This window comes from Vitis vinifera, chromosome 11, assembly GCF_030704535.1.
Source record: "Vitis vinifera cultivar Pinot Noir 40024 chromosome 11, ASM3070453v1".
NCBI lineage: Eukaryota > Viridiplantae > Streptophyta > Magnoliopsida > Vitales > Vitaceae > Vitis > Vitis vinifera.
Window position 1 is genome coordinate 7290516 of NC_081815.1, and position 63688 is coordinate 7354203.

The window sequence follows — 63688 nt, forward strand, 5'->3', positions numbered from 1 at the left end:
CATTTCTAATAAGTAAACCTAAGCCAAATAATAATAAAATGAGAAATAAAATAGATTGCCCATTTCCACAAGTTCCAAACAGACCCTTAAATTCACATAAGCATGATAAACCAAGTTGTATTACTTGCATTAATTTAGATGAATCAGCATGCAACATACCTATTTTTGGATTAAAAAAAAAAAAAATACCCCAAGTGCCTAGGGCAAAATGCATCATCTCTTGGGACAATCTTTATTAAAGGGAATCACATGAATCTCATTTTTCTATATGATTTAAAAAATGGGTTAGGTCCACCCAATGTGGACTGAATCCTTTCTATAATTTTCTCATACAATGATGAATGAAATGATAGTTAAAAAATGGGTTAGTTTGTATAGTAGAGTACACCTCACTTTAGGGTATGATTACACACCAGGGGACTTGTATTTTAATGTGATATCATCCTCTTTGATTTGCATTCCAAGATATCTACATTCAAGACATTCTTTAGTCTCAGGCTCAGTCCACTTCAGTCTTGGTTCTTTTAATAAAGTTTTTTGTATGATATTATAATGAATTCAATAGCAAATGTCCCCATAAAAGCATTTCAGACAAAGTCTGCGGGAATTGTTTGTTGACTCTTTCACAAATGCTTTAAAATAAATGTTGCTGAAATAGTTAGGTTTAGTCCTACATTTATTCCCCTTAGAAAAGGAATATCACTTAATAAAAACTCCACCAATGATAATATATAATTTTTTCAATTTAATTGTAATTTTATAAAAATTAAGGATTTTTTATATTTTTATAGTTGCGAAAGTAATTTGAAGTACATGACAAATGAATTTTTTTTATTTTTTTTTAAGTTTCAAAATCAATCTTTTAAGAAATGAATCTAATGGAATATTATAATACGAAGTACAATGTTGTAATTTTATAAGATTTGAATGGATTATAAAGAAATTTAGATATTTGAAAAAATCTTTGTGTCCGAGTTGATATGAATAAGATTTAAATGGATTGAAAATAGATTTAGGTGATGTAGATAATTGCGATAGACCTTATAGGAGAGCAGTATTCTTCGTTTTGAACTTAAATAAGTTAATGGATTTAAAATGTATCTACAAGATTAAAGTAGGTTTATACTTATATAGTGTCATAAACTTTTTTCTTATTCGATTTAGGATATCACAAATACTCTCATATAAACACAATGTTCTTATTGTATTTGATGGAATTGCGAGATCAAACAATAAATACTTTTAACGAGACCAAATAAACTCTTATTGTATTTGATATGATTGCGAAATCAAACAGATAAATATTTTCAATGAGGTCAAATAAACTCTCACATTGAAGTTGAGAATCGACTCTAATAGACTTTGATATCATTTGTAATAACTTGTACCCAATTTATGTAGATATTATTTGTTTTGAGTCAAAATAGACACTTATGGATTAAAAACACATTTACAGAATTAAAAGAAGGTAATACTTATATAGTATTAAAAAGTTTTTATCCATATATTTCTTTTTATAATATTTTATTTATATTAAACATAAAAAAAAAATAACATGTTATTTTTTCAATTTAACAAAAAATTTATAATAAATTATAAAAACAAATAATCTAAAAAGATTCAAAATAAATTACTTTAAAAAAAAATAAACACCTAAATTAGAAATAAGATTCATTCTTATAAAAAAGAAAATCATTATTAATTTTTTTAAATATATTTTAAACACAAGCTTGACGTCATAAAAATTAAAGCTGATTTTTTGGTGCGCAAACTACAATTTTTTGTTTTTAAGATTAAAGTAGGAGAAATAAAAAATAAAAATAAAAAGAAGGAAAAAAAAATGGAGAATGAATGAATAAAATAAAGCGGGGTCAAAAGCAAAGGGGACAGTTGTTAAAAACGTAAAGGCCAAAGAGGAAAGGCAGGAGACGCAACCGTCATCTTTAGTAGGTTATTAAAAAAAAGAAAAAGAAAATAGAGAAATAGGGTGAAAGAAGAAAGGCAAAAAAATGAGGAATATGTGAGTGGGAGTGTCTGACTGCTGACTCCACTGCAACTACCCTGTTTAGATCCCAGCACCAGCAGCCTTTGACCGAATCTCAGCCCTCCATCTCAACCTCCCCCCAATATCCTAAATTCACCAATCTCCCTTATCCGCCCCTTTTACTTACCCACATTATTTGTCTTCCAATTATTTAATAATTCTAGGACCACTGATTTTGACAAACCCCATCTTGTTTTGCTTCAAGGGGACACCCCTATTAATATAATGGCCCCCACTCATCCTCCTTCTTTTTCCCATTTTTGCCCTCTCTTCTTAAAATCCTAACTACCTTCTTTGTTTTTCCCTCCAAATTAAAATTATTGGTGGATGTTTTACATGACTTTACTCATCATTTTTTTATTCATTTCATTTTCAATCCAGTCTACAACATTTATCGTTATTGGACTGAAAGGGTAAAACAGACATTTCATGTAATATAAAAAGGAAAAAAAAATTAAAAATTTATATATATATATAAAAAAAAAATTTAGAGGAAAGGGTGGGGGGCATGGTGACTTTTGTTTGTCTCCAGCAGTTCCAGCTCACCCGCTTAGATCGGATCCAATTTCTGCCACAAGCCCCCTTTTCCACTTTAATTTCCTCTGCCGCCACTTGTATTCTTGGATTGCCTCTGCCACAGCATACCTCCAACCTTTTTTTTTAATTTTTTTTTCAATTAAAAAAAAAAGAAATAAATAAAATAAAATAAAATCTTCTCGTTTTCCCGGTATTATAATTTTCTCTGAGAAAACGCAGGAAAATATCATTGATGGCCTGAACCCTCATTGATTGTGTGGCGTTTGCGTAGAGTGTTGAACTGGGTTTGCTTTAATGGGCAATGTAACGTCGAATGTTGCTGCGAAATTCGCGTTTTTTCCACCAGACCCACCAACGTACGATGTGATCAGAGAGGAAGACGGGAGGCTGGTGTTCTCCGGGCTCACCGCAGACAAGAACGTGGATGTTCATTTGCTTGATACCAAGGGTGGAAGCAAGATTGTAGCCACCTTCTGGAGACACCCTTTTGCCAGATTCACGATTTTGTACTCCCATGGCAACGCTGCTGACCTGGGTCAGATGCAGGAGCTATTCATTGAGCTCAGAGCTCACCTCCGTGTCAACATCATGAGGTACTTTTTCTCCTTCAATGTATTTCTGGTTCCTTTGTTTTGATGCTGTTTGTTTTTTTTCATCCTCTGTGGTCCTCAGGGAGTTTGTGATTCTGATTTCTCATTGCTTACTAGGGTGTTTGAGATGGTTTTTTTTTTTTTTATGTTTTTGGGATTGGTTGAATTCCTATTTTTTTATTTTCGTTGGTGTGTTTCTGAATTTTATGTTGTGTTATGGGGTCCTGATTATGTTTTTCCTAAGCTTTGCTTTGGTTTTTTGGCCTGTTGTTGGAATAATTTAAATACTTTTTCTTTTTTCAAACTATTTGCTTGGTTTGTATTTTTCTTTTTCTGAATTTTTCGACAACCTTATAGATTTCATTTACGTCCGTTATGGATTATCTTCTATTTGGATTCTTTTGTTGGGATATATATTCTGTTTTTGTTGTTCTATTTCTTACATTTATGGAAACAATTTTACTTATATAAGTTCTATTGATGGAAAGGCCAATCTTTTGAAGCCAGTTATGTTAAGTTCTTGTTTACTCATCATTGATTTAATAATAGTTTGATGATTGTCTCATCTTTGTTTTGCTTGGCATGAAACTTGGGGGAAAAAAATATAGAGGAAGCGAAGAAAAATCAAAAACTATTTTTGTAAGTCTCTTTAAACTCATTTCACTTATATTAACTAATTTTAAAATATATAAATTTTTGAGGAATTTTAAATATATTAAGATTTTTTTATTTTTTATTTTTTGTATTTTTCATGGGAAAACCAAACATGAGAAAATACTTTCCGGGAACCAAAAATAGCCAAAGAGAGAAATAAATAAATAAACAATAAGGCCTTTATGACTTCATGTTAATTTTGGCAATTTTGGGTCTGATGGGTTTTATTTAAATCAACTGATAGATTTTTGGATAGATGCATTTAAACAACCTGCTTGATTTTTTATTTTTTTTTAATGTTGTCTCTTGATGTTTTAGCGGATGAATATCATGAGACCACACTTCTTTTTTTTACCAGATGGTCAATACCTATTTGGAATTTGTATTCATTTCATTTTCTTTTTCAATCACTGACAATGTTTTTGAGCTGGGTTAATTCTGTTTTCATGGTTTAAGGACCATTCTTTTTTATTCACTGAAGTTGTTTTGCTGTACTGCAGCTATGATTATTCTGGATATGGGGCTTCCACTGGTAAGGTAAAAATCTATGAAACTAATTTGCATTTGAAGTTCTGATAAATAAAAAGTTTGCATTTGAAGTTGTTTTGTTGCTTGGAAAATCTAGTTGGAATTTATCTTTAAACGATTAAAGAAATTAAAAAAAGAAGAAGAAAGACATGGACGATAGAAAATGGTCATAGTGTTGATATTTTATACTGTCCTTTTTCTACTTATGTTTCTCGTAGATTGATGTGGTTATGCAATAATTTTGATAGCCATCTGAGTTCAACACATACTATGACATAGAAGCTGTATACAATTGTTTGAAGAGAGAATATGGACTTAAGCAAGAGGATGTGATTTTGTATGGCCAATCTGTTGGAAGTGGACCGACATTACACTTGGCTTCTCGGTCACCAAAGTTGAGAGGTGTTGTTCTTCATAGTGCCATCCTTTCAGGCATACGAGTCTTGTATCCTGTAAAGATGACATTTTGGTTTGATATTTTCAAAGTAAGTTCAACTTGGCTTGGGTCTCTTCTTTTATTACATCCTTTAGTTTCTTGGTTTTTTGTATTGAGGATTTCCTGTGTGATATTTTCAGAATATAGACAAAATACGGCAAGTCAACTGCCCTGTTCTAGTAATACATGTGAGTTCCCCTTTTTTTGCAGCTGAATTTCTTTTTACATCTATAGTTTTATATATATATGTACATTTTATCTGTGGGGCTTACTGCCAATTGATAGATTGAGATATCTACCTGTCATTGTTGGAATGGTTAGTTATATCACTTCTTTAAGTCCTCCTGTAGTCCTGTTCATAGCCTTGAAGTCATCATTAGTTCTGTTCTTTCTTCAAATGCCAAATGGGTAGTCTCAAATCCTTGAGATGTGAACCATGATTTATCGTGTTTATCTGTTTGTTTTTACGTGTTCTACATAATCTATATTACACCCCCAAGTCCTTTGATCTCAATATTAGAGCCAAAATCCTTTAGTCTTATAGTTAGAGATCCATTTTTAGTTTGGTTCAATTTCAAAATGCTTTTTCTGAACTAGATTGTTCTCTTCTTCTTCTTCTTCTTCTTTTTTTTTCCCTTTTTTTGAAAATTTGAAAATGCATAATTTCATAGTTTTCTTATTTTCTCCACATGGGATATCCGTGTGTATTTCTGTTAATGAACATATATTGTAACAATATCAAATCTTCAAACAGAAAAACACATTTTCCCAATTCTTTTCCAATGTTCCCTTGACTGCATCATATTGTATGGTGACTGAATTTCTTATGCTCATTACATGTTGGTTTCACCTGTAGCACATTTCTTTTAGAATTTTGAGTTTCTTTCAAAATTTTCATTTTCTTTCCCTTTTCTGAGATATTTTATATTCCTCAATATTGTTTTAGGACTGTACTGTGCTCATGCATACTGTGAGTTACATGCATAAAGCTTAGAATTCGTTCTGACCCTTTTGTTTATGAGAAACCTATTTGTTTGCAACATGGACTTCCTTGGTTAAAAACTTATATATTGTAGAATCCTGCTTCCATGAACCGGTTATGCTATTGTTTTTCAGCACATGAGTGTTTCCCTAGGAAACAGATACAAGGTACTGTTAGACAACCTTGTATGTTCAGATGTGTAGACAGGGTTCTGTTTTCTTGTTTTCTGTACATGGAGCATATGGAAACTACGGAGGACTCAGAGAGAGTTATCTTTAACAGTCAAATACTAACCTTAAACCACAATGGGAACATTTTCAAGTGTCAAACCTAGCATCTGAACTGATCAACACTTATCATATTGATTTAGTTACTGCAATCTACCAATTGATCGGTGTGAGCAATTTCTGTTCCCATTTCCCTAAAACCATCAGCTGCTTAAGTTCCTAGAGAACTTGAAAATTAATCTCATAGGTTTATTCATTATTTGATTTTCCATGAGTAGTCAGAATTTTCATACAATTAAATTGAGTGGCTCTTGAAGCCGGCTTTCTTTTATCTTTTATCTTTTTTGTTTTGATTTTATTCCTGTATCTATCTTTCAATTCAATGATATAGATATTTGTAATCAATGACGGTGTCTGCAGGTGAAAAAGAACATGCATATGCTACCTTTTAGCGTCACTTCACTTGTAAAAGAGTGGAAGTATTGAATCATTCATATTAGTATTAAACCTTTAACCAAATTTCACTATGGCTGTGCCTAATTACTGTCAATGCTGGGCTCTATTCCTTCTCCATTTGCCTACAGTATCTTCTGGTTTAACTTCTCTCTAGTATCCTCCTGTCCATTATATTCACTAAGTTTACATATCCATGAGAGCATCAAACAGATGTTTGGGCCTGACCGTTCTTGAATCTTATTCAGTGATCAAATCATAAAAATTATCATGGTTGAGTGAATTTTTTACCTATCCAAGTTGCATGCTCAACCTTTTAATGCTGACCCTGTTTGATGATTCACCCACTCAACCACCAGGCTACTAAGTGATAGGTCTCAACCTTTTAAAGAATTTTTCTGACAGCTCCGATGTACATTTGAATCTGCTAGCCAATTGAATCCAATAATATTTTTGTATTTCACTGTAAGTTTTTATGATCCACCTTGTCATTCTGATTGATTTGATGATAAAAAGGGTCACCCTTCTAAAGTTTAGCTCAGACTGGCTAAATCTTGGATTCGCCAAGACACCTGCATCCTGGATTTCTGCGTGAAGAATATTGTCATGATTTCATTGCTTGTTTTTCATATCAATTGGCTAATTTAGACGTACTTTCTGCAATCATTCTTTTCTGTCATTTTCCTGATGATTTAGGATTCTCTAGAGCCTAATTTGAACTCTGATCACCATAGTTTGAACCAAACCCAGCCTCATCTGAGGCCCAAGTTGAGGTAATGAAACAATTTAATCTAGTAACTGGGCTTACTAATTGTTGGAGTACATGATATATATTGTGAGCCTCAATCCTACAAGCTTAAACCTTTTAGAAAAATTAGTTGTTTAATATGGTTTTAGAGCCTTGTTTCACTAGAGACCATGTGCTCAGCGCTCACTGCAAAATATTTATTTTCCTACTTCATCAAGCCCACAGGTAAGCACAAAAAACATGGTATCAGAGCCTCATTTGATAGAAGGTCATGTATTCGGCCCTCAAAAGAGGCTGACTATGGGTGTTTGCGTACGAGCTTGTGTCTATCTCCACATGCGGGTATGGACACTAAGTGAGGGAGGGTGTAAAGAATATGATATACATTGTTGGCCCAAATTCTACAAACTTCAGCTTTTAGGAAAATTGGTTGTTCTACACTAGTAATACTACATGACTCTATCTTAATAAATATTAATTATAATGTTAATTATTTGGCGGCCTAGTCACTAGCTCAACCACAGTTTCATAGTGATTACCTATGAAGACCTTGGATCTGCTTGATTTTCTTACATGTTGACTGTCTGGGGGAATTTGAAAAAAAATTTGCCTGTGAATATGATGAACTGATACATTAACACGCCCATTGAGACCTATTAAGCAAGTCTATTAAGGAGATTAAAACCAAAAAGAAAAGTTTGGAGCTGATGTATAGATTTCTACTTGTAGAAGGAACTGGAAAAATCCTAAATAATTCATGATCCCTTTAATTATAAAAGATATTCCTTGATCTTATAAGGAAGTCATTAAAATTGAAGTGTTGCCTCATGGATGGAAGCTTCTAACAGAGACCAATACTAATTACGTGATTTTTCACTCGGTAACTCATTTGTTGTAATCGGTGTTTAGAAGGATTAAATGAAGTAAATTGGACTCCAGAAAATTCAAACTCTAGGTTAGTGGCCAGTGGCTCTAGTGAAAAATAAGTGATTGGTTATTGTGACATACATGCACGTGTTGCTAGGAAATGTTGTAACTGCATTAGCATCTGTTTATTGAATCAAAACCAATTATGAAAACATGGTTTTGAGTCAGCTAGATCACCATTCGCAAAAATTAATTGAAGTTTGGGTAGTGACCTTCTTATACATGCCTCTTCTTACAGAAACATTGGATCTTTCCTTTTTAAGTCACTGTGGACCTCAAAAAACTGATCACTGATCCCACCAAGAATCTTGGTCTCTGCTGAGTTGGATCCTAACTTCTGCTGGCGACTCTTAGTTGCCATTTGCATAGGCACTAGAATATTAGTAACTTGGGCTTTATCTTATCTGTATTTCTCTCTGGTTGGTTGCCAGGTAGTTGGCCATTACTTTGATTCCAGTGCACATGTTTTTGGGTTTCTTCTGTTTACTAGTCTGTAGTTGGTACTCCAGAAAATGCTTGCAGAAATTCCCAAGTTCTTGTGTTTCTGTGGTCATTAATATAAAAGTGAAGCATGACACAGAATGAATTGGTGTGCATATACAGCTTATGTCCTGGAAAACATGTCTCAGTATGAAAATAAAATTCATATCCCTTCAATATGATCATATAAAAGAACTAGTTTTTGTTCAAAGAATCAATTTCCTTGTGCTCCAAAGACAAGAATTGCAATAGGGTTCTAATTTATTTCTTAGAATGCTTTTTTTGTATCAACACTTATCAATGCCTGCAATGTGAATGAATGATGTTTAATTTTTTGGGCCACGCCCCTTTTGATTCTTGTTTGATTTATCCACTCTAGCTGTTGTTGATAATGAATCATTTGCAGGGAACAAATGATGACATTGTTGATTGGTCCCATGGGAAGCGCTTGTGGGAACTTGCCAAGGAAAAATATGACCCATTGTGGGTCAAGGGTGGGGGCCATTGCAACCTTGAAACTTATCCCGAGTACATTAAACACTTGCGCAAGTTCATAAATGCAATGGAGAAACACACTGTCACAAAACCTCCCAAAAGTCTTCCTCATGCTCCAAGTATAACAGAAGGCAAACACAACAAGTGCTTGAGATTTGGAAAAAGATAACTAATTCTTTGTCATCATTTGAAAGGTAGTGAATGGAAACAGCTAGTTTCTTTGCAAGGCACATCTCTGGGGAAAGTAATGCTTGCTTGCTCAGTACCCTGTGTTTGGTAGTGAAAGCTTATTTGGGCTCATATGTTTCTGAAGATTGTGAACTGATAGGAATCACATATAGTCTGTTTGATCCGGATCCTGTTCAAGTAACCATTTTTGAGGTAGGGGACTCCAGTAGTTATCTTTACCATTCATATGGCACAGTGTTCATTTATCAGAAAAATCCTTGACCATATATGCCTCTTGATCTGGATCTGGATTTCATGTATAATTAACAAAGTTTTATGTAAAGACATCCTTTGAGGGGAAAAAAAAACACATATATCGGTTTACTTTGTTCATTTGTTCTTGTCTTAATCAATTGTTTTTCTTCGGTTTGCTTCTCCATGTGATGTTTTGGTGCAGTAACTGTAATGATTCTCCTTCATGCTTGTCTGGGTTTTGCAGTATGTTTCACTTTTCTCATTGTATATATATGATGGAGGAATAAATTGGACATTTATTACAGTGTGGCCTTACATATTTTCTGATGCTGCTAAACATCTTCATGTGAGTGATATATAGAAGAAGCCCAACACTCAAGAAGGTACTGAATTTCATGCCAAAATGTTTCTACTTTGTCTTCGTTTCAGCTCAACAAGGACTGAAGATCCAACAGGAGGCTGACAACCAAAATCTTTTGCTGTCCTTCTGGTTGAATAGCTCAGTGAGTATGTAGAAACTTCAAACATAATATGATGAGTCTTCAAAATGTTTTGTGGGATTCTGAGCAAGAACTAAGCCTAGGCTGAAGGATATAACCTCAACCTATGCTGTCCAAAAATTTAGATCTTTCCACCTTGGTTCCCTTTCAGAATTCAGAGTAGGTCTTTTAGTTTCGTCTTTTAAAGCTCCTTGGATCACACACTATAAGCCCTGTTTCATGCTGATACATAGGTATGGTTTGGGCAAGTAGATAGGTCCAGTGAGTTCAGGTTAGGCGGGGTTCGGGCTGTCAATAGCCCGGCTAGGAATTTAACGCTTAGCGCCCAATAATTTAATTATTATAATTAGATTTGTTAATAAACAAAGATGAAGGTCATGTTTAAAGTGATTTGTTAGAAATGCTTTTACGAAAAATCATAAAGTTCGTTTGATAATGTTTTTTAAAAAACATTTGTAACATAAAAAGCGCTTTTAGAGAAAAATAAGGTATTTGAAAAAAAATTAGGAAATATTTTAAAAAAATTAAAAAATTGCACGTTCAAAAACCACTTGTAGTGCTTTTTGGAAAAATAATTGATGGGTGAATCTCCTTCAAACACTTAAAATATTTCAAGTGGAAATATATAAGTATTCTTAAAGTTTAATTGATAATATTTTAAAAAACCATTTGGCATAAAAAGTGTTTTTGGAAAAAGTAAAGTGTTTGGTAAAATTTGAAAAACATTTTTAAAAAGTTGAAAAATCACTTGTAGTAATTCCTAGACAAGTATTTTACAAGTATTTTTATCAAAAACAATTATAAAGAAAGACCCTTAAAGTGCATTTAGTAGTGATTATATGAAATATTTCTATTATATCTAATACTTGAAATTTTTTATTTTTCAAGTATTAAAAATATTAAAAATATTTTTTCAAATCACTATCAAACGCATTCTTAATTAAAAATGTTTCAAATAGAAACACTTTTAAACACATTTTTAGAGTTTGTTTGATAATATTTTTATGAAGTGCTTTTAAGATTTCTAATATTTGAAAATTTTTATTATTCAAGTTAAAAATATTAGAAATATTTTATAAAATCATCCCCAAATATATTCTTAATGTTTAGAAATAAACTAAACTAGTGCTCACTAGTGTTTGGAAAAAAAAAATTTTGACTTTTTGAAGAATGACTTGTCAAAGTAATTGTACAAGAATCACTTTAAATAATTCTCTAAATTTCAAAAAAAAAAAAAAATTATCAAAAATTTAATTTCTCCGACCAAGTGTTTCTAACTTCTGTCAAAACCACTGTTTAGCCTAGCTGTTAGGTTTGTCCCTAACACGCCTTCACCTCAGTGACCTCACCCAACTTCAAGAATACGAAAGTAGCACTAAAGCCCCCAATGCAGCCATATGGCTGGGCCTGGGCTCTGTGGCTCAAACAATTATAAGGCCTGGAGCATAGACTTTGCAGCGAAGAACACAAAGGCCTAATAGACGCCCCTACTAAAAGTCTAAAACCAAGCAACTTGGATAGCCTTCACCTGTACAGAAAGCTGGTCTTAAAGTCAACAAAACCATGGTGGGCATAAATGTATCACTCCTTTCCTAAAAGAATGGGGGTGTAGGCAAAAAAAAAAAAGAAAAAAAAACACAAGTGAGACAGCCCTACGGCCAACAAATTTCAGCAATATATATTCTGTTGTTGGGTACATTTGCTGTGGCATTTTGACCCAGAAGCCACCCTGTTTGGGGCCAGTGTTCAGAATGTGGACTTGTTCATATTATATATATATATATATCATATAAAACACTCTACAAGTACAGAAAAACTCAGCTGGCAATGTTTCTGCATTCTTCAAGTACTTCATTGCCTCAATAATAAATACTGGGAACTGGGTCTTTGCAAAACAACATAGGACCACCAGCATTATTCAAAAGAAACAGACATCAAGTGCCATTTCTATAAGCTTAAGAAATATATGAATGACAAAGTCATTTAAATCATTGTTCCTTGACAACCAACCTGCCAATATTCAATTCTCTATAGACTTTGTGAGATGAATCTGTCTTCTGAATGATTCACTTTGGCCTCCCCCTTATTGAATTTGTTTGTGGGGCCAAGTTGGACAATTTGAAGCCTAGGGAAACCCTAGGAATGATGTAAACTATCAAAAATTTCATAATCATATTATGAGGTTTAGTAGGGAAAGAAAAATGTGTGTGAACTGGTGAATGTATACATGTCAAAATCAAGGCATTGGAAGCCACCAAATGACAGGGAAATTCCAAGTTCAAGACAAGTTGACAAGATTAGGTAGACTTCTTCACTTAATACATAATAGTGTCATTCTATTTTGACACTACTTTTCCCTCTCCCTCTCAAGTATTACCTTCTCTCTCTATCACCTAAGAAAGTACATAAATTATTTCTCCTTTTGGACAAAGCTTTAGGTCATTGATGAATGCTCCTTGTATCATTCCCAAGTAAAATCATTTGAAAGAAGGATTTTGCATGAAGTTGTCTAATATTACCAAGAAAAACTTTATTTGACTATCATAACCCTAAAATCTTATTTACGAAGGCTCTGATAAAAATCCCAAGTCTACTTATATACTTAGAAATTAAAAATGATAACGAAACTCAATTATATTATACCAAAAAAAGGGAATCTAAATCTTGATGAGAGTTAATTAGTTAAGAGAAGTCTCTGGCTTTCATAGATCTCATAACTTTATAATACATCTATACCGAGATTTCATGGTTTTAGTACTTTTTGTGATGATGATAATAATAATTTTTATTTCTAATAAATATTACCAACCTCAAACATTAGAGTTTAAGGCATGTAGAAAATAAACTAATGAAGACAGTGACAAAAGTCATATGTATTCATATGAAGCAAATGTCCCTACGCTTATGGCCCAATAGATCCCTTGATTTGTATGCAAATCTAAAACCATTTTTAATATCATTGGGCAGTCAAACAATGGCGCCAAAGGTGATGAGAATATCCAAGGACTCCTGTCTGCAAGTACCAGCTGCATACATTTAACAAAGATATTAAAACAAAGCAATGCATAGGACCAATTATTAAGGGCTTGAGAATTTTTTTGGATTCCCTTTAACTAAAAACATAACACAAGAACCTATTGATCGTACAATGGCATCCACATCAACCACCACGCACATCTCATTTGTACAAACTTTTCTTCAATAAAGAGTGGGGTTTAATTTTTCTTTTTAGAGAGTAATGATGGGTGTTTGATTAAAATATGATTAACATGTACATCCACTCAAAAAAACTTTGATTAAAGTGTTCATTAGCAAGGTTGGGTGGGGTTGAAAGTTAAGTATAATCCCTTACGATATGCAACTTCACAACCCAATGAAGGCGCCCTTAACCTTAAATCCCCAAACCACATGGCTATAGTCTCCCCACTATAAATGTAAGTGTGCCCCACTAAAAAGATCAAGATCAGTAATGACCTAATAGGCATTCTAGTGTGAGATGATTTGTTGGCTTTATGTTACTTAGGCATTACCTAATCTTTTCCTCCACCAATCTCCAAAAAGCCAAGCTTCCACCCATTATTTTTTTTTCTTTCGGTTATCTTGATTTTTCTTACACTCCAAAAACAAAAAGATTATAATAGTCTGATCTTGTTATACTTATGTCTGTACCTAATTTCCTTATCTTTCTTATACTTATGTCTGTACCTAATTTCCTTATCTTTCTTCAATAATTTTAATTTAGTGATATACACTCGGTGTGATACCAAATCAATGCCCTAAAATTTTCCATTTGTTATTTGGTAACCCTTATTAGAAAGTCAATTTAAAGTCTCTCTATACTCCAATATTATGGTGCCTCCAATGTGCAAGGCTACCAATTGGAGTCTAAACCATTATGTGGGTTGATTGGAATCCTTTTGAGAGGGGTGGGTACCCACAGGCTCCTTGGGCCAAAGAAAAAACAAATATAGAGTATCATGTGTACTATAATAATGGGAAAGTTATATTAATCTAAGATAGTGTTTGACTGTTTGGTGTGCCAACACTTAATGGAAAATAATAGTAGAGATTTGCGGGGTTGAAGGCATTATTGAATCATGAAAGAACTTTTGGTGATGAGGGCCTACAAATATTAACTTCAATCCTGCTAAAAATAGAAATCCATCAATGGAGGATACAACTAGCTGCAGCACAAAACCTATGGGGAAATCTACAAAAGGGATGAACCCCATCATTGTTTTGACTCTTTAATCAAGCACATCCATTTGCCCTAATAGCAATTCCAGCTTCCAAGCACTTTTGATAAATTAACCCCATACCATTGGTCAAGACATTGAGATATTTTATCCACTTTATCAAACAAATTTTTAATTTTTTTTTTAAGCCACAGAAAAAATATATCTTCAATGTAAATATCAAAATTTGAAGTCATCCCTTCAAAAAGTTATTATGATTAAAATCAAAATTAGGGATGAGAAAGTTTGATATTGAAGATAATTTATATAATCCAAATTAGGTAAGTTTTCTAATCTTAGTAATATTTTCGATGATCTGTATATGTAAAATAGTACTTAAAATATTTAATTTATTTTGTAAGAGAAAACAATTTGTTGAAGTTTCTAAGCCAAACCTTACAAAATTACAAACTTACCTAATGCAAGAATCACCAATTAATTTAATCCATGCATAATCAAAGTAATAAGTTTCAATAAGCTCTCTTATATCTAATCTCATGCCAAAACCTTTTTAAAGTATTTATGGATAGATTCAAGACAAGAATATGCACTAAACCATACCCATTCCTAGGGATTGCATATACTAACTTTCCATTTAAAACCCTATGATTTAATTGATGCCAACAAACCACTAGCATATCCTACTCCAATACCCTAATTGCATTCCAAGATTTTAGAAAACAGTATATTAAGACCCAAATTTATTAGATGACTACAAACAAGTCCATCCATGATAATAGTTACTCTATGAAAATGAGAGATCGACTCCTTATAAAGTGACCATCTATGTTTTTCACAAATCTATGAGTCATTCATTTATGGTACTATCGATGAATTATATTAGGTTGATAATTTTATTTCATTATTGCATTGAATCTAGAACATTATACATTTTGAGGGTTTACTCGTTATAGTCAACTTCAAGGTGCTTGAAAGTCGAATTAATTTGAGACATTATGTCTTAGATATATTAATATATAAGTAACAAAATTAGAAATATGGAGAAATGTATGAATATTGGATGATTATTTTTAAAAATTGGATGGATGTTCAAACATTCTTTAAGGAGTGTCCAAACATCCTCCGAAGATGTTAAAAATCCACATAGAGTTTAAACACCCCTCTACAAGATGTTTGAATGTTTAGTTTTTCATTTAGTTTTTTGACATGACTTTTATGTTTATAAATACAACTTTTGATAATTACATTGTAAGAGCCTTCTTTGAATATCAATCCTAGGTTTTGATATAAAATCCTAATATGATATATTGAAAACTATCCACATGAATTGATAATTATTGTTTTGCCCTACTACTCAAACTTTTAAGATCTTTTAAGAACCTTCTTAGAAGTCCTTTAAGAAGAAAGACATGGTGTATCAATTCGTTACTGTTAACATAGGGTTGAGGTGATCAATTAAGAAACACGAGATGCTACATCAAACATGTGAAGAAAAGATTATAAGCCTTAACTCGTATGGGACCCTTGTGGGTAGGTGTTGATTAGTATAAGATCCTTGCACATAAGTGCTTATGGATCATGTAAAACTAGATACCTTTATATATATATGTTTAACTTATAGTTCTTTACATCTTCAAAGCTTTTGGAAGATTCTATAGATGGTTTCTCCAATATTATTGTATGATAGATAATTTTATGATGTTCTTAATTGAATTATTGAAATTAATAAAAATATGGATATAATTAAACATGGAATACATATTGGTTGACTATTTATCGACCACGCTATAGATAGTTTCATAATAAAGAACAAACTCAAAAGTGGCATTAGAGTAGCTTAAAATATTAAAACGTTAATTTTTTCTTTTTAAACTCCTACTATTTTGATTCTTTTAGTTATGGAATTATAAGAGTTAGAACTTCCATTAGTTATCTTATGTTTTTTTAATACATATAAAAACAACTATCCCATATAAAAGTCTAACATGATTCTTTTCTAAAAATGCAATGACAGCATATTTGGAACAAACTAGAATATGGGTAATTATATCCCATATCTATGGACGAGAATGGAAGATTTAAGGATAAAACTATGCCTAAGAAAGAGCGTGATAAGCTTGACAATGAAGATAGTAAAGTCAATTCCAAGGTATATGATTCTTGATGAATTTAAAAGGATATCAATATGTAAATACACCAAAGAAGCCTAAGATATCTTAGTTGTAACCTATGAAGACACTTCTACTACAAAGTTATCAAAATTACAAAGGTTGACTACCCGATTTGAAAAAATTAGAGTGAACGAAGGTGAGAAAATTTCTTAATTTCACATTGAAGTGAGTGACATTATGAATTGAGAAAAAGTAGAGTCTAAAGCCAAAAGTGGAAAAGTTGAGTTTAAAGATGAGATTGAACTCCAAAATCTCCATGTTTGCAAAAGATATTAAGATTTACTTGAAACTTGAGAAAATGGAAAATAATAAAAAAGACTCAAAGAAAATAAAAATAATATCCCTAGGAACGAAAACAAAGAAAAAAAGCTTATCTAAGTCTAATTAAGTAGAATGCTTTAATTATGGTGGGAAAAGACACATTACTTTTGACTGCCCAAAATCCAAAAAGACTAAAAAACAAGTTGTGAAAATGACTTAAAGTTATTTTGAGTTGAATGGAAATGAATCATATCATTCTTATAATTAAAAGTGATAATAACCCTATCTTTATTGTATTTATTGCCTCTTTAACTACATCAAACAAAACATAAAAATAAAGTCAATTCTGATGATGAAGAATAAGAGTAATTTTATGTTCTGCAAGATGCCTAGAGTTCAATATATCAAGAGAGTTACAAAATTAAATGTGGGAATGTTAAATTTGACAAAATGATTAAAAAAAAAAAAACCCTTATATTAAGTCATCAAAAAAGGTGATATGAATGGTAAAATGGATTCAATTGAATCTCAAAATTTTGATTTGGCCAATAAGATCAAGGAACTAAATAATAACAATCATAACATGCTTGAGAAAAATAAGTTCCTTGAATATAATAACTAAATCCCTCTGTTCTAAATCCGATCAAATAATAATAATAATAAGAGTATAGTAGATTATGTTCCTAATGGTTAAGATGAGCTTTAGATTAGGATTTAGTGAGATTATTTTCAAGAGTTAGGTGACCTCAATGTAATCCATAATCTATGTCTTATCATATTATTGATGTACTAGATTAGTTTAAATGTCCAAAAATCCATATTAGAGTATAAGTCCATTAGGTTGTGACCAATAAAAATTGAAAATCACAACGGCAAATTGACTATGTAAGCAAGGATCAATTAATCGCATGTTGTCCTAAAAGAAGTAACACTTTCTATCAAGATATCAATCGATTACCTTCTTTTCAAACTAGATCAATCAATAACCTCCTTTTCAAACTAATCTTTTGTGAGAGGACTTATAGATTACTCTAATAATCATCAATCATCTTAAGCTATTTTCAACCAATTCCAACTTCACCACCTTTTAAGAAAAAATTATTCAAATGAAAACATTTTATTATCATATAGTGCCTTAAAAGTTTCCTAATCTCATACTATTTGCCACCTAATCCCAAAATCCTACTCTAAACCATAGTGTTGCTTTAGTTCTATGAAGGTTGTGAGACATCCACTAAAAAAATTGGAATGTAGTTGACAATATATTCATTAATCACAATGTTTCTACCTTAGCTCTAATAAAAAAAAATTCTCAAATCAACATGATTTCTCAAATATTTTCCTTCCAATTAGCCATGTACATATGGGCAAAACTTGAGTTGGTTGATAGGAAGAAAAGAGCTTGGAAAGAGAGTTACTTCAATTAAAAATAAAAATAAATAACTAAATAAGAAATAGTCTCACGTCGAATAGAGAGAAATCAACAATTATATGAGTTTGGAAGGACACACATAACCTTAATAAGAGCTTGTTTGACAATGGTTTTAAAAAATATTTTTAATTTTCCTTATACTTGAAAATAACTCTTTTGATAAAAAATTTGAAAGGCTGAAAAAAACTTTCTAAATTCACTACCAGACAGACTCTAAATCAAATAAAACAACCTATTGCTATGTCATTTATTTTGGAAATAAGTTGATGGCTCAACAACATCATACCTTCTTTACCTTCATGTCTCCAACTTAATTGTGGTCTAAAAGTAGCTTTTTGCAACGATGTTGTAATTTTTAAAAAAATAATTTTAAAATATTCAAAGATAATAATTTAAAAACTATAATAATGTATATTAAATTAGATTTTACATGAAACTCGTATTTTGAAAAAATGAGTTCAATATAAAAACAAGAAACTGAAAAGAATAGTTAAAAATATCATATTTTTTATATTTATTTTCCAAGTAGTTATTTTTTATTGATATTTTTTTTTTCAAAAAAAAAAAAAAATCCTTGTAAAACTATCACATGATGCCCAAATTTTTTAAGATTACGTTTTGGGTCACAGAAAGTACTAAAGAAAAAAAATGTTGCAAGAAATAATTTTTTCATGTTTAATTATATTATGAAAAATACAAAAAAAAATCAAATATAATTAAAATTAGTTAAAAAAAATTATTAATTTTTAAATTATTTAATCTTTATATCAAATAATTAAAAGAAGTGAATTGAGTTTGAAACAACATTTAAAAATTAATTTATTAACTTTAAATCTATTATCTATTTTCTATTTTCATTTTTGTCCTTGGAAGATTAGAAAATAAAAACAAAAACAAGAGATAACAACAATAGTTTTAAGCTTCTCAAAATCAATTCAAAATTTTGATATTAGATTAAGGCTAGAAAATAAAGATAACAAAGACTAGAAAATAAATATATAAAGAAAAATAATAAAAATTTTCTCTTATGCATTTTTCTTCAAACTTTTCCCACTTTATTAAAATTATATTTGATTGTTGAAAAGTATTAAAAAAATAAAAAGAAAAAGAATAAAAATATTTTATTATATTTAGATGTTATTAAAAAAAAGATGAGAAACAATTTGAGGAGAGGATGAAAGATAATATTAAAAGATTTTCTCCATCATTTTTCCTTAAATAAAGATTAAAAAAATTAGGAAAATATATTTTCCATCAATTTAATTTTTTTTTTCAATTTTCCACATCTAGCAAATAATCTAACCTTTTTTCTTTCTTTTTTTTTTTCCCTTCATTTTTTTTTCTTCAAATTTTCCAAAAACAAAACCTAGAGAAAAGGCTTGAATACAATAATAAATTATCAATTAATTCCAAAAATTAAATGGAAAGAAAAAAAGAGCAAAAACGTAAGTCAAATTATTGACTTAACTAATAATAAAACATACTATTAAATGAAATTAACTCACAATCACAAACGACAAAATATTAAAATATTTTTTTAATTTATGATAAAAAATAATAATAATAATAATAATTAGATGAATGTAAATCCTACATATTTCAGAAGAAGATGAAATATGATGGGTGGGTCATGGCTGTGAGTGGGCTGGCACCAACCTAGAATCCTAGACATGGGTGTGGTGGGGTTGGGTTCAAGGTGGTCCCCACCACAGGTGACGAGAAAACTGCAAAAATATCGTATCGCCCGATACGAAACATTCGTCGCCGTTCCCTAAACGTCCTTGGGGGCTCTGATATCCTGCGACCCATGTGTCGTTTTCAAAAAAAGCTGCATTTCTTTCTGGTCCTGGAATCTCTTCTGGGTCCCACATTACACCCCTCCCCACCAATCATTTTTTGAAACGTGTCTCCCTCTGTCTCTACACTCTACATGCGGAGGTAGTACCTTTTGGTACTTTTTTTATTTTTAATTTTTTTTTAATTTTTGGACTTTGCTGACCAATCAAACTCTCTTATCCCAAATCCACTCTCCTCCCTCTGCGTGCCCTTCACGCTCACCCTCCTTGGGACAAACTGGGAATTTTAACATCCTTTTACCTTTTTTCTTTAAAATAAAATTTCCCAAGAAAAAAAAAATATTTACATAAAATAAATTTGAAGTCAATGAATTATTTTGATATATTTCTTCAAATTTTTGTTATTTATTTATTTATCTCTATGCAAAGATTTAATAATTTAAAAATACAAATTTTTTTAATAATTTTAATAACATTTTTTATTTTTTATTTTTATGATAAAATCAAATATAAGAAAATTAATTTTTTTTTAGTTCTTTCTAAGAATCAAACGTAACCAAAATTTAAATAATAGAAATGGTATTAATATTAAATAAAAGTTTGGATGTTTTTTTTAAAAAAAAAAATTTTTAATTAAAAATAGTAATAAATTTTAAAAATATAAACAAAAATTATTCAAATAAAACATGAAAAAAATTGAAATTTCGATAAGTTGGGTATCCAAATTTCATCTATTTTTCTTGGTGGTATATTGATTAATTCTTAAAAAATAAAAAATAAAAAATAATAAGAAGGCTGAAGTCAGCAATTTGGATGAGTTCCAATTCAGAAAATGCCATGCATGCCAAAAGGACACCCCACTTTGTCAAGTCATTAAAAGATTTGACCCTTTTTTTCATCACTACATTTTCTCTGTATTTTTGCAATTATTATTCTTTTTTTTTTTCTCATTTTTTTGTACAATTCCTAGAAGAAAAAAAAAAAGCAAAGAATTTAATGGCCTTTGAGGAAAAAGGGGAAATTTTGAGTGATGACGATCCCAAATTTAATTCAGCCAAAATAGGTAAAAAAAAAAAAAAATCATATCAGCTTTTGATAATCCAAAATTTCAGGTAAATAACAAAATAAATTATTATTTAATTATTTAAAAAATTAGTATGTTTTTGTAAAATATTTTTATAATTTTTTTTTATCCTATAATTGTTTTAAAAGTTTAGGACACGTGATGTATTAATTGAATTGGTGATGTTTGTATACTGAATCTCTAAATTAATGGGCCATAATGAGATAGGGAAAGAGGCAGGCTAACCTCTTTCCATATTAAAACATTTTCTAAAAATGTTTTCTCTGGACTGAGGAAGTACTGAAAGTGTTTTCAGTGAGTTTATTAATCATTCGACTTGTTACCCCATCAGGCTTACTTAAAATGACATAATTGCCTATAGCTGACTACTCCGTCTATTAAAAGCCAAAGGGTGGTGATGTCTTTTCAAACCATTTATTTGAAGGCCCGTTTTGTTTAAGGAAGGCCTAAATCACGGGCCCTGTCACTGTCAAATAGAAATAAAATTTGGGCCGGACATTGTTAAAGGCTTCCTAAAAATAGAGAATGGGAATATCATTAGCAATTAAAGCCCAAATTATTAACAGATTCTCTATAGATTTTTGATAGTAATTTGTAAGAATGTTTCCCCTTTTGACCATAATACCCCCAATAATCCATCTTAATTTCCTCGCCTTTGTTATGGTAAATTTCAGAGTCTAGTGTAGAGCTCACATGCATCATCGTCAATGAGCCTCGGATGTCTTTCCCCCGTTTTCAGACCCTTCTTCGGCCGTTGGATCTGTGGGCTTGGTCAGAGTAGTATGGGGAATGGAGGGTGTGGATGAGTTGAGCGTTTGCCCGGTGGTGGGCGAAGGCGTAGAGAGTCATTGTCTGAAGGTCTTCCATTTCCATATTCCTGGGGGAGATTACCAAAAAGAAATGAAGGTTTATTATTCAAACAATTTCCCATATTGAAAAAGAAAAGGTTGTGTCTGTTGTGGGAGGGGAAAAAGATAAAGACAAATACACAGAGGAGAGAGAAAGAGAGAGTGATTATAATAATACTGTTTCATTTCTGTATTGTTTGGGTTGAAACTTGAAGCCCCTTCTCTCTCTGTTCTGGCCATCACCATCATTGTCCATCTGCACAGCTTTACTTACTACTTCTAGTCCATGTCTGTCTCTTTACCCACTTTCTCTCCTTGATCCCTCTCATTTCTCCTTTGTTCATGTCTTTTGCTTTCTGGGTCTGGTCCAAAATTGTCAACAAAGTGTTTTCAATATAAAAAATCAAAGCTTTTGCTCTGTGATCTCTGTTTTTCTCCTCTCTTCTCATCTGGGTCTTTGAGACTGTTGCTCGAAAATGACGGTGGAGGAAAGAAAAGGTGGTCTGGCTGGCGAAGATGGAGTTAAGGACCCGTTTCCGGTGGGTATGCGCGTGCTTGCCGTCGACGACGATCCGACTTGTCTTATGCTCTTGGATGGCCTGCTTCGTCGATGCCAGTATCAGGGTTTGGTTCTTCTCTGTTTTGCTCGCCTTTTGCTTTACATGAATTTTGGTTTGAGTCATGAAACGTGGATTTTTTTTACGTAAATTGTTTTACCCAATTTTGTGCTTCTTTGAAGTATAATTGAAATTCCTATCATAATTTTCCGTTTGGTGCTCTGCTCATTGATTTTGAATGGGTTCGTTGACTCAATTCAGTTTTGTGTTTGAAGTCGATGCTTTTAGAATACTTGAGAAGTTGTGAAAATGGGTGTTCCAAGTATTTTCCGCATTCCACAGTACTTTTGTTAAATTTTGCTTTTTGTTGGGATTCATGGATGACATATGAATTAGTGCCGTCTTTGTTTATTGGGATGTTCTCTTTGATTCTGGGGTGCGCTTGAAGTCTTGTTTGATTTATGTTCCGTGGGTTTGTCTCTTAACATTTTCCAATTGTGGCTTCTTTTTCAACAAGATTTTGGATTTTTGCAGTTACAACAACCAACCAGGCGATCACAGCATTGAAGATGCTGAGGGAAAACAAGAACAACTTTGACCTGGTTATCAGTGATGTTAGTATGCCAGACATGGATGGTTTTAAACTCCTCGAGCTTGTGGGGCTTGAAATGGACCTACCTGTCATCAGTAAGCAATGAACCCTTGTTCTGTTCTTCAATATATGGATCTATTGTTTCTTTTTCCCAAATCTTTTTGTTGAATTTTGTTATAGAAGTATAGCGGATGAAATCCACTCTGGTTTCTTTGATTTGCCTCATGTTCATTGCTTATTAGTGGTTTTATTTTTAATTTTTTTTTTTTTGCAAAAAATGTAGATTTGCTTTATCCTATACACCATAAAATATTCAATTTGAGCAGTATATAGTAAATCTTTCAAGATTTAAGGGATGTATTAATTTCTAACTTCACTTTGATATCTTAAATGATTCCCAGTGTTGTCCTCGCATAGTGACCCCAAACTAGTAATGAGGGGGATTACTCATGGTGCTTGTGACTATTTGTTGAAACCGGTTCGAATTGAGGAGCTCAAGAACATATGGCAACATGTAATCAGGAGAAAGAAGATCGACTCCAAGGACCAAAACAAGTCTGCAGATCAGGACAACGCCCTACATGCAGATGGAGAAGGTGGAGAAGGCCCCCCATCATCCAGCAATGCAGATCAGAATGGGAAACTAAATAGAAAGCGGAAGGACCAAAATGAGGATGAGGAGGAAGAGGGTGAAGAGAACGGAGAAGAGAATGAGGATCCATCATCCCAAAAGAAACCTAGGGTTGTTTGGTCCGTGGAACTGCACAGGAAGTTTGTTGCAGCTGTTAATCAATTGGGCATTGAAAGTGAGTCCTTCACCAATAACATATGATATATACATATACATACAACACGTCCACATATATTTAGATTGGGTCTCTTGTTACTAATGGTTTTTTCCTCCCTGTCTCCTTTATTCTAATGCAGAGGCTGTTCCTAAGAGAATTCTTGACCTGATGAATGTTGAAGGACTTACAAGGGAAAATGTGGCTAGCCATTTGCAGGTAAAAATATTTCCTTTACTTACTCTGTATTCACTTTAAGCATTCAGTGCTTTCTCAGCAACAAACTCTTGATTGAAGAATTCCTGGAAAAAATTTGGAATTTGGGAATTAATATGATTCATATAATGGAAAATTAGGAGGCAATTTCTACATCGAAATTTTGGCAAGAATTTCAAGAATGGTTGGAGAAAAGTCCAGAGATGAATTTGTGGAAAAGCAATGCCTCTTTAGAACTAATGATCTATCGGTTATTCTTTCTTGGATTATTCCATTAATGAGCTGATTTTTACCGCTGATGGGTGTTTTGATAAAGAAAGCACCCTCTTTTAAATATGATGCTGTGGAGTCAATTTATGCGTAATAACAATGTGGAAATCATAGCTTGGTTAAGGGGTAACTATGACCTTGTAATTCCTTATTTAAGAGGGTTCATCACTTTATCAAAAAACATGAGTGGTCGGTCCAACTTTACATCAGCATGCATTCGGATAATTTGGTAATTTCAGTAACAGTTTCTCTTGCTAACCATGAAAATTTTGAGTGAAATAATTGAGCATTAAGCTTAGTGAAAGGAAAAAGTTTTGCCTTGTTCACGATTTATATGAAAATTTGGAGAATTTTTTGGAGTAGTTAGTTTTACATCTACTGTCATATATTCTGTTGCAGAAATATAGGCTTTATCTGAAAAGGATCAGTTGTGTGGCAACCCAGCAAGCTAACATGGTTGCTGCATTTGGAGCTAAAGATTCCTCTTATATGCGCATGGGTTCGCTGGATGGATTTGGTGATTTTCGTGGCTTGGCTGGACCAGGAAGGCTTAACAGCACTGCTATGTCATCATATCCACCAAGTGGGATGCTTGGTAGGTTGAATTCCCCTGCTGGTTTGAGCCTACGTGGACTTACTTCTTCTGGACTGATTCAAACAGGCCATGCCCAAAACTCAAGCAACTCTGTTAATACTCATGGGAAGCTTCAACCGGTTGTTTTACCAACAAACCAAAGTGCAAGTTTGTTTCAAGGGATTCCAACGTCATTGGAGCTAGACCAGTTGCAACAGAGAAAATGCATTAGTACCCAGAGAGGAGAGTTCAGTTCTGTTGATAACACAACAGTTTTCACAACTGCCAATGGCTTCCCTGATAGCAGAATGACTGTTCATAGCTCAAGCAACTCTTTATCCAATGCCCCAAGCAACCCTTTGATGTTACAATCTAATCCACAACAAACACTATGTAGGGGAGGGTTAGCAAATCAATCTTCCCTGAAAGCGGTTACTTTGAATCCAGAACCTTATACAATGGGCGTCAGTGGTTCATCTAATTTTCTGGATCATGGTAGATGTAATGAAAACTGGCAGAGTGCACTTCAATTGTCGAAGTTTCCATCAAATTCTTTGCCATTGAGTGAACCACTCAATTGCGATCCGTTGACTACTAATAACCTTAGAGAGCATATTTCTTCAACTGGCTCTCATATTCGACGTAGCCCAATTGATTTTTCTGCCACTAGTGTACTTGCAGGACCTCTTGAGGACTCAAGAGGAGAAATGCCATGCCAATCAGGGTTGATTGGTAATGTGGTTCAGAATATTAACTATGCACCAAAGCAAAGGTGGGAAGAACAGAAACAAGATTACACCCAGAGCTCAAATCATGTTTTTGGCACATTAAACTCTATCATTCCTGCCAACAATGTTATGGGTCCCTTAAACCACAGTTTGGACCAAAATAACGCAGCATGCAATAGAAAGATGGATATGCCTTTGATCAGTCAATCAAATGCTAGCTCTTCATCTCTTGTGCAGCACAGCGAGGTTGAGAAATCAGCTATGGACACAAAGATGGTGTCAAATGAAGACTACCTCTTGGAACAAACAAAGTCACAGGATGGCTTGATTCATAATAGTTACGAGTCCTTGGATGATCTAATGAGTGCAATGATAAAACGGGTATGACCAAATTCTTTCTTTCATCTGCTTTCATTACATTTCTTCTTCCATTTTCCCCCATATCTCAACCATAAGTTTAAAATGAATATAAAATGTTAAATAGAAGAAAATGAAAAAAAAATGAGATTCTGGATTTGATGGTAATTAGGGTTTAATTTATAATGTTTATAAACAAGGATGTAAGTTTGTCAATCTAGATGAAGCATATCACACAACTGTTTCTGCTTCATAGAAACCTCTCTCATAGGTATAGCTGACAATTGCTGCTGTTCCAGAGGCAAGGCTTTCCAGAGAAATGAAATCCCTTTATGCTCAATTTAAGAAACTACCAATCTAAGGACATTAGGATATCTCAAATGTATAATGATTATAATGAGTTTATTTTCAAAAAGTGAATGGCTAGGGCAGATCATGTTAAGTTTCCCCTTCTGTGTTTTTAACCTCATTTTGAATAAAAGTCATTTGGCTGTTCTCGATAATCAGAGACATAGAAGTAAATAAAGAGGCACGCAATACCATCAAATTTTCGAGCAGCTTGTCAGTCATGGTTATTTTATTCTGTTCAGAGTAACCTGCTCTACATATGCATTCATAGCCATCCTTTTTCATCCTACCATAGGAAGATGAATTCTTTAATATAAACCGAGGATGTCATGTGTGGATTTATGTTTTGACTTTTCCCTTCACATGATAGGTGAACCCTTTTTTATAATCTCTATCTTGCATTATCCACCTTAGTGCTTGTATTTCCTATGATGTTGTCTTCATGAAAATTGGTTTGCTTAATCCCACCAAGTGAACTTTTTACGATAGTTTATTTGTCTCTGTTCTCTTCTGGTGCTCAAATGTTCCCACCCAATGCCAGTCCTATCTAGTTAGATAAATAAAATTGAATGCCCTCCCCACCTACCCCTCCCCCAGGAAAGTTGGAGTTTGTTTGCTGAAACCAGAGGTGGACTTTGTCTCCTTTCCTGTGAATTCAAATTAATAACCATGGTGTAACTCTTGAATCACTCCATGCTAAATTATGGGGAAAACTTTATTTCCTTCTAATGATTGTATTGGCTTGATTTTCCTTTCCATGTTGACACCTTTTGGATTCATGTTGTTGTGTTTCTAAGATTGTTAGCTTCTGAATCCATTATGTGAAGAGGTATAGCCCTAACAAAAGGGCCGAGCAAAAGAGTGAATGAATGATATCAAAATAAGAAAGAAATAGCATCCTCTTAACATCTTAAGAACTCTGGTGGATTGTAACATTGACCTTAGTACATTTGACCAAAAGCTTCTTGATATCATCTGTACAAGAGAAGTCTAATATCTTCTTCACTCTCTTTGAGAAATCTTATTCCATAGACATGGAGGGTATGATTCCTACAATTAATTTGACTGTAAAAAAAATGTAGAAATCCATGCAACTCTGCTGATGTTCTCTCAATCATTATTATAAGGTGGAGACATCAATGTTAAGGAAGAAAAGGATGAGTAACCAGAACCTCCACACACACCTATGGCAATGCCTACGTATGTGTGATGAACTAAGTCAAGCCATGAGAGGGCGAATTTGCCACCTCATTTTATATCTTCCCACAAAGTACCTATCATTTTGAGGAGATTTCTTAGTACTTCTATAAAGATTGCTTCAAATTTAATATCCAGATATTGTTCTATTAGAACTGATATTGTTCTATTAGAACTGACTAGGGTGGCAGAACTAGAACATGTGGAGAACCTTTGATGATATAGTTGGTTCATCACTAGTTTTGCCATTTTATTACTTTTATTTTTGAAGATGTCTATTCATCCAGATTTGCTTGTTTGTTTATTTACTTTTTAAGTACTGTTTTGCATATCATAATGTAAGTTGCATTGCCCAAACCAAGTTCTATTGAACTGTAGTCCTAAATAATGGGTCATTCAGAGACTCCACAATATAGTGATATCAAAATTCACATACAAAACCATGGATGTGTTGTTTTTGTCCATATCAGCTCATACTGTTCTTAGATTTCCCAATGGCACATGCCAATAACTTAGCGAAGCAAAAAATGCATTTGAGGGATGTAACTCAACATTTCATTTTTTTCTCATCTTCTGTTGTTTTCAGCATGTTAGGATTGTCATGTCCAAGAACTGGTCTAAGAAACAAGTTATGAGCCTCCAAACATCAAACTGAAAGCATAACAACCAAACTCCATATAAAATCATTTTTTTGACTGCACTATTTTTTTGGTAATTTCTCTTATCTTGATAATGGAAAACCACAAAAGCTCAATATCATTGTTCCATACCTCAAATTAATGGATATAAAACAGAATGCTGCATATTTGACCATGTATTTTGATGAAAAAAATTCACCTCTGTTCCTACATGTTAATTGTAACCATTTTAACATTTGAACATTGGATTAGATATATTGACCTGCAGATGAGATAGAACATAATAACTGCTAAAAGGATCAGTAATATTCCTTTGAGCACTACCAGAAGCTTTACTGAAATTAGATAATCATCATCAAATATTTTATAAGGAATTTTTACACCATAATCACTAGCTTTGATGCCTTTACCTTTTTTCCATCCTCACCAACATACTTAAGATTTCTAACCAAGACATGGAGAAATTGGATATCCCTGTCCTACTCTTCTAGGAGGTTTAATAAATCCTTAAGGGGTACCTTAATATTAATAGAGAGATATACTGTAGAAGTTTCCCAGTTAATTGAAAGATTTTGAATGCCTGACATTACCTGTTATTTAATGAATACCATTTCTATCTGCTATAATCCTCTTCACTTGTAAGTCTTTTGGGAATGAGAGCCCTTTGAAGGAGAGATGGGTCTCATCTGATTGGCTATAAGCCTGGGAATGATTTTATAAGAAACATTTCACAAACCAATGGACCTATAATGGGGCATTGAATCCTTGGCTTGAGTCCCCCCTTTTTATTGTCAGACCTTTTGGTTATCTTTACTTCAGACTCTTGCAATTAACCTATATCTTAAGCTGGAAAACTTTAACTGTTCAAAGTAAGGACTCTGTTTCTGTGGTTTTGTGGATGTGGAGGGTTTATTGTGTGAATGATCAGGATAACAGTAGTCAAGGAAGCTGTTAATAATCAAGTTAACAGCAATGTTAGTGCTTGCAAATTTTGTGTTATCAAAATCGTTAGGATGCAAGTATTTTGGTATCAAAATGACAATTGTTGTAATAATATACTATTGTCACATAGAGGCAGACGACTTAGCAACTGCATGACATCGTTTGAAGTTGGATATGTATTATCGGAAAAAGAAAAAAGGATGAGTAATATTTTCAGCACTAGTCTGGAAAAAATATGTTCCTCATGCATATTTTTCTCCTCGCTGATTTTACCTCTTCCATTTGCATTGATTCAACTGCTAGGTGCCCAAATATTTGTTTTCAGCATTTTAGATGCTCCCACCACTGACCCATTCTTTTTACTGACCAATATTTTTTAATACTTTCTCTGACCACCAACTCAAGTCTTAGAGAAGGAAAAAGAATCAGTGAAACCATAAGGTTTTCTCAAACTGTTTATCAATGTCTTTGTTTTGAATTAGCGTTTGATGGTATTTTCTGTTTCAAATCATATCTCTACCTGAGAAGCTCTTCCATCCCAGGACTGCTTTCCTACTGGTTCTAGTTGGATGCTTTTTCTTTTTTTCTTTTTTTATCTATGCATATTTTGCTGTTGTAAAATGGATTCAACTGAATTTGATCATGTACACCAAATAAACCAGCTCCTTAGTTATGCTGCCATTTTTGGTTATCTGATAATTTTGCTTTCTTCTCTGAACATTTATAACAAGATCTGGTGTGTGATGCAGGAACATGATGAGACTATGTTAATGAATGGAGAGTTCGGATTTGATGCATACTCCCTTGGACCATGTATATGAGGCTTTATGAATCACCCATTCCTAGAGAAGAAAAGAGCCACAGCAATAGGAGTCTATTACATGCGGAGTTGTATTACCTTGTAATTTCTCTCTTTTTCTTTCCTTTTCTTTTAATTTCATTTATGTATTCTCCTCTCATTATCCATTGTTATTCTCTGTTACTGAATTTTTATTTAATCTTTGTAGTTGCTAACAGCATGCTTGTTTCTTTTCATTTTTTTTTTCCCATTCATCTTCTTTCCAATTGATGGAGCAATGCCTTAAAAGTTTCTCCATCTCTCTAGCATTTTCTTTTTATTTAATTTTCAGTCACTGGGGAGCTAGGAATATTAAAGCAGGACTTGGGTGCCCATGACTATAGCCTGGCATTGTATGAACAGCTGGCACGCAGCCTGGAGGGATTCTCTGGATGTGCTGAAAGAGTTTTATGATCATTTCTTTCTACATACAGGAAAGACTGTTAATTGTATGCTCATTGCCTCTTTCTGGGGGATAGCAGGCCAAATCTCTGTTCTCTAACATTAGTTGTCCAAGCATTGGCCTCTATTTTAGAAGGGTGCGGATGGCATGCTGCAGCTTGGTGTCAAACCTGTCTTCCACCCCAAAACCCACCTAGTAAAAGCTCCTAAAATGCTGTTTATCACCCTTCATGGTATGATTTGGTTCAGTCACGGAGATGAAATTTATATTGGGCGGTTGTGTTCATGTTGTGTCAAAATTCAGGCATTCGATGATAAAGGTCAATACAAAATATGACAAATAATAATTAGGATGCAAAAACACGAATCTTAACACGATCTAATTATTAAAACATGTAACATATGTAACCCATTTAATAATCAAGTTCATTTTGATCTTATTGGAATCAATATGATTAACCTTCTACCTGGATATGTTTGTGATTTAATTGATCTATTTACTTAAAATCAAATTTTAAATGATTCAATAGGTTAAATAGGTTGTGGTTATAATCATGTTAATCAACATAATTATTGAATAAGTCAATTTGGATTAAATTTGTATTATAAAAAATAATACAAAAATAACATGTTTATCAAATGGATTATGCAATTCAATATAAATTTGATTCAAATCCAATTATAGTCAATTTAAACTCATGTAAAAATATGGTTTGAACTGTGTTGGTGGATCGTATCAAATTTTTGTTGGTACATATTGATAATAATCAAATATTTTTTTACCCTAATGCTCCATTTTGTATCACTCAGTAGACCACCAGGCTTGCAGCACAAGGGGCTTGGCTCTTGGGGCTTGGTTCATTACTAATCATATGCTCATCCATAATGCTGCGAAGTTTCCAGGTTGCTGGAAGCCTTCCACTTTAGTGGTTATTTTTTGGTATCCCTAATGAGTACAACATTCCATTATTTCACACTATGTTATCAAGTATAATTCCATAAGAGAAGAAAATTTGGAATCTTACAGCAATCATTTTTCAACCCCTCAGCAACCACATGGAGCACTATTAAAATATTTCCAGGAAAAGATTTTTAATAAATAGGCTTGATGTGCATTTGAGGAAAAATATATCTTCCACCCCTGATGTTCTTAGTTTTTCCTGGAGGCCACACAACCATTGTGCACAATAATGTAGAGCTTATATTTAAAGCCTCAGAATCAATTCGCAGAACAATATGATCAACAAGAACTGAGGATTGTAAAATTACAAAGAGGGCTTTGATTCACTCCATACCTCAGAAAGCTTACAATATGAAACAATATATCCTTCCCTAACAGTGACTAAGTTAGACTTATCGATATATAGCACAAACATGAAGAAAAACAGAAAACAGAGTATTCTCAGAAGAAAAGATATTCAAGAAAATTGAACAAAAAGATGGCATATGGAAAGGGATAAGGTGAAAGCCTCAGCTGTTATACATATAGAACAGGCATATTTTCTGTATTTTCTTTCTTTCTTTCTTTCTTTCTTTCTTTCTGTAACTTGGCTTTATTACGAAAACTGGTAGTTGCTAGGATGGAGGTAAAGAAGTTGAAATCATATACCAGGTTCAGGTTGGGAGTAGTGGTTGCCAGATACCAAGCATTCAATTCAGTCTAGCTCAACAAGCTGAGCTCTCCTCTCTGCTGCTTTCTTCCTTATGAATATTCCCCATCTCAAGGCAGCTCTCAACTTAAGCCATCCCACAACAGCCTTTCCTGTTCCCCGGCCATGCACCTGACCAAATGCTTGATCCATCTGACCAAATGTTTGATCCATCTGACGCTCATATGGAATACTGTAGGAATAACAAGCATCATCAGAATGACCAAAGGCAGGTCCCATCCCAGTATCAACACCCATATTGAATGTTTTTAGCATTCTCTGCATCTCATCATTTTCTAACATCTCCGAACTCCTCAGCCGGATTTCCTCGGAGAAATAGTCTTCTAATCCCTGTCCATTCCTTGACCGAGAGCAATCTCCTGAAAGATATGGATTCCCCCTTGCAGAAGTTCCTGCTGACATGTAATCCATGCTGCTAGATAATGCTGCTTGTGGAGTTGTCAATGCCATCTCCATTGTTGGATCAGACCTCACAAATGGGTATTCGATCAATTGCCTGGCCGATGGGTGGTTATTTTCATGTTGGCATTGTGGGCTTGGGTCAGAAGGGATATGGTTCTTGCTGTGTGGTGCAGTTCTAATATAGTGATCCCTGACATGGCCGTGATCAACTATAGGTATAGATGAGGATGTTGTTACCTTCTTACTGTCGATTAGGGAATTTAGGACTTTGCCATCATATTCAACAACTTGACTCCAATTCTCATATGCTCTCTTCACCAGGGAATCCGTTGAAATCTGAACAGAATTCCACAAGTGAGCTATAATTATGGAGATGAATGAAATCACAATGTTATTTTGTTAGGTATAACAAAATTGTTAGTTCTACTATATTATTAGAAATATCATTCAAACCCCAAGAGAAAGGTTGGAACTAATTATTAGGTGTTGTTTACAGTCTAACAAATGATAGTTGCGACATGCCAAGAATATCTGCAGGGCAGACTACCAACATTCACTGCATCCAATTCAAGCTATTCCTTATGCCAAATGAGCAGTGATTATAACTTTACTGTCAGCAAAGCATTTCGAACAAAATAACCTGGTGTCAAGTTACCAATTTACTCAAAAGTTTAAGCTGTTAGGTAATAGGCCAACAATATCTATCAAGCTAACACCAGGCAAGGAGCAAAATCAATCATTAAGTATCATTCAGGATGTGACGATATTCCACATGGCTTGATATGAGTGGACCTTCAGGTTGTATATGAAAATCCCCAGTACTTCATATTTTCTGTGCCATTCTGGTTTCATTATCTTGATCATTTATCATTTATGCTTTATTTGATTTTTCGCAATCTATCTTTTCCATGCAATTTGATCCTCTTCTTATTAGCAATCTAAACTCAGCTATAAAATCTGGAATTCAATATTCCACATGTTACATGTAATGGAATTTATTTAGTAACTCCCCTAAAGAACACTGTGGATGTGTGCAAGTACGTGAGTACCAATATTTGATTGTTCACAATCTATCTTTTCCATGCAATTTGATCCTCTTCTTATTAGCAATCTAAACTCAGCTATAAAATCTGGAATTCAATATTCCACATGTTATATGCAATATAACATGTAATGGAATTTATTTAGTAACTCCCCCATGGAAAACTGTGGACATGTGCAAGTACGTGTGTACCAATAAAAGAGAAACTTAATATATATATAGTGCTTTTTACTAGAATTTTTAGAAAGAAAGAAACTCCTACCTTTTGATTGTGGGTAAGCGACTCCAGAGGGAGGAACTGCTCATCAGCAATGAGACCCCTAAGCTCATAAATATTGTTGAAGACAGCACCAGTGCTATGAGTTTCATCAGTGAAGTAAACATAGACCTTCCCACCCAATACACATGTCTTGGCATGCTCCACTGTATTCTCCCACATCCTATTGGACATTCCACTCCCAAGGATCTGTATTGTGAATATCAAATAAAAATGAAAAACAAAGAATAATCAATACTTGAAGAAACAATATACAGCAAAGGGAGAATCTATTTATAGATATATGTATGTATACAAATATATTAAACACGTGTAAAAGAACACGTGAATTAAGAAAGAAAGCCTTACATTTCTTAATTTCTGTGGATCTCTGACAAGAAAACGGAGGAAATCTTCAACAGTCACAATTGCAGCCTTCACCAATTTTTTGTGCAGTGCTCCATCCTTGGCAATTCTATCCAATCTCCAAACTTCGTCATGTAATGCAGGTGGGTAATGTTTCTTGTATACTTCAAGAAAACAGAGACAATTTTGGTTAGATTAATGGTTACATACAAGATCTTCTTATTCAATGGAACAAATCGAAAGAGAGAAAATTTGACCTTATTTACATCAAGATTCCAGTGTTCTACATTTCAAGTACACAGTCAAACTGTATCAATTAATATAAAATGTTGGTTTTTGTCCAAGAAGCCAAAGAACTACTTGAAATCATCAGATTAACTAGTTTTGTTGGTAGAGAAACAACAAAATAAGGGGAGATTTGTATATTGACAACAGTCTACAAGATTGCAACCCACTTTTAAATGTGAAACAACCACTGTGATGATACAAAGTAATGCTATGGAGGCTGGACAATTGCAGAAGTGTGTTTCGAGAACTGAAAAGAAAGTTTCCAACACTGCAAATCACACAAATTTAAGTTGGACAACAGGCCAAACTTGCATTGAAAACCTTGGAAGAACATGCCACAAATGTGAAGAAGCAGGCATAAGTCAAATGGAGGGTCCAAAAACCTCAGGCAATCACATTGATAAAGGCAGCAACTTTTGATAGAGAAGGATGACAGAAATTATAGACGCTTAAGTTAGATCAAAATTGAATGGTTCTTTCAAGGGTGAAGATGGTGATGTTATAGAGACATGGTTCAATTTTTTTTCGATTTAGACATCCTTGTTTCTTCTAAAATGTGATAAGGAAGAACTAGATTATGAAGATCATATTTATGATGATCATCCTGAAGAAGGTGATGAAAATCTTGCATAAGGTAAAGCTTTTGTGTGATTATTTGCTAATAAGAAGATCAATACAAATGATATGCTACAATTGAGTATTCTTTACAGAATCATCTGTTTGGATTTTTTTATGTGCTCAGCAAGTGACAGGTTGATTAATTATATTTTTTCTATACTACTTGGTAGCTTTAGAGCTATGGCAAAGGTTACTAAGAAGCACTGGAATTGTTTGGGCTCCACCTAAAAGTGTGGTGGAAGTGCAGATCATATCTTTTAGGGGTTTCAACGGTCATTTGGGAGGCAGGATGTTTTGGCACATGGACTAGCCTTACTCTGATAGGGATTATCTGGCAGGAAAGGAATGCCAGGATTGTGTTATCTCCAAATGCACTCAAATAAGCATAGGATGATATTCTTCATGTAGACATAAGCTTTGGTGTGATTAATTTGACTATGGCTATGTGTCATCTTCAATTTGTTAAGCCATGACAATATGATAATAGGGTGTTACATATGATGGCTGGACCAATATCTACACCTTTAACAAGGACAATAAGAATAAGAAGATCTTTCTGCCATCTAAAGAGGAAATTAAGCTTAAATCTGTAAAAAGGGAGGGTATTAATTTACTATAAGGAGGAAACTTTGGGAATAATGGAAAAACTGAGAATATGGATAATGGCATCCATCATATTATGAGGAAGCCAGGAAAGGCCTTTAGGGTAGCAACATAAAGTATAAAGATATCAGAAAAATAAAGAAAATGGATGGTGCTTGACTTTAGTAACTTTGTTTGGGTTATGATCATAAACCACAGAACTTCAACGGTTGCATACAAGAAGTTGAACCCAAGGAAGATGTTTCTTTTTTAAATTCTTAAAAGTATTTTTGATAGTGCTTATCAACTTATGTTACTGTGTCATTTTCTAACTTCAGATATTTTTTATGTCAAGCACTTAAATTAAGTTCAAGTTTTTTGCAACTTGGCGGCTAATGCAGCCTTTACATTTAAATTCCTTTTCTTTACATTCTTATATATTTCAATTTCTTATCTTTTTAGATAGATTTTCATTTTGTTATTATATTTTTCTCTAAGTAACTAATCCAATCATTGTTAGAACAGTTCTGATATTATTTTTAGATTTAAGAAGGCAAACAATACTTTATTATAGCAGGTTTAGAAATTATTATTTCTTTAGTTTCAATATATTTTACAACATCTTTAGTTTGTCCATACTTTCTTGTTGCTAATTAATTTCCTTACTTGTAAATAAAGTTGTTGTCAGTGAAGATTGAGTCATCCTCCCTTGATAAGACAGCATATAAACCACAGGCAGATAGAGTCAGTCCTAGCATATGAGATTTTCTAGGTCAAAACATTGTTATGATCAGATATCTTAACCTTACAATCTAGATATTTTCCTACAGCATAACAGTTAAGTTACCAACTTTCCTAAAAGTTTAAACTATTAAGATATGGTCCCACCATGTATACGGCTAATACCCTCCATCATATGTGGTAGCACATGAAGCCTTGAACTTGAGACTTCTAGTTAATCATTGCTCTGATACCACATTAAGTTATCAAATTTCCTAAAAGTTTAAACTATTACATGGGCTCATGATTTATACTAGGGTACCAATAACTATATTTGTTTGGGCCATTCTGACCTTAAACCTGATAAGCTTAAAAAGGTGTTTTGACCCTATAATCATTGTATTTCCTAGACTGCAGCTAACTATCATCTGCACATCATGCTTTTGAAGGGCCTCACATTCCTTATAGTGAAAAAGTGAGGACACCATTAGTCAAACTGTTACTGCTTTTGTCAATCAAACAATAGCAGTACACTTCCTCTGTGTGATGCAGGCTAAGGTTCTTAGCAGCAGTTGGCATTTCTACCTACTGCAGAAACATATACATTACTGTGCCTAACCAACTAATACAGGCTCTGTCCTCTCAGTTATGTGATTAACTATCTGTTGTCCACCCATTTAAGTAGCATTGGCAGTGCAAAATTTTCTTGAAAAAACATTTGGATGAGCAAAACAAGGAGGGAGCAATTGGCAGAAAACTCACATTCTCCCCTATGATCTTTAACTGCAAAAGCCTCTGTTTTAGCCTCGCGAATATGAACATCCTCACAGTATCCGGGTGCAATTTTCACCCCAAGGCGAAACTTTCTGCTCCTTATCCAACTTGAATTGTCTGTAAAAGTAAGATCTCCCAGAGTTCCTATCCCTTCCTTGAGGGTCACCTGTAGATCCCCAGTCAGAAGCGGTCTTTTCCCCTCACGCTCCTTCACTTCATGACTTTCAAAATGCTCTTTGGTCCAATCATCATCAGATTCTTCATTGAAGTCACCTTCCAGCACCACAACATTCAGTTTGGCTGCTGATTCTGGTCCAGTTTGAACAACACTGCTAGTGTCCACATCAAGCAAAACGACAAGGATAGAAGCTCCTTGCTCCCCCTCAACCTTGCCACCAGTAAATAAGTGAGGTGGCATCCTTGTTTTGAAATGAAGTTGCAGATTCTTTCCTCCTGGGGCTTGTATTCTTGGTGGTGAAGACCTGTAATAGACAAAAAATGCAATTCATTAGTACATAGACGTGTTAAGAAGGTACAAAAACAAACCTAAGCACACTATAAAACTTCTATTACAGAGAATCATCAAAATCCTATTTGAAATCAGGCCTTCTGAACACAAATTACATGCAACTTACTTCCATTTAAACAAGAATATTGTGGAAGGGCTTTTTGTATAAGGGGCAGTTAGTTGTTCTCTCGTTGGTATGTGATACATTGAGTATGTTCTTTGTTATCTAGAATAAGTATCGTATCTCTTATACACTTATTGGAGCTTGAATAGTAGAAACAATCAAATGTTAATGATTTGAATCCATGGAGATCTACCAAAACTAAACAAGGATGTAGCACACAAGGAAGTTGTAGTGTAGAGTAAGGATTTGGAAGATCGAGTATTGTGGACCAAGGATTGGAGAGAGTGGATGCTTATTTGTTCATTTAAGCAAAACTTCAATTTCTAATGGAAGTGCTTTAGGTAAGTTTTCAAGGGGAGTACATTAGGTAATTGGCTTGATTGCAGTGCATTAGAGGAGTTGGGTGCACCGGTAAAGGCATGTGAGAAGAAGACATGTATAGTGGATGCATGTATCATAGAAAGATGGAGCCAAAATGGAAATTGTTAGAAAATATCTCATATTTCTTTTTGGTACATATTCCTTTCTATAAAAAATATTGTATAAAATATTTCATATGTGAAAGGAAAGGAGTTAGAATTTTCTCTACTAATGTTCTAGGTTACAAAAAGAAAAAGTTGTGAGATTGAGATGAGCTTTTAAAGAGTATACAAATAGGTAGAGATGTGACAAAGAATAGGAGACACCCGGTAGAATAAGGCTTGAGGTTCAGAGTGTAGACACTAAAGGCGGGAAACCATGGTATTATTTTGGGGTTTGAGGATTATCTTTGTTTTCTCTTCCCTTTGTAAGTTCTCTTTAGTATAGTGTATTGGTTCTCTCTCATCCGTGGAGGTAAGCGTGGTTAGCCAAACCACTTAAAAACTAAGGTTTCTTTGTGTATAAATCACTTGTTAAACTAATACAGCACATTAAGATCATGTTTGTTGAGGTAGTTTTCTATTTTTGTTTTCAAAGAAAATAAAAATTGGGTCAAAATAACATTTTTTATTAGTGTTTTTCCATTTAGCTCTTTCTAGAAAACTGATCTCAAAAAATGAATCAAGTGCAAACAACAATTTATTGTTTTCAAAATTTTCTTAAAAAAAAAAAAGTGAATTGCTTTCTAAAAAGTTGAAAACAAATAAAGTAAATAAAATCACATAGAATACCTTATAAGACCTATAATACAAAAGGAATATTAATATTAGTATATTACATATACAAAAGAAATATTAATATGAATACAACATTATCTTATATATATATATATATATATATTGAAATTAAATATTATATATGGTATAAGTATTTTGTTCATTTATAAAAAAATATGGATTACTATCAGTGGATATATTTTCACATTCAAATAATTTAGTTGATTAATTATAGGTTTATAAGAATAATTTATTAAACCATGTTAAAATAAAAATCTAATAAAGAAAAGAAAAAGAAGAAATAATGAAATGAAATGCAATATAATAATAAGACCATATACGTTATACATATAACATCACAATAATAATATTTTCCATTATAATAATATATCTCATGACATCATATGTGTATTCTGTAAAATTTTAATTACATTTCTTTTTACCATTTTTTACATTAATGAAAACTTAAAACCAAACAAGATTTTACAAATTTCATTTTCTAAAAGTAGTTTTCACTTTTCTCAACCAAACGCATTTTCAAGAAAAGAAAAAATAGAAAACAAAAACTGTTTTCATAAAATGAAAACTAGAAAGCATTTTCCAAACCAAACGCAACCAAAACCTTTCATTGGCACAACCTGTTTGAATAAAGTCAGTTACCAAATACCAGGGAAGCCTATAATAGAACAAATAAAACTGCATTGGTCCTACATTTCATCTAGTTTTGCAGTTGCTACACTTCACTTTTCCATCCATGATTCCACTAGCATTACATCAAAGACACATGCCCCCCGCCCCACAACCACGTAAACATTCTGAAATGGGTGGGGGGGGCGCAACCTGTTACTTTTTAATTTATTATCCACTGTGAACTTGGCAACTTATTTTTTGGCGGATCAGGGTACTCCCTAGTTTCTGAAGAAGAAGAAGGCAAGTTAGTCTTCAAGAAATTCTACACGTCAATAAAATAGGGCATATTGTACCATAAAAGTTGGACACATTGCATACAGAACTTGCCTTCAAGGAAGCTCTACATGTCGATCTAGAAGGATATATCATACCATAAAAGTAGGAATATATTGCATATGGAAAAATGGCATTGCCAGGCATCATCTTAAGTTTGCCAAGCACAGTTAGAACCGAACTTTGTCACCTATTATGCCAACACCTAGGTTCCTTGTTATATTTAATATATGGGCTTTCTTTCGAGGCTTGCCTCATGGAAAGGATACCATGAAAAAGACTAAATAACACCTAACAGAAACCAGGTTTTTAGGAAATCAAATTTAAGTCCCATTGAACTCATCCATTAATCATAACATTCTTGTTTCCCCATACTTCTTTGACATTTATTTTATGGAACAGTCTAATGTTTCTTCCATCTTATTTCTCTTCCTATTAAAGAACTGAATCCCCAATCCATTCCCAACAAAAGAATGACAAAGTTTAAGTTAAAACCAAAAAAACAAAAACAAAACAAAACAAAATTAGAGGATATATAGTGCTTAGTTAGCATACTGAATTTATATGCCCAGTTCAGATTTGGAACCCATTGTAACACAAATTTATTTTGTCCCTGAAGTGTCACTTCCACCAGCCATTCAACATTCTCTTTTTATGTTCACAGCATTCCTCTCTAAAAGGATTTTCTCAAGCAGCATGTCTAAGATCTTGCTTTACAACCATAATAGGCCTTACAGTTACATATTCCATGTCTTACAACAATCCGAGCATAATGATAATACATGATATTTTTCACAAGTTTCATTATCTTGCCTCCAATTTTTCCTTCACTTTACCCTCTAATCAACTTAATTTACATCACAACAACAAAGAGCAAAATGCAAAAATATTTTTATATCACTTGAATTGTTTATTAGCATGAAAAAGATCCATAAACAAACAAAACAGAGATGTTGATTGTTAGCTTCTACCCATAAATGTAGAAACAAACCTTCCAACAAGTTTAGCATGACCTAATCTTGTCAAAGCGCGCTCCACCTCTTCACTGACCTGTTTTGTTCATGAAAAGTACCATATTAACCAATTTACAAGATTCCCTAGTTAAATACAATAAAGAAACATATTCATGTACAAGATACAAGCCAAAAAGATATAATTAAGATAATAAATCACTTTTAATTCATTTTTAAACACTGAAACAAGATCAGAATTGCCTCATGCAAACAAATGGGAATTAGACAAAACTTTGGAACCATGACTATGAAGTTGACTGAGCAACAGTGAAGGCAGGCTAGGCAGAATGAAATAGATGGTGCTTAAAAAAAATGATGTATCCATAAGCAGGATTTACTGACCTCCTGATGTGCAAATAGTATTTTATAGCGTCCAAGATATTCTAACAGTCACCAAGAACTAGTAAGTTTTTAATGCTGTTAAGTGTGAAAATGATTCAAATAATGAAAGAGAAATGAAGAGCCACAACTTCTATGGAAGTTCATTGTATACTATTGAGGTTTTTTTTTGTTCACGCTGCTGGCACTCAAACCTGGAACCTTTCAACCTTACCACTTGAGCCAGGCCTCAAGGGCACACTATTGAAGCTTTACAGTTTTGAATGAAATTATGTATTGGTAAGCAACTTCACTATAAATTTTTAAAAGAATAAAGATGAATTATATGCCAGAAGTAATGCATATTGCGCACATTCATGATCCATGAACAAGGATTGAAAAGAAATCAAAAACTCATTCTAGATGATTAGGTGGCAGTAAGTTTTTGTTGATGAGCAACTCTGATTGATACATAAAGCAAGAAATCAAGCTACATGAATTCATGCCATTGACAATTGAAGCAACAAGAACAATTACAATGCAAGAAAAGACTCATACATTAAAAGGATTCACATCATCCTTGTCTCACATCAATTCAATATGAAATTTTAAGACCTGTTTCTTTTTCTTAGCATCTGTGTGTGAGTGTGTGATGAGGTCCAAAAGGTGACTTCATGCATGAACCAGATAAATGATAGAAGTGTCAAGAATACCCAGATTTTCCCCCTCATACTAGATTTATTCCTGGGGATGGACCTGGAGTTCGTTACTGAGAAAGTCTACCAGTATTCCATCACCTTTTTAGACATGTCAAAGAGGAGCCCATGTGGTGGAGTATTAGTTATCACCAAATGGGATACACTCTTAGAACCTCAGGTTCATTAGAAACCTCAACACACATGACATTGACAACCTTACTGCTCTACTTTTCTTCTATCATATTTTCTGTCAATTCCACTCCTGATGATGGATGTTGCAGTTCAGAAAGCAAAGGTTCTTACCCTTTTAAGTCCAATCCTTTCTTTCTTGGACTTCATGATCGGTTTTCTTCAAATCCAGTAAGTTGATTTGAAATGCCAAGGCCCCTAATAAAGTAAAAGCTTTCTTTTGGTTGGTAGCTCGTAGAAAGGTTCAATACAAATAACATGATTTATGTTAGAGGGCCCAATAAAACTCCCTCTCTTGATTGATTTGTCATGTTTATTGTGAGCAGGTGACTACTGATCATTTATTTATTTAGCATGATTACTTACAACTTGTAGCAGGACATGTTTTCCTTCGTGTGGCTTGGGCAGATCTAAGGGAATACTATCTTTGATGGAAATTTTCTTTCGGAGGTTTGAGAAGGGAAAGGGAAATTCCATGGTCCTGCACAGTCCTTGCCATGATGCAGGTAATTTGGCTTGAAAGGAACTGCAGGATCTTTGAGGAGAAGATATCATTCATTAAGAGTTTATGAGATAGAATGTACTTCTTGGCTTTTCTCTGGATGTCAGTTCTCAAAGACCTTGAAGGAGTTCCTTTGAACTTTAATTTTGCAAATTAGCAAGTGGTGTATTCCTCAAAAGTGAACCAATCAGATTGCCCAAAAGAGGAGTTCTCCTCAGGGAAAGATGAAAGATAATTTTCAATGGATACCCTTAGGTACCACAGCCACAATGAAAGGTGAAAGATAACTTCAGTAGATACTCTTAGGTACCCCTGGGGTCATCTAGGCATTGGTGAGATATAGTAGAGGTAAACTTTGTTTGCTTTCTGAAAGCATGCTGATGATGGGTTTGCCGTTTGAGGAAGAAATACAGGATTTGCAATGGGTTTGGTAAGAAGTCAGAGCTAGAGGTGATTATGAGGCTCATGGTAGATGGAGATACTGCTACAGCTACAGGGTGAGCCAGGGGAAGATTGAAGACACAGGGGTTACCTTATGGGGGAGCAGGTACATCATTAAGATGTTTGGAGTGAACCTTGGGTGGATATAAAGAGAGAAATCGGGATTTGGAATTCCCTACCTAGAGGATTGCAACCTCAAGCGGCCTTTTGTGAGCGCATATTTTTAATTGGCCTTCTATTGTAAGTTGATTTGTATCTGTGGTGAACTATTATAATGTTGACATAGTGCTTGGCTCCAGATGGAAAATTTTCTCGCACTTTTTGTCCCTTTTTTTTTTTTCATTGTTCTGATAAAATTTTCAGTCTCTTAAGAAGAAAACAATAGTGATTACACTGATGCAATTTAACAATGTGGTCACAGTTCCACTCTACCAACAAACCACATAAAAAACAGTCTGAAATAACTTGTCACTGAAAGTAATACAATGACCAACAAGCAATAATAACTATACAACTCACAATTCTGCGGAAAAGAGGCTCCAAAGAAGAGCAAAGTCGTTGCAAACTATCCACCTTCAAAGCTTCCACAATTACACTGCAGGAAGTGAACAAAAGTTACATTTCAAACTAGCCCACAGTTTTAACCATAAATAGAAGCCATAAGAACATATGAAAAATTTTGAAGTTTGGCTCCCAGTCAAATTATGGTCATACAGAACACTTGGTTTCCACACCACTAAAAGACTAATATCTCATGTTTACAAGTTACCAATCTTCATTTAGTTTTCTCCTTGGCAATATCCATACTATTCCATCACTCATACTGTCATACATATCTTTTTATACGTAAAACCCTTATGAGCAGCACATTCAATAAATTTCCTGATGTTCCATGCCAAGCAATTCAATATCCATTATGCATCTAGAATACACTGCTCACTGAACTATAAAGTCATTCAGCTTACTACTGTCCACCAGAAAATTTGATGTGGCAAATCATGATAAGCCAGTATCCTCCCCTTTGTAAAAAAAATTAATAAAAAAAATAACAATAAAAATAGCAACAAGAACAATAGCATTTAAAACAAGTGTTTTTTTTTTTTTTTTTGATAGATAAACAACGATATATAAAAAGGGATAGCATTTAAAACAAGTTAATACTAGCTATGAAGGATTTTGCCCTGTTGGCATTACCTCCATCAGTGGAAAGTTCATGGATCATACTACAGTGAACCAGATCAGACAACTAACCAGTCTCAGAACAACCAAAACAATGGAACTATGAGGGAGGATGTTGGATTCATTAGCTTAATGAACATGCATTACCAGAAATATGTTTATGCTGCCACCAATATTTACCCAAATACTCTGGTCTTCAATTTAGAAATGAAAAGCATGGATTCAAAGTCGTTCATCCTTATGTGATAACCATGTTCAACAACGCAGTCCTATGTTTTTTTCTTTTTCTTTTCCCTTTACTATACATAAAATTTTATTCCTGCCTGTCTGCTTAATTATCACATTGATCACACAAAGAAACTCAAAAGTGTTATTTGCAACAATTATCAGTTGCCAATTTGTTTACGATATCATATCCAGAAATGTTTCCCTCAGAACTTCCGATTCCCACTTCAGCATGATGCTTATAAACCAAATGGAATTGTTTCCCAGTTCCACCACACCTAATCAAAGCCTCAAGAAATCTCACTCTCCTTTTTGTCCACTACAGACCCACAAGTAAATGCGGCACTAGCATCAAGTTGGCAAGATCTGCTGGATATAGTGTAGGACATGAGATTAATGGGGCAACAAAAACCCCACAGCATGGTTTATCATCAATTCACCCAGTACTAGTAACTGATTCATATCAGCTCCACTGGAACCCACTTGAGATCCTGAATGTCCATTCTCCCAATTTTCTCAAAGTCATCGTAGGCTATTGAAGATGACCAAGTCCATGAAACAAAAACACGGAAACGCTCACAAAGAACGAATAATCAGAAATCACATAATGATTAATAATATGAAAGCCAAATCAAATTCAAACACTCATCAACAAGAGCGATAAAATTCATCAAAGGAAACGACATGTGCAAAAATAATGAAATAAAACCTCGCTAAAGCGGGCAGCTTGGGCTTTTTTGATCCGGGCAGGTCATCTTGATCCTCCACGCTCTGTTCATAGCCCCTTTTATCCACCCTCCTGCTCCTTGAACCTTCCATCTTTGCAAATTTTACCAACCCCACTAGCACTTTCAGTCCTGTTTCCAAATTCAGAAACCCACTACTGGTCTACCGATCCAAATATATCCTTGCAAGTTTCATCGAAGAATGCATCAACTAAAGCACGAAGACTTCGGAATTCTACCTCAGATTTTGATAACAGAAGACTAATAAAAAAAAAGCAAGACACAAACAAAATAAACTGTTTGAAGGAGTCTTTTCTCAAGTGAGAAAGCAAAGGAAATAGGAAAGAAAAATCTGATGGGTGGGATCTGAATGTATTGTTTTTTGGGTTTGTGATATTAAAATAATGTAATAATTCAAAGACCACAGCTGGATTGAGCGAAATAGAGAGCGAGTGCATGAACATTGAAACCGCGTTTTGTGGGTCATCTTGGGTGTGCAGATTGAATTTGACTAATTTGATAAAGTCAATGGAGGTCAGTTTGTTCGCAATTGACCCCACTTGGATACCTTAATTGGAACGCTGATTTACAACCGACGACTTGTTTTCTTCCTGTTTGGACGGTGGGAAAATTGAAGTGCACCACATTCACTTTGCGATTTAAGGCCACATTTCATGTTTGAAATGCTAGAATAGAGAATGCAAATAGGCAATGAATTATTTTCTTATTTATTAATATACGTTCATATTATCCTTTTAAAAATTAAAAAAAAAAATTGCAAATCCAATCTCATGCTCAAAAGGATTTCCTTTTGATTCCTCTTTTTAGATTATTTCAATTCATCCATGATTCATCCCATTTTTATATTCATTTTTTTTTTATAACTGAGAAACATTTTATAGTCGAGTCTTTATAACTCTTCGTATGTACCCAAACCTTGAGATACAGATCACTTTACAACAACCAACACTGGGTATTTTAATTTACGATCATACCGATATAAAGATAAAGTTTGGTAAGAAAAATGCTACTTTATGTTAAGTTTGATTATACAATCATATTTTGGGAAGGTACAATGATTAAAAAACAATTGTTTTTTAAATGGACATAGATACAAGTTTGGCAAATCCCACCCAATCGCAATCAAGCTTCAACTAAATGGATTTTTGACTCTCTAGTTTGCAAAGAGCTGTGGCTTGTTAGTATCCCAGCTTTGTCATTTGAATGCTTTACAAATCTTAGACTTATCCAAATAATTTCATGCTTAGTCATTTGAATATTTTAAAAATTCGAAACAGTACAAAATCTGACACTGTCCCAGAAAAATGGCGAAAGATGGGTCATTATTTGAATAACCACTCAACCATAAGCAGACATTGCCCATGTGGACTGTCCTATGATTAAGGGAGAGTGACATATTATATTCTGTTTAAGAGGCTGTGCCCATCCCCCACAGCATGCATACCACGTGCATTCTTCTGTCAAAACCACCACCTAGTAACACAGTCTGTTGAGTCTCCAACTTTGAAGGCCAGCCTGATGCAATCAGATAGATATATTATTTTCCAAAACAAACAGGCCATAAGAGTAACAAGGCCTGTGGCCTTGTGCCCTAGTCAGTTGAGAAATGCATTACAACAACTCATATAGTGGTAAGATAGCTGATGGGTACAAAACATGTGGTTTACGAGTGGTGAATACATGCCATCAGATGGCACAAAAAAGAATATGCAAGTAAAATGTGCATGGGTTTGTGTGTGTGAGAGAGGGAGAGGGAGACTGTTTCAGCTTTTAATAAGAAGACTCAAAGCAGATTTTGCTTTCTTGATCATATAAATATCATGGCTAGAATAATTAACAAGTTGGACTGAAGAACAATTAACTAACTAATGTGAATGTTTATTCCCCTTCCCAACCAAGTCGACGAGCTCGCCGCTCCCACAAGGAAGTCACCTTCCTCTCCTTGATCAGCAATGCTTCAGCACGCTCCCTAGCCCCCTCACAAGTTTCAGTGGCAGAATTGCATTTTTCTGCCTCCCTTTGGTACTGGGAAGCCACCCTTTTTGCTTCAAGAAAGGTAATGTTCATATGGCGGGCATGCTCTGCAGCAACAGCCTCTTGCAGCTTCAACTCCTCTGTCAGAAGATCCACAAACTGCTTCTCCATCTCCCTCCTGAGATCTGGGTCATCGCCTCCACAGCCTGTGCCATCACCAAAAATTAAGATCATATGCATAAATGTCATCATAATTCAACAAAAAGTTGAAAAAACACCAGCTAGAAAGCAGGAGAGGACGGAGAGAGAGAGAGAAAGAGAGAGTGGAACATGAAGGGGTAGGGTAAGGCTGGGGAGATGGTTTATGGAGAATTGCCAAACAGCCGTAGGAACAAAACAGTTGTAGTGGCTAAACGAATCTGGTTGAGCATTCTCCCAAACTATCCTCTTGCAATACTTATCACCATGCCCTGCTCTTGGCTTGTAATAATTTTACTATTTAATGGAAAATTGAGTCTTGACCCTCCTTGCTCATTGTCCACCAAAACTTTGAATTAAAATAGGTAGTCATCGTAACTTTTGGAGATAGGGAAAGGCATAATGTGGAGATAAGAAGGACAAACAAAGTGTCTCCCTGCATCCTCCAGTTATTATCTTACGGTTTATCACCCACCCAAAAACGAAAGTGCAAAAATTTCACAACATGCTCTATAAAATGCAGACATTAAGTTTCACTGACATAAAGAGAATATGACCAACCCTTTAATACACCCGAGGTCTAAAATGGCTATAGTACTGTCTTTTCTATTCACCTATCATCTTCTTAGTTTTTATGACTTCATTAAACAATTAAAAGCAAACTATGGCCTGCCATGATCATCCATGGTTTCCATAGCCTCAACAGTACATCACTGGGTCCTATTGCCTTTCCTAGGAACTTTTCTAACTTTACACACCCTAGACTTTCAAAACACCTTTAATTTTTTCTAACCTCATAAGAATTGTCATTTTTATATCTGATAACTAAAGGACATAGACTTCCACCTTTCTCTAAATTTCATCATCTTTCATTAAGGATGTCTAATCCCTCGTCTTCGATATTGATAATAAAATTTAAGCCTACATTTTCCTTTTTCCTTATTAGCAAGTGTACAAGCATATATTTCAACAACTTTCATGCCTTCCTGTCAATAAAACTCATCACACACCCTAAATGTGGCATCCTTTACTACATTTTCCTGTTTCCTCATTCCTATATCTTTTTACAATCTTTCTAATAAGTTTTTATTTATATTTTTGGCAGGCATAATTATTAGTTGAAGTTCATCATTCCATTAACCTTTTTCAATGACATGTTGGTTATTTAAGAGCCACTTATGCTTTTAATAGAATTGCTCACTTCATTCCACACAATATTAGCTTCAAATTTAAAATTCCAATTTCCTTCTTTCATCACTATCTTAGAAAGCATCAATTTTATCCGTTCAAGTTCAAACCCCTATTTAAACATACATCCTGATTCACAAGGACATGTTAATTATACCTAAGGAAAATAACGATGATCACTCACATTGAACCAGTAAACCTGCTAGGAGGTTGCTAAGAAATGAAAGAACCATCAGAAGATGTGTTCCCGCCCTAATTTAGAACCTTGTACAATGGACTGTAAGGAAGTAACAGAGTACTAATTTTGTGTGTGCATGCTCTGGTGTTTGTATTTTATTTCATCAAATGGCAAACCCCAACTTTACAAGTAGATGAAGTGAAACTCAATTCCAGTGCAATATATCCTACGCGTTTGTTTATGTGTGAACATGCATGCATGAGAAAGAGATGATCAAAAATTTTGATTAGTGTTCTCCAAAATGGCTCAAGCAGTGTCCGACAAGCCATGTTTGTCTTTGCTCGACAACATCAAGCAATCCCTGAGGACTACACCATCATATGTTGAACATAACAATTCAATTGTACTCTTCAGTCTTAAAAGTTTCTAAGAACTAATTTGAATAGTATAAAGCATAAGATTCACATTCTCTTTTATAACCATAATTCATATTAATGAATTTGTTGTCGATAAAACAATATCAATTAGATCATATAGTTTATTCAGCAATGAAAGAGTTCAGAAAGAAAATTATATATTCCTAAAAGAAGTCTACAAAATTATATCAAGGCCTATTATCAGTAGACCATGTAGCACATTTGTACCCTAAATCTCAACTATAACATCACAGAAACCAAGAAAAAGTGGCATAATTTTGTGTATTAGCATTTTGCAGCCTTCAAAGTGCAACCTATTGCATGAATAGATAGTGGAACAGAAACTCAATAAAAAAGACAAGTTCCTTAGAATAAATTCCAATATTATAAAAAAGAAAAGGTCATCAAAACTAATATAAAGGAATAAAAAAAATTCAAAGCACTTCAAATGTTGAGTTTACAGGACGGATTCTAACCTGTGACTGAGAGATTGACCAACCCTGCAAAAGAATAACAAAAACCAAAAAGATAACAAGTATCAGTATAGGTTGAAATGGCAAAGTAACACATTTACAACAAAATTGAACATTTAATTTAATACCCAAATCACATTTAACAATCAGTAAACTACAAAGCAACAAGAACAACAATAACAAAAAAAAAAAAAAAAAAAAATTTGCAGCAATTTCAAAAGCCAAATTAGTTTTTAGCAAAGGCCAGCATGATTAGTTGATAGGCTACTGAGTAGATGACCCTCAGTTTAAAGAACAACCACAAGGAGAGCAACCAAACAAATGAGTACATTCCTTTCCAATTTATTAACCAATATCGATGCCTCTGTTTTCAATCTTCCTTATACTTTCCACCAACATGAAAGATCTGAAAAGAATAAGACATTTCTACTCCATTTTGAGTCATTTCAACAGTTAATAGTACTTCAAAATTTGGACCAATCTATTAATTGTCTGTACCATGTCATGATTGTGAGTGCAGTTTTAGAAGTTTTGTTAAATACTGCTGCTCAGCAACACTTACTTTTAAAGAAATAACAAACTATTTCAAGTTAGCCCAGTGCCAAAAAACCCCAGAACCCCTAATTTGTCACTGCTACCTACATGGCGCTTAGTTGTAAAACCAATATATCAGAAAGCACAAAATTTTGCATCTTATCCCACCTTCATAACACCACCACAAAAATTGCAACAAGAAAATTTTGTTCCTATGAACTATGAAGAAATTCATATCACACAGCAGAAGAAAAATCATCACCAACCATAAAGAATCAACAAAGAAATGCCAAACTTCCCCATGAATCAGTTTGAGAAACAGTCTCCAGGATTTTCTGACTAACTAAGTTAGCAATTGTGGCAACCATCATTCTATGGTAAAAGAGATCTTTTTCAGCAATAATCAGATCAAATCAAACATTTAGATAGTAAAAGGACTAAAATGAACAGATTGATCTTTCTGTAGCTACATACTGTGGGTGCAAGGTCATTTGATCCAGGTACTCATAAAGAAAAAAAAGAAAAAAACCTTCAAACAACCCAAGACGGTGCCAAGATAATGCTTAGTGATGCAGACGATATAAAAATGGAAAATAAAGGATCCTCCATATCAGATCTTGGTAAATTTCTTAAAAGCTACCAGAGTCTCATTCGATTTATTTATAAAAAATGGCAGATCAACGCAGGAAAAAACCAGTACATGACAGGACTCGTTACACTAAGTATTAATGTCGAAATCAAAAATCCAAAAATAGCAACAAAAATATATCCAAATTTCAAACTAAATGAAACGGACACTCCTTAATTTCACCCTTCTCATACAAACTGAAACCAAAAAGGCAAAAATCCCGAATCCGGCGGGTCACCTCTCCATAGCAGTTATTGCAATACCCACACAAGAACGAGAGCGCAGAATCCCAAACAGCACTAACAATAAATCAGAACCTCGAAAAGATGTAATGGGTACCCATAAATTTTCATTCAAATCGACAGACAACCAAACAGAAACAAAATTCAACACCAACACAGAAACGAAATCAACATCTAAAATCAGAATAAAAATAAATCAAACCCATAAAGAGAGGTAGAGAAAGAGGGAAGAATACCAGGAGCAATCTTGAGAAGAGACAAAGGAGGAGGGCAATCACAGATGCAAGGAGCACAAGAGGAGGATGCGTTTTCTCCCGACCCCATAGCCTTCTTGAGCCGCCAATACCAAGCAGGTCCAGACACACACAAAGCCGACAGCACTGCAAACACCACAAGACAACACCTCACGCAACCTCCCGATCTCCGAGACATCTCTCTCCTCCTTTCCCCCTCTCCCTCCGTCTCCGTCTCCCTCTCTGTGTGTGAGATCTAATGCAGTGATTGTTAGGGGCAATCAGCAACCACTTTTCTCTTTCTAACTTTTTGAAGAAGTCATTTTCACAAGGTGCTGTGGAAATTATGGGCTACACACGCCTACAAAATTACCAAACCCACTGTCCACCTTTTTGTAATATAGCTGTGAGGATAATGGAAGATACAGTGAGGTCCCAAGCTTCAACTCTGATCCGATTCACAATCCCCCACTTGCATTTCTGCAATTTCCACTGCTTCTTTATGAGTTATTTCTTATGAGGGGTGTGAGACTCAAGAATTTCATTTCTTTGACTGTCTTCTTCACATTTTTATTTTTTATTTTTATAATTTTTTTCTTCGGACAGTTGAGCAAGTGTCGGTGAGCATTGTCTGAGCTTTGCATCTCCTAAATCGAAGATCCAAAACTTCGGCAATGTGCTTTCTATTTTTTAATATTTTATTTTATTTTTTATAAACTAAAATCAAATTATTTTAATTTTTCAGAAGAGCTTTTTCTCCACCCAAGTTAAAAAAAATAAAAAAACAAAGTACGTAAAAAACATGTTTTAAGATGTTTTCTATCCTAAAAAAATAGAAAACATGATTGTTTTTGGGGAAAAATCTTAGTTATTTTTATTTTTTTTAAATTAATTTTAAAAATAATTATATAAATATGTAAAATAATTAAAAATAAATATTAAATATAAAAAAAATTATTTTAAAATATATTAAAAACATTTCAAGTTTATAAAGAGGCTTTTGTTATACAAAACATTAGAAAACAAATTTTCAAAATTATTTTTTAAAACTAATTTCAAAAACAATTTCTAACCAATGCCTTTTATTTTTAAAAACAAAAAATATAATATTTTCAGATAATATTTTTTTAAATTATTTTTACTTATTTTCTTAAGGTTTTTTGAAAAATAATTATATATATGTGAAAAATAATTAGAAATAAAACACTACATATAAAACTTATTTTTAAAATATATTTAAAAATATAGAAAATAGGTTAAAACTATTTCAACTTCCAAATAAACTTTTATTCTACAAAATATTATAAAATAATTTTTAAAAATTATTATCAAAAACTATTTTTGAAAACTCTTTCTAACATAGCAGTATTATCATTTTTTTTGCAAAATATAATGGAAAAAAACTTAAAACAAGAACATTCTTTAATACTAACTTAAGTTCTTAGAAAATTATTCAGTTAAAATATATCAAGAAACAAATTTCTTCCATTTGAATTTCATAAAATAAAATATATATATATATATATATATATATAAAAAAGGAAAACTCCCTAAATTTTTACATTGATGACCAAATAAAAGAAAAAATTTATGATTTTTTTTATTAAATATTTCTCTTTATTTTCTTTCTTTCAATCTTTTGGAAATCTAAGTATAACATAATAACTTTTTATTTATTTATTTAACTTTTGTACATAAAACCAATTAGAGAAAAAAAAATTGTAACTTTTTTTTCTCACCTTTTTATTTCATACTTTCATTTTTCCTCTATTTTTTGTTAGGAAGGAAAATTGTTTTACTTTTCTTTTTCTTTGGTATCTGTGGACCCCGCATTTCGGCTCAATGCGTTTCCCACTCGAAGGCGAGCTCGATTTTTATTTGAAAATTTGATTTTATTGATTATAAAATGACTTGGAGTCGCCACTTATTTTTGTTTTATTTTTAAAAGGGTAAACAAAATAAGAAAGAAAAACCCTAAGTGTGACTCCTTACTTTGGAAAAGGTGGCCTGTGAAAAACCGGGTCGGGTTCGGGGGTCAGGTTACTTATCAGGAAGGTACGGTAAAAACCGTAGCACCCCTCTAAGTCCCTAAAGACGGGTCTCTACTAATAAAATAAAGCAATCATGGCAGTGGACGAGTAGATCAATGAGTACCCAGAATAAATCATGCACACGTGAGAATCAAAATATGCTTGGACAATTACCAAAGTGAAAGTAGGTGCGTACCCGGGGCAACGAGCCACCATGCGCTATCAAGAGAGAGGTTAGTGCACAATTAAGAAATAATAGCATGCATGTCGGAGAGCAGGATAAATAAATCATATATGATAACCAAGTCAATCAATCAAATCAATCAATAGATCATAAGATCATGTATGTGAGGCCCCCACCAAAGCCCGATTAATCTTGCATGAATTAATATCACAAATTCCATTATTTAGGAATTATGAAGATTCATCATTCTTGCTTGTATAAAAATTAAAAGAAATATAACATTATTTAAAAATCGGAGTGAAATTAAAATTGTTCGAGAGAAAATTAGATTTTTGATTATTTGGAAATTGAAGTCTCGAAAGTTATTTGAAGACTGGAGTCTTGAGAATTAAATTTAAGAATTGGAATTTTGGATATTAAATTTGAAAGAAATTAGAATTTTGGAAATTAAATTTGAAAGAAATTGGAAATCAAAATTTTAAAGAATTATTTAAAAAAGGAATTTAAAAAAAAGAATTTGAGGATAGAATTTTGGAAAATTCGAACTTTGGAGAATTATTTGAAAATGAAAATTTGTTTTGAAAAAAAAAGAAAAAAAAATAAAAATAAAAATAAACTTTGATAAAATAAATAAATAAATAAATAAATAATAATAATAATAATAAATGAATAAATAAGTAAATAAAATGGATAAGTGGGCTGCCCGTGAATAAAGGTGGATTGGAGAAAAGTTATGGAAAAAGTGAGAGAGAGAAAAAGAATTGCATAAATGATTAAATAATGGTTTGGTGGTGAAATGAGATTCAAACTTATTATTATTTTTTCATGACCCACTTTCCCATAACTCTTCCAGATTTGGGCTAAATAATTGAAGTTAATTTACACCACATGCAGAATGCCAGCCACAGTCACATATATGACGATAAAAAGCTATTAGAATGGGCGCTTTGACTTTTGTGGGAAACACGCGTATCATCCTCAACTGCGTGGGATGCTTGAAGGACCAAATAAAAATATATATATATATATATGGCGTTGCAGAACCTGGTGTCGAGCTGTTGAACGACGAGGCTAAAATCGCGAGAAGCCTTGTGGAGAAGAGTGTAGCAGAAGACCCAGCGCGGCTCTGGAGGGAGCTGCTTCTTGGGATGGCAATCCGCCATTTTCAGCTTCAACAGCGGGTATATGTCACCCGGATAGGTCAAAATCGCTCCCAAACTGCCCATTTTCTCCACATTCCTCTGTGTTTCGAGATTTGAAATTCGAGATTTGGAAATAGAGGTGTGACGGGCATGAAAAAAATTAAGAAGATGACAAGCTGAAGGTGGGCGTGCTCGTGAGACTTCATGTACATGGAAAAAAATGAAGAAATGAGCTAAAGATGGGTATCAGTGATGGAAATGGGTATGATAGATAGGGGCGTGAGAGAAACGAGAACGGTGATCTTGACTCGCGAAGGCTGCCGTGAGAGGCCATGACTCACCCTTCTTCCTTATAGCTCATGCATTTAGATGAGTATCGAAAAACAGAGGAAAATTATAGCAAAGAGACATCTCCACAAACAGAGCATAATAACACGAATAGCATAGGATGTCCGTCAAGGTTTCACCGCATAAATTATTAGTGAGTTGGCTGATTGAGTCGGAGAGACCAAATCGAATATGAACAAAACATGATTTTCATGCACTCACAATACGAACAAAACAGAGTAAAAACATCTTTTAGCAAAATGCAATGGAATACCTAATATAAAACAATAACAAGCAACCCATATCCATCTCAAAGATCCCCAAGTAAATCAAAAGTGTAGCTTTAAGCCCACACTCGGTCTAAATGATGCAAAGAAACCAGTGAAGAGTAAGGTAAAAAAAAGAATAATGAGGAAAACAAAGACCTTGAACCCACACTTACCTTTTGATCTTCTCTTAAAAGAGTTTGTTTTTGCTTTGAGCTGGCTGTGTCTCCCTTGGAAAACAGTTCTTCAAAGCTCCGCAACCCCCCACCAGCTTTGTTCTTTTTTCCCTCCCCGAGCTCTCTCCCCTCTCTCGTAATCCTCTGTCCTCCTTCCTTCTTTTCTGTCCCCTCTGTTCCCCTCTTCTTGCCGCAAGCCAGCCGTATCCCGTCCCATCTGCAGCCCCCAAAAGCTCTGCCTTCTCCCCTGCAGCTTCAGAGCCCCCAAACACAGCCCTCCCATCATGTCGAGCCCCGGGAAATGAAAATTAAAATTCAAAAGAAGGGTCCCTGCTTCCGGGGGTCTACAAATATGCCCCTCTTTGATAGAGTTCACGAGTGTAAGGAATGTGAACACTAGAGTGAAAAAGAAGTGTGAAAAGTGAGTGAAATGAAGTGAACTCTATCAAAGAACAAAGAAAGACCCCCGAACCCAAAAGGTACAAGTAGAACACAAACTCACTCGAGGCTCCAAAATTCTAAGAGAGGCTCAAGGCGCCTCAAAAGCTGCATCGAGGACCCAGACTCCCTCTAAGACATCTCTAAAAGTGACCCAAGAGATCAACGTCAAAGATGAGTAACGGTCGAACCACCCTGGAGTACGAGATGAATATGAGATAAGCACCAGGTAACGAAGTGAGGAAAGCCGAGGACGAATGCAAAACCCTGAAGGTAAGATGTGCAATGCCAGTGGGCATGAACGCCAGGAGTTGTGACTCCGGATGACAAGACCGACTCTAGGCACTAAACTGAGAAAATAAAAGCTCTGAAAGCCAAACCGAAAAGCTAACTCTAATCACTAAACCAAAAAAGTAAAAGCTCTGGAAGCCAAACCAAAAAAACTAACTCTAAAAGCTAAACTAGAGAATAACAGCTCTGGAAGCACACCAAAAACTAACTCTAAAAGCTAAACTAGAAAATAACAGCTCTGGAAGCCAAACCAAAAAGCTAACCCTAAACACTGAACTAGAAGGTAATAGCCCGAGAAGCTTAAACAAGATGACGGTAATGGCTCTGGAAGCCTAAATAAGATGACAGTAATGGATCTGGAAGCCTAAACAAGATGACGGTGATGGCTCTGGAAGCCTAAACGAGACGACAGTAATGGCTCTGGAAGCCTAAACGAGACGACAGTGATGGCTCTGGAAGCTTAAACAAGACGACAGTGATGGCTCTGGAAGCTTAAACAAGACGACAGTGATGGCTTTGGAAGCCTAAACAAGATGACAGTGATGGCTCTGGAAGCCTAAACAAGATGACAGTGATGGCTCTAGAAGCCTAAACAAGACGATAGTGATGGCTCTGGAAGCTTAAACAAGACGACAGTGATGGCTCTGGAAGCTTAAACAAGACGACAGTGATGGCTCTGAAAGCCTAAACAAGATGACAGTGATGACTCTGAAAGCCTAAACAGGATGACAGTGATGGCTCTGGAAGCCTAAACATGATGACAGTGATGGCTCTGAAAGCCTAAACAGGATGACAATGATGGCTCTGGAAGCCAAAACGAGATGATAGAAATGGCTCTGGAAGCCTAAACAAGATGACAGTAATGGCTCTGGAAGCCAAAACAAGATGACGGTAATGGCTCTGAAAGCCTAAGCAAGATGACGGTGATGGCTCTGAAAGCCTAAACAGGATGACAGTGATGGCTCTGGAAGCCTAAACATGATGACAGTGATGGCTCTGAAAGCCTAAACAGGATGACAATGATGGCTCTGGAAGCCAAAACGAGATGATAGAAATGGCTCTGGAAGCCTAAACAAGATGACAGTAATGGCTCTGAAAGCCAAAACAAGATGACGGTAATGGCTCTGAAAGCCTAAGCAAGATGACGGTGATGGCTCTGGAAGCCAACCAAGATGATAGTGATGGCTCTGGAAGCCTAAACAAGACGACAGTGATGGCTTTAGAAGCCTAAACGAGATGACAGTGATGGCTCTGGAAGCCTAAACGAGATGATAGTGATGGCTCTGGAAGCCTAAACGAGATGATAGTGATGGCTCTGAATGCCGAAACTAAGAGAAGTAGTGATGATGACTTTGAACGTCAAACTGAGAAGTGATAACGACTCTGAACGCCGAAACCAAGGATGCGACTCTGAATGTCAATCTGAAAATCGACGATGGCTCTGAATGCCGAAACTAAGAAGTGATGATGATGACTCTGAACGTCAAACTGAGAAAAAACAATAATAGCTCTGGAAGCCAAATCAAAAGGCTAACTCTAAACACTAAACTATAAGGCCCATAGGTGAAGACCTACGGTGGTGATGAATCTGAAACAAAGGGAGATGCCCTAAGCGAACTGACGGTAGGGGAATGCCCTAAACAAACTGAAAATAGGGGGATGCCCTAAACGTAAATAACAGTAGGGAGATGCCCTAAACAAAATGACAGTGGGGGGATGCCCCAAACGAAATGACAATGGGGGAATGCCCCAAACGAAATGACAATGGGGGGATGCCCCAAACGTAAAAGACAGTGGGGGGATGCCCCAAACGAAATGACAGTGGGGGGATGCCCCAAACGGAAATGACAGTGGGGGGATGCCCCAAAAGAAATGACAGTGGGGGGGGATGCCCCAAACGAAATGACAATGGGGGGATGCCCCAAACGAAAAGACAGTGGGGGGGATGCCCCAAACGTAAATGACAGTGAGGGAATGCCCCAAACGAAAAATGACAGTGGGGGGATGCCCCAAACGTAAAGATAGTGGCAATAGGGGGATGCCCTATGAAGATCAAGAAGTAGATCAAGTAGTGAGGGAATCTGCAAATGATCCGATGAACTCAGGGATGGGGGTATGCCCCAGCGTGGCATGTCGCTGCAAATCTCAATCCGCTGGAAATGGTTGAAAGGGACTCTACGAGTCTCGGACGATGCTCCGCCGAGAGCTCATATCGATGAAAAGCTCAGGAATAACGGTCAATGAAGCGAATACAATATATCTCGATCGAGTGATGGGAACTGTAACGGATATGTGAGGGAACGATCGCCTCCAGGGCTAAATGAAGGCAATATGCCCCAGTATGACATCAGATGTATCCGATCTGCCCCGATGACCCGAGAATAACACCAATGGGACGCGTAACAGATCTGATATGTACCCCTCTGAAATGATGACGCGGGAAATCCAGGCACCAGAGACAACTCCATCCAGGAATCACGACTACACAAAAGGGTATGAATCTGGCTGAATGACTCAAGAGAGGCTCCTCGGAGTGTCCGGACAAAATGAAGTCGAACATCGACCTGGCGCGTATCCCATAACCGTGGATGATCATGTAAACCAGTGGGGATCTATAAATCTCGATCAAGATGGGGAATATGCCCCAGTGTGGCATCGAGAATGTAACATGTCGAAAAATCAGATGAGCTCAGGTCATCCATGCCTGGCTAGATGGCTCTCGATAGGCTCCACTAAGGAACCATCGTGAGGATAACGAGTATATCATCATCTTTGCATACATCTCGCCAAATAAGGATAAGCACGCGACTCCCTCATGATCTGTAAATCTCATCCGAATCGAAATATGCCCCTGTATGGCATCGAAATGTAGGATAGGTCGGAGATCAGATAGCATGGAATCATCTATCCTCGAACCTGTGACCTCTGCGAAGATCCATAGAGATCCTCCGAAACGGAATATGCCCCAGTATGGCATCAGGTGCGTGACAGGTCCGAAGAACAAATGTCGTGAAAACATCCATCATCGCACACGTGACCTCTATGAAAGTCCGTAAATCTCGTCCGGAACGGAAAATATGCCCCAGTATGGGCATCGGATGCACGACAGGTCAAAAATCAAGCGACAAGAAATCATCTATCATCGAACATGTAACAATGGTCGTCCGAATCCATAACTGAATTATGCACACATGTCTAAAATGTGCCTCCCAGATGGAGAGGCATGATGGAATCCAAGTGTCGAGAAGTGCGGACCCGGCTGGGTGGATCTCAGAGACTCCGTAAGGTAACGATCATGTCCACGTCTCGATGAGCATCCAGTAAGTGATGATCGCGCAAGTCCGTGAGGATCCATGAACCTCCAAATGAAATGGGATATGCCCCAGTGTGGTACCAGAGGTATGATAGGTCAAAAATCAGGTGACACCAAATCAATCATCATCAAACTCACGATCCTGGTAATCCGAACACAACTGAATCAGACCTACACATCAAAGAGGCGACTCCCAGAAGAAGAAGCATGACAATATCTAAATATCAACCAGATCTCAATCACCTGTCCAAGTAGAGGCTGCTGAAGACGACATCTGATCCCATGGCCTCAGGGTGGTCTTAAGACACGGGACGTAACGTAGGCCAAGGTGATAGGGTGATAGAAATGAAAGAAAACTAGGCTCAAATACCCGATGATCAAAACTCATGCCCTCATATATGAAATGCAACATGTATAGTGAACCTCATGAGCCATGGACCTGAGGATGCCTAATGTGAATATGATATCGATAAGGAGACAAATGGAGCAAAATGAACTAATAGTGACATGTGTAATGATGATGCGGAGTATCGAACCCGAGATGGGTCGCTGTAAGAGGAGAAAAAGATGTGAAGGGAATGAGATGAATCACAAGCAACGATAAAAACGACAGCGAAACAATGGATATGTGAAGAAAGGTAGTGATCGACTCAGATCAAACATGAAGTGAAGTCACATCAATAATGAATGTAATGATGGAAAGGACAATGACTCGGAGTCCTTAGGAGAAGGTCACTCATCTCTCTCACAAATAGATATGACGAAGCAATACAAATAACATGGGATCTCAGAGAGCTCACATACGAACTCCCAACAACGAACATACTCGATAAAAATGACCCCCAAGCATCAATATACATACTCAATGATCGAGAACACTATGCACATACACACATGTGCTAATAATAATAATAATGATTTTTTTTTTTTTTTTTTTTTTTTTTTTTTTTACGCATATACAAATACGCGTACCCTGAACGTGAACAAATGAACCCCAAAGATGATATCGATAACAAATGAACACACCCCCAAGTGATAAGGCAACCCAAAACTCTCTCTAACGAGATGACCTTCTCAAACTAAGGATCTCTAAACCAATGTCCGTGAGATAGATGGTGGAAATGATGTGACTATCCTCCATGTGATGAACTGAGGAGGCTCACCACCCAGGGTGGAGAGAATATGAGACAAACGAATAATAGATAGGATAAGGAAGAAGAGATGAATACCATAACCAACAAGATGAGATGAAAATGCAGAGGTGTAGTGATAGGAAAAGATAATGAGAAAAACATGCCTCTAGGTCCAAAGCTCATGAAACTACCAAACAATGCATGCATACATTAAAGGGCCCCTATCCCGGTGTGAAAATGTGAGCAAGGCGATAAGAAAGAAAGGCTATAATGCGCATGCGAGGCTCAATGGGCTAGCAACGGACTATGTATCACAAAGGAATAACAAGGTAATGGCTAACCGAAATGACGGCCACCCATCCTGCGACCATGGTCTCAAACATAGTACCTCTTTAGATGATCCACATTGGTTGGCTCTGAGAATCGGTTTCCATCTAAATCCATCAACCATGCAGCGCCCTCTGGGGTCAACTCCCTGATGAAATAAGGTCCGCTCCAGTTGGGTCTGAACTTCCCTCTAGGATCTCTGATCAATCCCCTGATGACTTTCAGAACTAAGTCACCTATCTGTAATGGTCTGGGCTTGACCCGCTTTTTGAAAGCGCGGGCCATCTTCCTCTGATACGCACGAACATGGTCTGCTGCTCTCAATCTCCTCTCATCTAGGAGATTGAGCTGATCAAATCGAGCCTGAGCCCAATCTGCCTCGGGAATCTGCTGCTCTAGTGCTACTCTCAACGAACCCATCTCAATCTCAACGGGTAGCATCGCCTCCATGCCATATACCAAGGAGTAGGGTGTGGCGCTTGTAGAGGTGCGAAAAGAAGTCCGATAAGCCCACAATGCAAATGGGAGCTTCTCTGACCAATCTCGGGAAGTCTCGACCATCCTCCGTAATATCCTCTTGATATTCTTATTCGCGGCCTCTACTGCCCCATTCGTCTGCGGCCTGTATGCAGACGATCTATGATGCCGGATGTTGTATCTCTGTACTAAGGTGTCAACCTCTGCTCTGAAATGTACCCCTCTGTCTGAAATCAACTCATGAGGGACTCCATAGCGACAGATAATGTGTGATCTGATGAAACTAGCAACTCCAGACGATGTCAATCTCGCATACGAAGCGGCCTCCACCCACTTGGTGAAGTAATCGATGGCGACCAGGATGAACTCATGACCATTGGAAGATTTCGGTGAAATCTTCCCGATGATATCAATACCCCAGACGGAAAATGGCCATGGTGAAGTCAGTGCGTGCAGCTCGGAGGGCGGCACGTGAATGAGATCTCCGTGTATCTGACACTCGGGACACCTCTGAACAAACTGGCAGCAATCTGTCTCCATGGTCAACCAGAAGTATCCTGTCCTCATGATCTTACGAGCCAACATATGTCCTCCCATATGTGGTCCGCAGACTCCCGCATGAACCTCTCTCATCACCCGATCGGCAGAGGCGCGGTCCAAACACAATAATAGCATCCCGTCAGGTGATCGCCTGTACAGTGTCTCGCCGCAAATCACGAATCGAGTGGCAAACTGTCTCAATGCCCTCTTATCCTTGGCCGTGGCGGCCTCAGGATATACGCCGAGTCTCAAAAAGTGATATATGTCATGATACCAGGGCAAACCATCGTCTATCTCCATATCATCAATCAAGCAACAATACGCAGGAGCAGATCTCGACTCAATCAACAAAGGGCGAACAGTGGCATCAGCGGGAATGTCGATCATGGAAGCTAGAGTAGCTAAAGCATCAGCAAACTGGTTCTGCGCTCTAGGCAGATGTGTATATCTCAAATCCTCAAATCTCGCAACCAGTAGCTCCAAATACGCGTGGTAAGGCCTAAGCTTCACATCTCTAGTCTTCCACTCGCCCTGAATCTGTCTCAATACCAGATTGGAGTCACCAAACACCTCCATCTGTCTAATCCCAAGCTCGAGAGCCGTCTCCAATCCTAGGATACAAGCCTCATACTCAACGATGTTGTTCGTGGCAGGATGTCGATCCGTGAATGCCAAACGAACAGATCTGGGAATGTGATCACCATGAGGGGATATCAACAAAACACCTATCCCGTATCCAGAATGGTTGGCTGCACCGTCAAAGTACATGCGCCAACCCGACAGACTAGTCACAGCTGCGACATCCTCGTCCGGAAAATCATCGTCAATAGCTCTGGCATCATAAACTGGTAATGAGGCTAAGTGATCTGCGACAACGCTCCCTCTGATGGACTTCTGAGTGACATAATGAATGTCAAACTCAGTCAGAAGTACCAGCCATCTCATAAGGCGACCAACTAGAGCGGGTCTGTCAAACAAATATCTCAAAGGATCAAGACGAGATATCAAATGCACTGAATACTCGGTCATGTAATGTCTCAAACGGCGAGTGGCCCAAACCAATGCCAAACAATAACGCTCAATCATGACATACCTCGTCTCGTAGTCTAACATCCTCTTACTCAAATAGTAAATGGCTCGATCCTTGCCCGAATCATCGAGCTGAGCTAACATGCAACCCAAGGCCACGTCTGATACGGACAAGTATAAGAGTAGAGGACGGCCTGGTGTAGGAGGCGCCAAAACAGGAGGTGACAACAAGTACTCTCTGATCCTCTCGAAGGCACGCTGGCACTGGTCATCCCAAACAGTAGGTTGACTCTTCCTCAAGAGTCGAAATATGGGTTCGCAGATGTCTGTCAATCTGGCTATGAATCTACTGATGTACTGAAGTCTGCCCAGGAAGCCTCTAACCTCTCTCTCTGTCCTCGGCGCAGGCATGTCAAGAATGGCTCTAATCTTGTCCGGATCTACCTCTATGCCTCGCTCACTGACCATGTGTCCCAAGAGTTTCCCAGAAGTCACTCCGAAAGTGCACTTCTTGGGATTCAGTCTCAATCTGAACTGTCTGATCCTCTCAAAGAACCTCTCAAGAGCTGCCAAGTGATCTGATCTATCTCGAGATTTCACTATCATGTCGTCTACGTAAACCTCGACATCCCGATGCATCATGTCATGGAAGAGTGTGGTCGCTGCTCTCTGATATGTGGCTCCCGCGTTCTTCAATCCGAATGGCATGACTCTATAGCAATAAGTACCCCACTCGGTAATGAAGGATGTCTTCTCCATGTCCTCTGGAGCCATCAAGATCTGACTGTACCCGGAAAATCCGTCCATAAAGGACAACATCGAATAACCTGCCGTGCTGTCAACTAGCATGTCGATGTGTGGAAGAGGAAAATCATCCTTAGGACTGGCCTTGTTGAGATCTCGGAAATCAACACAGACTCTCACCTTGCCGTCCT

General features: G+C 35.3%; 4 protein-coding genes across 5 annotated transcripts; 2 read left to right on the forward strand and 2 right to left on the reverse strand.

Annotated features, from left to right (window-relative positions):
- Nucleotides 1–2545: 2545 nt before the first annotated feature.
- On the forward strand, nucleotides 2546–9706 carry LOC100250723 (uncharacterized). Its single transcript, XM_059740781.1, has 5 exons — nucleotides 2546–3174; nucleotides 4326–4362; nucleotides 4602–4838; nucleotides 4930–4977; nucleotides 9013–9706. The coding sequence occupies exons 1-5, from the start codon at nucleotides 2876–2878 to the stop codon at nucleotides 9268–9270; spliced, it is 879 nt and encodes a 292-aa protein (XP_059596764.1). The 5' UTR covers nucleotides 2546–2875; the 3' UTR covers nucleotides 9271–9706.
- Nucleotides 9707–21871: 12165 nt separating this feature from the next.
- On the forward strand, nucleotides 21872–30540 carry LOC100259369 (two-component response regulator ARR12). 2 transcript variants are annotated; one of them, XR_786885.3, is made up of 7 exons: nucleotides 21899–22436; nucleotides 22904–23056; nucleotides 23363–23767; nucleotides 23889–23965; nucleotides 24632–25915; nucleotides 29766–29917; nucleotides 30105–30540. XR_786885.3 is itself a non-coding variant. In XM_002270797.5 (6 exons), exons 1-6 carry the CDS (start codon nucleotides 22289–22291, stop codon nucleotides 29835–29837), a joined length of 2139 nt encoding a protein of 712 aa, XP_002270833.2. In that variant the 5' UTR covers nucleotides 21872–22288; the 3' UTR covers nucleotides 29838–30540. The 2 variants fall into 2 exon arrangements, 1 of the variants encoding a protein (XP_002270833.2); XM_002270797.5 differs by having other exon boundaries at nucleotides 21872–22436; nucleotides 29766–30540.
- An 894-nt stretch (nucleotides 30541–31434) lies between these two features.
- LOC100255894 (calmodulin-binding protein 60 E) lies at nucleotides 31435–45511 on the reverse strand. Its single transcript, XM_003633113.4, has 7 exons — nucleotides 44980–45511; nucleotides 43386–43461; nucleotides 40697–40755; nucleotides 36963–37456; nucleotides 33996–34156; nucleotides 33633–33836; nucleotides 31435–32664 (listed from the first exon to the last, which is right to left on the reverse strand). Exons 1-7 carry the CDS (start codon nucleotides 45087–45089, stop codon nucleotides 31912–31914), a joined length of 1857 nt encoding a protein of 618 aa, XP_003633161.1. The 5' UTR covers nucleotides 45090–45511; the 3' UTR covers nucleotides 31435–31911.
- A 1021-nt stretch (nucleotides 45512–46532) lies between these two features.
- Nucleotides 46533–51697, reverse strand: LOC100257374 (uncharacterized). Its single transcript, XM_002262815.4, has 3 exons — nucleotides 51084–51697; nucleotides 49447–49470; nucleotides 46533–47196 (listed from the first exon to the last, which is right to left on the reverse strand). Exons 1-3 carry the CDS (start codon nucleotides 51277–51279, stop codon nucleotides 46895–46897), a joined length of 522 nt encoding a protein of 173 aa, XP_002262851.1. The 5' UTR covers nucleotides 51280–51697; the 3' UTR covers nucleotides 46533–46894.
- Between the last annotated feature and the right edge of the window lie 11991 nt (nucleotides 51698–63688).

Excerpts from the sequence above, each read along its gene's own strand:
- LOC100250723 (XM_059740781.1), top strand. The coding sequence starts at position 2,876 with ATGGGCAATGTAACGTCGAATGTTGCTGCGAAATTCGCGTTTTTTCCA. Across the intron at positions 3,175-4,325 it reads CTCCGTGTCAACATCATGAG|CTATGATTATTCTGGATATG; the intron begins GTACTTTTTCTC and ends GCTGTACTGCAG. Across the intron at positions 4,363-4,601 it reads ATGGGGCTTCCACTGGTAAG|CCATCTGAGTTCAACACATA; the intron begins GTAAAAATCTAT and ends TAATTTTGATAG.
- LOC100259369 (XM_002270797.5), top strand. The coding sequence starts at position 22,289 with ATGACGGTGGAGGAAAGAAAAGGTGGTCTGGCTGGCGAAGATGGAGTT. Across the intron at positions 22,437-22,903 it reads TCGTCGATGCCAGTATCAGG|TTACAACAACCAACCAGGCG; the intron begins GTTTGGTTCTTC and ends GGATTTTTGCAG. Across the intron at positions 23,966-24,631 it reads ATGTGGCTAGCCATTTGCAG|AAATATAGGCTTTATCTGAA; the intron begins GTAAAAATATTT and ends ATTCTGTTGCAG.
- LOC100255894 (XM_003633113.4), bottom strand. The coding sequence starts at position 45,089 with ATGGAAGGTTCAAGGAGCAGGAGGGTGGATAAAAGGGGCTATGAACAG. Across the intron at positions 40,756-43,385 it reads AGCCTCTTTTCCGCAGAATT|GTCAGTGAAGAGGTGGAGCG; the intron begins GTGAGTTGTATA and ends TGAACAAAACAG. Across the intron at positions 34,157-36,962 it reads TAAAGATCATAGGGGAGAAT|TATACAAGAAACATTACCCA; the intron begins GTGAGTTTTCTG and ends GTTTTCTTGAAG.
- LOC100257374 (XM_002262815.4), bottom strand. The coding sequence starts at position 51,279 with ATGTCTCGGAGATCGGGAGGTTGCGTGAGGTGTTGTCTTGTGGTGTTT. Across the intron at positions 49,471-51,083 it reads TCTTCTCAAGATTGCTCCTG|GGTTGGTCAATCTCTCAGTC; the intron begins GTATTCTTCCCT and ends ATTCTTTTGCAG. Across the intron at positions 47,197-49,446 it reads GGTCAATCTCTCAGTCACAG|GCTGTGGAGGCGATGACCCA; the intron begins GTTAGAATCCGT and ends GTGATGGCACAG.